This window comes from Gobio gobio (genome assembly GCF_949357685.1).
Source record: "Gobio gobio genome assembly, chromosome: 14".
In the NCBI taxonomy this organism is placed as follows: Eukaryota; Metazoa; Chordata; class Actinopteri; order Cypriniformes; family Gobionidae; genus Gobio; species Gobio gobio.
Window position 1 is genome coordinate 21092948 of NC_137107.1, and position 72089 is coordinate 21165036.

General features: G+C 42.5%; 1 protein-coding gene and 1 long non-coding RNA gene across 2 annotated transcripts; both read left to right on the forward strand.

Annotated features, from left to right (window-relative positions):
- Window positions 1-11919: 11919 nt before the first annotated feature.
- Window positions 11920-12989, forward strand: LOC307137984. The gene is made up of 4 exons (XR_013817979.1): window positions 11920-12382; window positions 12487-12581; window positions 12671-12793; window positions 12877-12989. It is a non-coding gene; the product is annotated as an uncharacterized lncRNA (long non-coding RNA).
- Window positions 12990-25282: 12293 nt separating this feature from the next.
- Window positions 25283-55179, forward strand: LOC307137062 (uncharacterized protein; the record flags this gene model as incomplete). The annotated part of the gene is made up of 11 exons (XM_079834541.1): window positions 25283-25381; window positions 31247-31355; window positions 32403-32565; window positions 32675-32867; window positions 34213-34320; window positions 37941-38048; window positions 38762-38824; window positions 39460-41443; window positions 41555-41623; window positions 51500-51628; window positions 54956-55179. The coding sequence occupies 11 exons, from the start codon at window positions 25283-25285 to the stop codon at window positions 55177-55179; spliced, it is 3249 nt and encodes a 1082-aa protein (XP_079690667.1).
- Between the last annotated feature and the right edge of the window lie 16910 nt (window positions 55180-72089).

Consider the following 72089-nt stretch of genomic DNA (forward strand, 5'->3'; position numbering starts at 1 on the left):
ACATGCATCGTATGAGACGCGCACAGGTGTTTGCCGGTCTGCTTGTGCAACGTGATCGCTCGTTGTGACTCGCTTGTGTCCATAGTGCTCGTAAATGATTCGCATGACACCGGTTACCGTTATAGATAGTATTTTGTTAGAAAACTGAAACAGAACAGATATGCACAGCATATTTAGACTCCATAGAGATATGATATATCATTCTCCCTATGAATGCAAGGAAAACAAAACGGGTTTTAAAGCAACATGCACCCATTTATCGGGGCTTCATTATGAACTGAGTTAAGTTGAAATCGCGATTGGGTTCAGTGCTATCAGATCGTAAAAATTCAATTTAAAATCTGTGCTGAGCAAATTTGCATATGTAGGTACAGCACCGACATCCGTGCTTTGATCCGTTCTGATTCAATGGCGTTAGATACATCTTTCAAGTGCTGTGAGTTCGTCACATATGCAATTTAACTGACATAACATAGTTTCAAGCTTAGAAGTGTTTTTGGCTGTCATCCAGCAGAGTACATATTTTGCTCAAACATATGGGGCACCAAGTGTTGGAATGGCTTCCTTTCGTGATTCGATATGGCTTCCTTCCCTATGAGGAAGAACTGTAGTGTTCTGGCTCATATAAAGGTGCTTTGCTCATTGCATTATAAAATGCGCTACATATTAGTTAATCAAAACGTGTATATATATATATATATATATATATATATATATATATATATATATATATATATATATATATATATATATATATATATATATATATATATATTAGTAATTGTGTGCTTTTGTCTTCGCTTTACTCCAGTTAATTTGACTCTTCATATTTTATTCAGCTACTGATATCTGGATACTACTTTTTATTTTTAGAAATTAGAATTTGGTGTTACGTCTCACTTGGTCCTTCCGTGCTAGGACGCCATGGCTACATTTATGAATAAAACACATTTGTATCTCGCTTGTACTCTCAGCACCATATGTCGGGTAAGGTTTGCATACAAAACAAGGTTTGACTTGATATATTTGATAGCAGCAATAATTTAATTCCGTACTCAATCCGACCCGTATACATAAAGATTGGATCGTTCAGCATCTAAATCGCAGCACGGGAATACAATTATTCAAATCTTTTATGAATACAGTGAGCAGAGTGCACTCCCTTTATAAACGCATTAAACTGTCAATGCTTCATTTCAGATAAACTCCAGTGGAAACTGCTGTGGTCAATCTGACTGCACCGGATCATAATCTATTGCATATTCTACTATTCGTTGGTCAAACGTATGCACTAGAAGGCAGAATTGGCAGTAACGCTTTTGGCAGCAGACGCTTTTGTCTAGGGCACCTTGAGTTGCATTCGGGGTGCACATTTGGCATTTTTCGGGTCTTGCTTTCCCTGGGAATCGAACCTGTGGCTTGGCGTTGCTGGTGCCACGCTCTACTGTTTGAGCTACAGAAAATGCATGTCTGTGACCGGTTACACTCGCATTGAATTCTATCGTGACTAACACAATATACAGGGGGATAAATATAACTTTGACTGTTGACACAGTCTGCATATGCGTATTGATTTCTGGCTGCGCCGCAAACAGCGAGTTCTCTCGCAGTAAGTTTTCTCTTCACTAAAGCTGGCACACACGGTGCGCTTATAGACATTGTGATTTGTTGCTTTTCAGACTGCGATCCTGATGCCACCCTGGGGGATCTCAGTGCATTTACAGCAGGCTGTATGTTAATCAGACGCACGAAGATGTGTCTGGAGTTTTACATCAACCCATTCACTAAATTATCATGGCGTTGGGGAACATGTCAAACTAACTATTAAAGACATCAGATTTTATTCTAGGAATTTTTAGGATTGCGATATTGTCTCATACTGCCAAACGTGGCTAAAATCACACAGTATTATCCTGGCTTAGGTTATCAAATGAAGATTTCGCTTTGATCTCTTTCATAGGTCCGGTAGCGGTGTTGGTTCCTATATAGCTAGTTATGTTTTTTTTTTAGCTAGTAAAGCTTAAACATATAAAACATTATTTTTCCTTTTGCAAGGGCGTCGTCCGGTGTTCTCAATCACATGCGCATGTTATGTATTTGTCATGCTGTTCTGGTTTATTTTCTTTTGGGGGTTCTCTCAGCAGGTTGACGGTTAGATGGTGTTTTATCAAGATGTGAGCGGGAGCTACGCCCAGGGGTTTAGAATCCTCCTAACTGCAGATGGAAAGATGTGTGATCTCTAACTCACCTGTGCATGGGCCATTCTTTCAGATTGGTGTTGCTACGAACATAGCTCAACGCGCGGAGTTGGCATCCTCTACTAAGGTCTCTCCTATCAAGAAGCATTTGAATGCAGGATTCCATGATGGTCAAGATGGTTTCTTCAGCAATGCTTAAACCATCAGGCATGTTCATTAAACTCTCCCATAATTCCAAAGGTAAAACTAAGATTACCTACTTGTCTTAACAAACATCAGGTACGTTCAAAGCTTTTAAGGTTGATCTTCCACTTACACCGATATTCCGATAGAAGCCATGTTTTATCAGCCTTTCGGCTTCATGTGTCCAGGGAAATTCACATTAGAAACTAATCAGTTTGATTCTACTCTCGGCCTTTCCTGTTCTGATCGTCACTTCTCACTCAATTTCTTTACTCTTTTACTTAAGCATTCTAGAATGACTTTAAAGGTTCTGGTATCACATGAACAATTTCTAAGATGAAGAATAATTACTGTCCCTTCACTTCTAAGGTTAAATATCTTCACGTTCATCCGAAGACTTCTGACCACTCCCCCCTATTTTTATCTAATGGAGCACCTCTCTCTAAGGCCTGGTTCAGACCCACTTTTATACTGACTTAAAAGCTGCAGTTTACCTCCTTCTCTTCATATGAGACTTTCTACAGCTACGACAGCGGAAATTCTAGGCCAGCATTTAAGCTACCGGGGAGATGATGTTCTTCTGCATTCAAGTCTTATATAAGACAGATTCTAAAATCATCCTTGCAGCTCAGCAAGCTCTCCAGTAATGGTTCTGGTAAATCCCTATGCAACTACTGGTGGTGGTGTTCCGGCCAATTCGGCTCGGTACGTTATGATAGCATGGTCTTTCTACTATATCAAAGATGGCGTGTGGCCCTGCGGCCTTGTCTCTGTGGTCTAGCAGACTGTGTGGCCCTGCGGCCTTGTCTCTGTGGTTTATACATGTTTAAATAAATAAAAATTAAAAAAAAAATTAAAAAACAATATATATATAAAAACCTGTTACATTTATGCAGCAACAGATATGAATTGCTCATGTGTAGTACTCCTCTACAAATTATAACTTCAAGTTCTGTTTTATCATGAATTGACCTTTTTAGCCATCAGCAGGCGGCGTTCCATGTTCACGCTTAACATGTTAACTCTTATTCTTCTTCTTTGTAGGAACTCCAGGACACAAGACCGGGGGTCTATTTTATTTACCTTTTTTCGTGTGGCCCTGCGGCCTTGTCTCTGTGGTCTAGCAGACCGTGTGGCCCTGCGGCCTTGTCTCTGTGGTCTAGCAGACCGTGTGGCCCTGCGGCCTTGTCTCTGTGGCCCTGCGGCCTTGTCTCTGTGGTCTTCCAGACCGTGTGGCCCCGCGGCCTTGTCTCTGTGGCCCTGCGGCCTTGTCCTTGTGGCCCTGCGGCCTTGTCTCTGTGGTCTAGCAGACCGCGCGGCCCTGCGGCCTTGTCTCTGTGGTCTAGCAGACCGCGCGGCCCTGCGGCCTTGTCTCTGTGGTCTACCAGACCGTGTGGCCCGGCGGCCTTGTCTCTGTGGCCCGGCGGCCTTGTCCTTGTGGCCCTGCGGCCTTGTCTCTGTGGTCTACCAGACCGTGTGGCCCGGCGGCCTTGTCTCTGTGGTCTATCAGGCCGTGTGGCCCGGCGGCCTTGTCTCTGTGGCCCTGCGGCCTTGTCTCTGTGGTCTAACAGACCGCGCGGCCCTGCGGCCTTGTCTCTGTGGTCTAGCAGACCGCACGGCCCTGCGGCCTTGTCTCTGTGGTTTATACGTGTTTCAAAAAAAAAAAAAAAAAAAACATCAGCAGGCGGTGTCCCATGTTCACGCTTGACATGTTAACTCTTGTTTTTCTCCTTTGTAGGAACTTCAGGATACAAGACCGGTGGGTCTATTTTATTTACCATTTTTGGGGGATAGGATAGGCTCCGTCCAGGTGGAAGCATTCTTCCACTTATTTTTGGGGGTCGGCTGCGCCTCTGCCTTCGTCTTCAGGCAGGATATGCAGAGTCCGGACCCTCAGATTGCTAGCTACGGACGGGGCCTATGCCAATATACTTTATTGCTTGCTGGGTTGTTAATAAATGGATTATTGTCACAGTATTTAATCTCCCGAGTCTTTCTGGCAGAACTAACGTTACGTCGTAGTGACTGAACGAAAGGGAACGTCTCGGTTACGGATGTAACCCTCGTTCCCTGAGGAGGGAACGGAGACGTAACGTCCCCTTGCCACATCAGCTGTGCTACCTGGAACGCAGGAGTTCAGTCTTGGCTCCTCAAGCAGGTAACATAATGCGATATTGCCTCGTACTTCCTTATATACTCACGCAGTGAGGCGGAGTTACATATGCAAATTCTGCATGCCCATGGCATTGGCACGCCATTGGGCGTTTTCTCTAAACTCGAAGTTGATAGGCTTCTAAGCAAAACCCCCATTCGTTAGTCACTAACGTTACGTCTCCGTTCCCTCCTCAGGGAACGAGGGTTACATCCGTAACCGAGACGTTTATGTCCATACTAACAATTTAAAATTATTCTTTGTAATTTTAAAGTAAATCTTATTAGTTTTATATTTACACTGTAAAAAATAAAAACCTAAAAAAATTATCAAATGACTGGCAGCTATGGCTGCCAAACAAAAAACGTAAAATTAAAGTAAAATATCTTAAGTCAAATAAAGTTCAAAAACTTCACATAAATTTACATAATTTTTTTTTATAGAAAACACTGTTAAGATAATAATTAAGATATTTTACTTTAATTTTCTGTTTTACAGTTTAGGTGTAATTTTACATTCAAACTGAAATTCTGGATACAAATATAATAAACTATAAAGCAAACTAAATATCAAACAATAATCTGTTACAAAAAGTACAAATCTGCACTGCTCTCCAGGTTGAAACTTTCAAGACTCTGCCCACATCACAAAACACCACTTGACCAATTAATTAAATATAACAGCAAATAAAAAGACATATACACATTTTCTAACTGTAGTTTAAAACAAGTTTTTTTTCTATGGTTGCAAGGCTATGCTGTCTTTCCGTGTTCTTTTGAGCGTGATTGGTCAATCTGAACGTCATCCAGAAATCTGGCCAATGACAGTACGCGCCTTCAGTTTGAATTATACACCCGTTGTCGTTGGAGTGGCTCGCGGGGACGCGGCGCGGCTTCTAATTCTAATCTGCAACAGGACTGCGTCGTCGGTCCATTAATGGCATTGCATGGATCATTTTACATCTGAAAACACATCTGTTTACATCATTTTGATTGTGGGATGTCGACTGAGAACGAAAAAACATGAATACGAACAGACTAAGTTACCAATGGCGGACAACAGACGGCAGAAGGTAACGTAAATCCCTTTATATTTTTTCTACTGCTCATCAAGATATAACGTTAGTGCATTAAAGTCATATGCTAATCGCGATTAACTTACATATTCTGTGTTCCCTTTCAAAAGCTACACTCAATGACTACGTTTACATGGACAGCAGTAATCTAATTATTGACCTTACTCTGAATAAGACAATAATCTGATTAAGGCGTTTACATGAGTTGCTTTTAGAATATTACGTTCATGTTCCCATTTTACATGTTACAGAACATAGCTCGATTAATAGTACGTCATTACGTACCCATGCCACGCTACGCTGTCCGGCGTCCAATCATAGCACGACTTTCGTGGGTCTGTTCAAATCAATGGGCTCAGGCAACCCGCTGTAACTTTATCTGCGGGTGTCGCTGTTGGACAGTGTGACTTTATAAAAACGAGTGACTTTTATACTTTTTAATGTAATTATATATATATATATATATATATATATATATATATATATATATATATATATATATATATATATATATATAGTTTTATTTTTTGTATATATTGTGTCTTTCAGTTTTTTTTAAGAGACACTGCCCATCTTGCCTCCTTCTTGACAGCCAACATTTCGAATAATAGCTTTGATTAATGATGAAAATTAAGGTTTCAAAATCGTGATTGTTTGGATTGTTTTTTTCTGCCATCGAGCCACAAGCGCTCACTGAATGGCCATATGGCTCGCGAGCCTAGAGGTTCCCGACCGCTTTTGTAAGCAGACAATTATGAATCTGGGATTACAGATACAAACGTATTGTATTTTACTTTTACAATGAGCAGATTTATTACAACACAAAGAAAAAAAATATAGAGGAGGCCATGTCCGAGTGAGCAGTCAAGCAAGACACGCAGTCACGCACCATAGCAACACGTCATGGCAACGACATTTCAGACTGAAAGATACGTAGAAGATAAACGGGAATTTGAGCGCATTGTTACCGTTTTGTACGCGCGGTTATATTAATTATAATCCAAATTCTGTTTTATTTGTCACAATATTATTGATGATTGTTTAGAGGGGCACTTTATATACTTTTGATATGGCCCCCAAAGCCCTCCCCTCTGCACTTGCCTGGTCTGTGTGTGTGTGTGTCCAGTCACAAAATGCGGCGAAAACTCATACAAAACGTTAATAGTTAGATTAAGGTGTGTACATGTCTACAATGCACTTGGATAATGCGACTAAAATAGGCATACTCCACATGTCTTAATTCGATTTTTGTTTAATTCGAGTATGGCTTTAACCGGATTAAGGTAATTAGAAATCGCTGTTTACATGGTAGTTTCTTAATCAGAGTATGGTCTTAATCAGATTAATATCGGAGTATTGTTGTCCATGTAAACGTACTGACTGCTGCATAAGCTTATGCAAATGGGGATGTCTTTGACATAACCAGCTGTGAAAATAGTGTGAAAACACGTCAATGAAATTGACCCGGGAGGTATTTATAGCCTCGGCTGGTGACGTCATAGGCGCACCTGCTGCACAAGGCTATAAATAGATGAGCTTCAGCTGGAGCAAACCAGGTCTTTTTGTTTTCAGACCAACTCTGTGTTATGGTGTGTTACAAAGTCTCTGAAAAAAAAAAAAAAAAAAATTCTCTCTCTCTTTCAAGACTCAACTCGAGATCTTTGTTAGGAGTTAGTTTTCAACATGGCAGTGTGCAGATTTCTCTCTCTTTCTCATCTCTGTTACAAAGAAACATTAGTGGAAAGAGTTCTAGTTAAATCTGATCAGTTGGAAACGAGTCAGCAGAGTAAAACGCTGTATATCCATGTTATCTTTCAAATAACAGATCTGGATGCACACGTTTATTGCTGTGTGTGTTTGGGGAAGAGCATGCGGTCGCTGCATTGAGTCAGACGAGTGCGAGCATTGCAAGCCTTTGCAGTTAGAATGCTTTATGCTCGTCTGGGCTACTTTCAGTCTGCACCATTTTTTCGGAGCTCTCGAATGGGTTTGTTGACGAGCAAGAGACGGGTCCGTCCCTTTTGCTTGCTCGCTCAACAAATACATGTTTCCCCGCGTGATCCCGAAGCGCGCTCCAGCGTTTCTTCGGCTCGCGCGGGGAATGATGATGAATCTCTGGGTCCGCGGACCTCGAGCAGCCGGCCTGCGATCGTTCCTCACATGATAGTGAATCCATCCGAGGAATTTATCGAGGTGGTTGTTCGCGCGGTGGCCAGGGCAGTTTGTCTGGTACCGTGAATGAGAGATCCCCGAACGCAGTGAGCTTGAGGTTTCTGTCTAGAAAAAAACATTTACTTCACGTGTTTTTGTACCCTTGACGTCGACATTTTCGACTATCATGGGTGCGAAATCGCGTTGATATGTGAGAATACCCCAGGTGGGAGACGCTCACGAGCTATCTCTTGCCTGGGTCTGCATTTTCATTAAAGAGACCTCCCCACGAAGCCATGTAGAAAATAAACGTCGGCTGTCGTGGGCAAAGCTTATATATGTATGAATTATATATTGTATATTATTTTATATGGAATACATATATATAATATATATTGTATATGATTTATATAAGAATTATAAATATAAGGGGACAGGCTGGTGCTGCGCTGCACACAATGGCTGTCTTGCAGGCATATCAGGCTGACCTTCTGAAGGATTTGAGTGGTTCATTTGGTGACTCAGTTAACTCTGTAGTGGCCAGATTTAAATGAGTGGAAGAAACATGAGGAAGTGTTCACTCAGTTTCTTCCTCAATGCACTCAAGGGGAGGGGCTGTCAGCCACATAACCTCTCTTCGGTCCTTCAAGATTTAGGGGGGTAATAAGCAGAGTGTGGCGAGTCGTGCTCTCCCTCGTAAAGACTGGGGACCAGCTCGTCATCCTCAACAACCTCTCAGGGCAGACCTCGGGACTGTCATCAATATAAGAAGTCCGGTGGTCTGGTGCCCAGTCTGCCCCCACGGGACAGGGCATGTCAAACATTTGCTTGCCCCACCCCGTTATCCTCAAATCCACTCCATCCCCGCCGCCTCTGGTGATTCGGGGGGGCAGTGGTTTCCAGTGAAATGTTAGACGTTCAGTGTTTAAATCCTGCTATCATCCAGGACATAGAACGTCTAACATCCCCTCAACAGGAAGTGTTAAAATTGTCACTCTCAGAGTCTCAGGCAGCGTGTGAACTTCTGCCAGGCGTTTCTGTATGGGTGTTAAGCACAGTAAAAATTAGTAAACTAATTTATTTGTCGTCCTCCGTGTTTGAACGGCGTGGTCTCCACTTCCGTGAAGGCGGAGTTGGCGTTCGTACTGTCACAAGTGACAGCAGTTACTTCCTGGTCCCCAGTAGGGTGGGGGGGTGTCCAATCTTAGATCTTCGAGTCTTAAACCGTGAAGCAGTTAAAGTACTCAAGGTTAAGATGTTACAGTGAAGGCGGTCGTGTCGCATATTCAACATTGTGATTGGATTCGGCACGATTGATCCGAAGGACGCATGTATTCGCATATAAAGACTGCCACAACACAGGAAGTTCCTGAGCTTCGCTCTTGGGGGCAAAAGCTTACCAATTTCGGGTCTTCCATTCGGCTAGCCTTGTAACCGCACGTATACGAAATGTATGGATGTATTACCGGCTCCATTGGGATTCCGGGGCATTCAAATTTTGAATTACAGAGGCGATTGCTAAAATTAGCACAATCACATGAGATGGTGCTTCAACACAGTGTGTTAGCTCATCTAGTTTCTCTAGGGTTGAGACTCAACACCAAGAAAAGTGTTCTTTCTCCTGCCCAGAGAACGACTTATCTAGGGTTTGTTCGGTTTTTGGTCACCAAGGTGGCTTGAATCAAGACCATTCAGTATTCCCTGAGCAAAGTCAGGCTAGACCAAGATCTTGCTGATCATCAGCACCAGAGTGTTAGGTCTAATGTCATCAGCATCCACGGGTTTCCCTTTGGGGTTGTTGCACATAAGACCGTTTCAGTTGTGGCTCAAAGCCAGAGGGCTTAGGGGCAATCCTCAGGCAAATAAAGTGGCGCGCCATGTGGCTTCGTACACTAACTATGTGGTTCAGACCCCGGTTTTTGCCTTGGGTCCCACTCTAGGCGTACCTTGTCGTCGCAAGTTGCTAACGACGGACGCTTCCCTGACGGGCTGGGGTGCGGCCTTGAGTGGTCGTCCAGCCCAACGGGAATGGGAGGGTCATCAACTAAGTTGGCACATTAACTGCCTCGAGTTGACGGCTGTATTTCTGGTCCTGAAATACTTTCTCCCCCAATTGAGGGGCTGTCATGTCCTAGTGCGGGTGGACAGTACAGCTAAATATCTCATATATAATCACCAGGGGGGTCTGTGCTCACGCTATCAGAATAGCGAGATAGATTTTTCTCTGGGCTCAGAACAACACTGCATGAAAAGTGGGATTTTCGTCAGTATATGACACTGTAGATTGCCGTGAAACTTCAGGTTTACGACTGTGCACGGCAATTTGCAGGCAACACCGAAAACTGCCGTAAATTGTCTGAAATTGACGTGGGCCTTGCTTGGCAGTTGTCCCCCCATGACCCCCCCTCCCCTTAATTCTAGGGGAGGCTTTATCATGTAAATGAAGATGCTGTGAGCTACACAAATGCAAATCAGAGTAGCAGCAGGGGGAGTTTTATCTAGGTTCTGAATTTTTTTGACTAAAACAAGTTTAAAGTTTAAGTTAAAATGTTAACTTAAATTTAAGTTAAATGTACTCGTTTTAGTTCACATTACTAAATTTTTAGGGCAACCAGTTTGCTCCAATTTTTTAAGTAGATTCAACTTGTCCGGGCTCACAGTGTAGATTAATTACTCTGTATGTCATTAGCAATAACCAATGTTATGTAAAAAAAATAAAAAAATACAGGACAGCAGTTCATGTCTTCAACCTTTAGAGAGGTTATGTGATGCAACAAGACAATGAACCAAAGCACACAAATAAATCAAGTAAAGCATACAGTTTACATACCAACATTAATTTGTCCACCCTGCACTGTGAATGATTTTTTAAATGGCTATTAATCATAAATGTGAAAAGTACAAGTTTGTTTGTTTATAGTTAAGTCAGATTGTGTTTTTCTGTAATTGTCATTTAAATTGAGCTCACACCACATTTTATGAATTATCAATGCAGATTTTCAAGAGGTGGTTTCCTGGACAGGGTTTAAATTATGCCAAGAGTAGGCCTTAATCTAGTTAATCGTGAGTTAAAAAATTGTTGCCTGGAACAAAGATTAAGCACAGATTACTAACACCTGGACTATGAGTCCTGAACTAAAATAAACTGGATTCATTTACAGTTTTATCTAATTGCTTACACACAATTTCTGAAAATATGGCTCCATTTCTTGTAACTCTACACACAAAACATCAGACATCTCTTGCAAAAGCAACACTTTGTGCAAAACTATTTTAACTATTTCCAAAAATGTTGTTTTTGCATATATCTAACTACACACAATGCACAACTGAGTAATTTACAGTTGAACTGAAATCAACTGAACTGAATCAACACTGAAGTCACTTGAGCTGAATATTGACACTATATTGGCTTGTTAGAGCCGGTTTACAGCAGAATTTGTTTTGAACTTGTTACTGAAGCTGCTATGAAACAATATATTTTGTTGTATGCATATTCTTTCTTTCTCAAACCTTAGTTTTGATTTCTAAGTGATCAATTTATGTATGTGTTTTCACACATGATCATTGGCTGTATGGGTCCTCAGTAAATGAATGTGGCATTTAAATGGCAAAAGTTATTCTTGTCTCTATAACTTATGGCTTCCTAAAGACACGTTTATGGGTAAATAAAATATTAATAATATAAATAAAATGAATATCAAAACATATTTTAAATATAATGAAGTCATTTTATTATAGCACTCATCAGATGTTCCTGGAAACAAAACAGAGACAGAACAGTATAAACAAACTATACAACAAACTAAACACCAAATTACAAAAACATTATTATGTGAAAGTGAATAAAGTTGTGTGTGTTTTCAGTTATAAATATGTGCTGTGTAAATTAGCCTATACTTTTAGAAATTATATATAGCCTAACTTTAAAAAACAAACAATAACCCATATAGATAAATTATAATAATTGTATAATATTAAGCATTTACTTAATATACATTGTAACATTAGGCTACTTTACTCTAGCACAGTAGTCAGTTAAGCAATTAATTAATATCTTATATTAATCTGTATGTAGCCTAAGCTACATCTAAAGGTAAGTCTGCTTTAAAAAAAAATATTACACTTCGACATGTACAGAATGTGCGCGTTAAGAAACACGTTCAAATGTGTCTTCTTAACATGTTAAAACTGTGCGTCGACTGTGCGTGTATGCCTGTTACACGACCAGAATGTGCGTGTCTACACCATGGGTCTACACATACAGAAGACACACGTAAAAAATTGCTGCGTTGAAGCGGAAAACAGGGCGTGTTGAAGGTTGAAACGATTATAAGTCACGCGTTTCGTATAAAGAGATTTGGCCCCGGGCGCGTTCCTTATTATAGCCCTAGTCCAATGAGGTGCGAGGTCGAGGTCATGGCCATGACGCGTAGAAGACGAGCTTTAAACTTTTTTTTATGTTTTTTGCTGCTTTCCTTTTTCGTGATCAACAATGACAGGACACCGTCTTCAACTCAATCTCTGCATGGACGCGACGAACTTTTTGGACTCATTTTCAGGAGGCTGTCTTCGTCTTCATAACTCTGAGGCAAACTGCAGTCGCTATGAACCAGAGCATGGGTAATGTAACGTTACGATTTAAAGAATATGCTTTTATTCAGCTGTATAAGGAAATGGATGCGTTAATAGATCCGAGCTTAAAACTGCACATTTTGTTTACACAGACTATCCTCGCCTCATAACGAAGCTGTGAGCTCTTATCTGCTTGGAGCGATTTCCGCGAGTCCAGATTTAACCGCTGATCATGACGACATTGTGTGTAAGTAACTTCTAATGTGTTTCTCATTCCTTGTTTAATTTTAACGTGACTGTTTTTATTAATACCAGTCTCATGTAATTGTTTTCCAGCTGCCTGTAAGACGTATTATGAATCGACACGCTGGAGCTTCAGATACAAACAACCTGAACTTAACGTTACATAGCAGGCGGAAACTGCGAAGTTTAGCTCGGAGTCGATCAAGAAGAAAAAGGGTAAGATTTATTATATTAGATCCGTTTTTTGTCAATGTGAGTATTTTTCAGGTTGCTTATTGTCTTTATGGATTGTATTACAGTTGCTGGAAGCGAGAGAGTGCTGGATGAGGATGAGGTGGACGTTTGGAAGTCCGCGACCATTGAACTCATGTTTGACGAGGAAGACGGCTTTGTTGACGGGGTGTCTGGATGGATTGGGCGGCCACCGCGCTCTCGCAGCCTGGAGCACGCCGAACTCTACATTACATTACGAGACATTACTGCTGCACTGTACATAGTTGTGTGTTTAACAATAAAGCTCTTTCTTTAAGTAAACCGCTGTGTTTTATAAATGAAGCCCTTTCTCTTGAATGAACAGCTGTATGCTTATAAATGAAGCCCCTTGTTTGAATAAACGGCACGGTCCGTATAATTTTCCCATATATTCCTTGATGGTATGAATACATCATAGCACAATAACATTAATATGAAACAAATTATTACAACATAAATTATATATTTATTATTATTATTGGGGTTTACATTTATAATGAGCCAGGGGGACCAATAATGATTGGTTTGCAGTGATCTGCCAACCAATCACGAGGGATTTTTCTTTTTTAAATGTAGTGGCTTCAGCCAATAGTGAGTGAGTAAATTCAAGTCTGGCCGTTGACTCTCTGGTTTCGCTGCTATTCATATGCAAATTAGAGGCGTCGCACCTCCGCGCGGTCTCTCAGCGGGGGGCTCTCCACCTACGTCATGGTTCGTTTACGACAATTTGTGGCACAGACAAACGCGACGTTCGCTGCCTCTAAATTGTCGAAAACTGCCGAAAATTAGGGAGATTTCCAGGAGTATACAGGCGTTTACGGGGTCGAAAATCCCACTTTTCATGCAGTGCAAGTTCCTGTCACTCGAGCAGTGTACATTCAAGGGCGGTTGAATGTGGGAGCAGATTTACTGTCCAGACAGAGTTACAGATGGGGGGGTGGAAACTCCACCTCGAAGTAGTCAAGCAGATCTGGATCAGATTTTACAGAGCTGACCACAGGGATTGGACCTCTTCGCCTCTTCTCAGACAGCGCAATGTCCCTGCTTCTCTCTGTCACCCAGCCCCGCTGGGTCTGGATGTGATGGTTCATACATGGCCCAAAATGCGTCTGTATGCCCTCCTTCCAGTCGCTCTGCTCCTGGGAGTTCTAGCCGGGGTTCGCCAACAAGCGTCTTGCTTCTTATCGATAGCGCTGCGTTGGTCGAACAGGGTTTGGTTCTCGGAGATAGTGTCTCTCCTCAACGGCTCGCCTTGGGCGATTCCGGCGAAGAGAGGGACCTTCTGTCTCAGGCAGAGGGCACGATATTCCATTCCAGGCCCGACCTGTGGAACCTTCATGTTTGGCCCCTGAAGGGCACCAACTGAGGGACACGGGGCTTTCGCCTGCAGTTATTGAGACCATCCTAAGTGCTAGAGCTTCCTCCACTCGGAAAGTTTATGCTAATAAATGGGGTGTCTTTGAAAGGTGGTGTACGACACAATGTAGATTCAGTCAACTGCCAGGTTACTTCAGTTCTGGATTTTCTGCAAGAAAAGTTGTCATCAGGCACCTGCCCCTCCACTCTCAGGGTTCATGTGGCCGCTCTTTCGGCTTGCCACGGCTTGGTGGATGGGGTGCCGCTCGGGAGACATCCTCTACTCGCTCACTTCATTCGTGGGGTAGGCGGTTGAGGCCACCTGTTAGAACCAAGATCCCTTCATGGGACATAGCTTTAGTCCTCGAGGGTCTGGTTGAGACCCCCTTTGAAACATTAGCTTGCCCCTCCACTCAGGGTTTATGTGGCCGCTCTTTTGGCTTGCCATGCCCTGGTGGATGGGGTGCCGCTTGGGAGGCATCTTCTGCCTGCTCACTTTGTTGTGCCAGGCAGTTGTGGCCTCCATTAGATTAGATTAGATTAGATTCAACTTTATTGTCATTACACAAGTACAAGTACAAGGCAACGAAATGCAGTTTAGGTCTAACCAGAAGTGCAATAGCAGCAAGTGCAGGATATACAATGGATGCGTAAGTGCAGGACATGGATATGTACTGAATATATATAAATATGTATAAATAGAGAGACGTTATTACTATAAACAGAACTGAATTTACAGGTGAATATGTACAGTGAATAAATATACAGATGGCTATTACTATAAACAGAATTTACAGGTGAATATGTACTATGAATACAATATACAGATGGCTATTACTATAAACAGAATTTTACAGATAGAGGTATACAATAATATGTTAGGCTAATATGAGGAATAGCAGTGGATTAGGGTAGTGCAATAAATTATGGACAGAGCTATCCGGAAAAAAAAGTGTAAAGTGCAGTGGAAAGTGGTTGCATATTACAGTTAGAAGTACGGTGCAAAATGCAAATGTAAACATTGGTACTATAAATACAGTCGGCAGTGCAAATGAGCATAATCCAGTTAAGATATGGCAGTGCAAGATGCATATGTAAACAGTTGTTACTGTGATAAACAGTCGGTAGTGCAAATAACAAAGTGAAGGAAGATGTGAGGTAGGACAGTTAGCAGTATATGAGGGAAGTGGATCAACGGGGGTTTGAGTTCAATAAAGAGACAGCTCTGGGGAAAAAACTGTTCTTAAGTCTGCTGGTCCTGGTCCGGAGGATCCTGAAACGCCTGCCGGAGGGCAGGAGAGAAAACAGTCTGTGGGCTGGGTGAGAGGAGTCCTTGAGGATGCTGCGAGCTCGATGCAGACAGCGTTTCCTCTGGATGTGCTCGATGGCAGGCAGTGGAGTTCCTGTGATGCACTGAGCAGTTTTCACCACCCGCTGCAGTGCCTTGCGCTCCGCAACAGAGCAGCTCCCATACCACACTGCGACACAGTTGGTCAGGATGCTTTCTATTGCGCAGCGATAGAAGTTCACCAGGATAGCCGAGGAGAGCTGATTCTTCCTCAGTGTCCTCAGGAAGAAGAGGCGCTGGTGAGCCTTCTTGACCAGGCTGGAGGTGTTGGTCGTCCACGACATGTCCGCCGAGATGTGGGTCCCCAGGAACTTGAAACTGGAGACACGCTCAACAGCCATTCCATTGATGTGGATGGTGTCGTGTGTGCCTCTTGACTCTTTCCTGAAGTCCACGATGAGCTCCTTCGTTTTGGTGGTGTTGAGGAGCAGGTTATTATCAGCGCACCATGTGGCCAGGTGCTGGATCTCTTCCCTGTAGGCAGTCTCATCGTTGTTGCTGATGAGCCCAATCACCGTAGTGTCGTCCGCAAACTTGACGATGGAATTAGATCCATACACAGGCTTGCAGTCGGAGGTGAAGAGGGAGTAGAGAAACGGACTTAGCACACAGCCCTGTGGTACACCAGTGTTGAGTGTGATGGACGTGGAGCAGGTGGATCCTGATCGAACATTCTGGGGTCTGTCAGTTAGGAAGTCCAAAATCCAGTTACACATTGAAGTGTTGATGCCCAGGTCTCCAAGTTTGGCAATTAACTTGGATGGGATGACAGTGTTGAATGCTGAGCTGAAGTCAACAAACAGCATGCGTGCATACGTGTTCTTATGGTCCAGATGGGTGAGCACAGAGTGCAGTGCCATGGAAACTGCATCCTCTGTGCTCCTATTGCTGCGGTAGGCAAACTGGTGTGAGTCCAATGTGGATGGTAGAGAGTCTTTTAGGTGTTCCAGGACCAGCCGCTCAAAGCACTTCATAACGATGGGTGTGAGTGCTACAGGGCGGTAGTCATTAGGGCACCTCGGGCTAGAGCTTTTCGGCACTGGCACAATGGAAGTGCGTTTAAAGCATGTCGGTACAGCTGCTTGGGCAAGAGACAGGTTGAAAATGTCTGTAAAAACCCCAGCGAGCTGCTCCGCACATGCCCTGAGCACACGTCCAGGGATGTTGTCTGGTCCAGCAGCCTTGTGTGCGCTGATCCGGCTCAGTGCCTTGCAGACATCTGTGGAGGAGAGTGTGATTGGTGGGTGGTCAGCTGAGGGTTTGAGCTTGGTGGCAGTTTCTCTTTCAAAACGAGCGTAAAAGTAATTTAGCTCGTTCAGGAAGTTGACATCAGTGGCTGCGGGGGTGGAGTGGGTGGGTTTGTAGTCACTGATGGCCTGAATGCCCTGCCACATGCGTCGAGGGTCAGAGTTGGAAAAGTGACCCTCTATCTTTAGCTTGTAGCAGTGCTTGGCCTTTTTGATGCCCCTCTTCAGGTTAGCTCTGGATGTACTGTAGGCTTGTGCATCACCTGATCTGAAGGCAGTATTGCGTGACTTCAGCAGGAGTCGAACTTCCCTGTTCATCCAAGGCTTCTGATTAGGGTATGTGGTGATCTGTTTCTGGGTTGTAACACTGTCGATGGTGGTATTGATATGATCCAATACAGAGGAAGTGAATGAGTCAATGTCCGTGTGAGCGCCACTGGTGGCTTGAGAAGCAAACATACTCCAGTCTGTGTTTAGAAACCTTTCCTGGAGTGTGGAATCTGCCCCCGCAGGCCACACCTTGATGGTCTTTACTGATGGCTTCACACGGTTGATGAGGGGTGAATATTTGGGTGATAGAAACAAAGAGAGGTGGTCTGACTGTCCCAGGTGGGGGAGGGGTGTTGCAACGTAAGCTCCCGCCATGTTTGTGTAAACATGGTCTAAGGTTTTGTTTCCTCTGGTGTGGCAGGAAACATGCTGGTGAAACTTGGGTAGCACTGACTTTAGGTTTGAATGATTAAAGTCACCTGCAACAATAAACGCAGCTTCCGGGTGATCAGTCTGTTGTTTACTGATGGCTGCGTGAAGTTCTTTCATAGCAAGCTTGGCATCAGCATCCGGGGGAATATAGGCTGCAGTGATAATGGTGGAAGTGAACTCCCGCGGTAGATAAAACGGTCTACATTTAACCATGAGAAACTCCAGGTTAGCTGAACAATGACTCCCAACAATAGCAGAGTTTGTGCACCAAGCTTTGTTAATATAAATGCACAATCCACCCCCTCTGCTCTTCCCGGAGCCATCTAGTGTTCTATCCGCCCGGAGTGTGTGGCGTCCCGCTAGCTCAATAGCGGTGTCCGTTATTCCGCTGTTTAACCAGGTTTCAGTGAAGATTAGGACGTTACAGTTCAAAAGTTTCTTACTGTGTGTAATGCTGAGTCAAATCTCCTCCATTTTGTTCACTAGCGATCATACATTGGCAAGGAAAATGCTGGGTAAAGAGAGCCGGTAAGGAGTTAGCCTTAGCTTAGCTCTTAGACCTCCACGCTTACCCCGCCTTTGTTTACGATCACAGCGCCGCCTTCTAGCACTTCCGCCCGGCCGGGCAGAGCGCATCGCCTCGGGCGTCCTAGCGATCTCAGGAAGGAGTTGAAGATTGTCCATAAAACTGTCGGAAATTCGCAAACCAATATCCAAAAGCTCACAACGGGTGTACGATGTAAAAGCACAACTGTTCTGTACGAACAGACCCGAGATGAACAAGAAAAATACCGCAAAATTGCAGAATCTGGAGAGACGCTGAGCCTCGCGATCTACTCGCGCCGCCATCTTGGTCAGAATAGCCAAGATCCCTTCATGGGACCTTCATGGCCCTCGAGGGTCTGGTTGAGACCCCCTTTGAACCTCTAGAATCAGCGTCTGACAAACTTCTGACTCTAAAGATGGTTTTTCTTATGGCTATAACTTCTCTGTAAAGAATTGGGGACATGCAGGCTCTGTCAATATCGCCATTCTGCTTAGATTTTGCCCCAGGTTTGGTGAAAGTGATTTTGCATCCCCACCCTGACTACCTGCCTATGGTTCCTTTGTCGACTGTACATTCTGTCACTCTTGAAACCTTCTGCCCTCTGCCGTTCACAACGCCGGATCAGGAGAAACTTCATAGACTGTGTCCAGTCCATGCTCTTCAGGCCTACGTCCACCGCACTAGCCAGTGGCGTAAGTCAGAGCAACTGTTTGTTTGCCATGGGGGCCGTAACAGAGGTTCTGCCTCCACCAAACAATGTCACATTGGGTCAGGGATGCTACTGCTCTTGCCTATGAGGCGCGCGGTCAAGCTTCGCCTATAGGATTAAGGGCTCACTCCACCAGGGGAGTCGCCTCTTCTACTGTGTTAGCAAGGGGTGCTCCCTTACAAAGTGTTTGTGATGCGGCAGGTTGGTCCTCTCCGCACACATTCATAAGACTTTATAGCTTGGATGCTCATGCCACTCCGGGCTCTCATGTCCTTGAGTCGATATCACAGGTTAATGCCGAGGCTTCTTGCGTTCTTGTGCACACCTACACAACCGTTAGGGGTCCAGGCACCATCAAGCACGGCGGCGTGGGTATTCTCGTTACCATTTGCACAAGCTTATGCAGCATTGAGTGTAGCTTTTGAAAGGGAACACTTGGGGTTACTTGACTGTAACCCTGTTCCCTGATAAAGCGGAACGAGATGCTGCATTGCTAGGCCGTGCTGATGATGCTTCAGGACTGGTCTTCAAACAAAGAAGATCTGGTTTGCTCCAGCTGAAGCTCATCTATTTATAGCCTCGTGCAGCAGGTGCGCCTATGACGTCACCAGCCGAGGCTATAAATACCTCCCGGGTCAATTTCATTGACGTGTTTTCACACTATTTTCACAGCTGGTTATGTCAAAGACATCCCCATTTGCATAAGCTTATGCAGCATCTCGTTCCGCTTTATCAGGGAACAGGGTTACAGTCAAGTAACCCCAAGTGTTTTGTTGTGTTGTAATACTGTTAAGCTAGGGCTGGGTGTTAATGACGATCATAGTTATGACTATTGTTAGCGATTTTGCAGTAAACGTTAAAATTACCTTTTTAAATCGCGGAATGTGAATATGAATATAGCGTATATAACGCAGCACTGACTGTACTAAAAGTTTTTGACATTTTGACAAAGAAACATGCATGAATGTAGAATAATGAGTGGGACATGCACGTGTTAAAATAAGCCTCTCTCAGACAGCATGCAATACCGAAGAATAGTTTTTGTGCGCAAAAAAACCCTAAATAACGACTTACATAGTGATGACGATTTCAAAACAAGGCATCATGAAGCTTCGAAGCGTTATGAATCAGTGAGTCGATTCATGATTCGGATCGCGTGTCAAACTGCTGAAATTTGGCGATTCAAACCGCTGATTCGACTCGCTGATTCATAACGCTTCGAAGCTTCATGATGCCTTGTTTTGAAATCGTCATCACTATGTAAGTCGTTATTTAGGGTTTTTTGCGCACAAAAACTACTGTCGCTGATTCATAAAGTTATTTTAGAACCACTGTAGTGAGATGGACTTTGAAACAACGTCTTTACTAGCTTTTAAGGGTCTTGAGAGTGTAAAGTGCATTGAGCCAATGGAGGCCTTTCAGAGCCATCAGATTTCAACTAAAATATCTTCATTTCTGTTCCGAAGATGAACGGAGGTCTTACGGGTGTCGAACGACATGAGGGTAAGTAATTAATGACAGAATTTTCATTTTTGGGTGAACTAACCCTTTAATAAACTGCTGTCTGTCATAATTTTAATCAAACAACAAAAGAATAAAGTATGCTTCTGCTTCTTTAAGAATCCATTGATATTAATTCATAGAATATCATACAGTGAAGACTTTTAAAGCAGTATTATTCTGTAGCATTTTAATAACATATCTATCAAAATAAAATAAATATATTGTTATATCTTATTGTGTAAATACAATTTCTCATGTATGTAGAATAATATGGTCATAATGCCCATCCCTACTGTCAGCTAGTTTTAAGATCAAGCTTGTCATAAATGTAAAGGAGCTTTGGAATGATTAATCTGAGATCATGTACACTCATTCAGCAGAGAGGACAGGAAACCACCATCCTTGGACTCTGAAGAATTACAGGAAAACCAGGATTTTGTCTCTACTGTGAAGTTTTTGTATGGACCTGGTGAGTACGTTTTGCAAGTCCATGTCAGTAAGTTGATAATTAACATTAATGTTTTATCAAACAAATTAATATTCATTTGTGTGTGCATGCTTCTTCCCCCCTCATGATCCAGAAGTTTTGGATCCATGATCCTGGAGAACTTTTACAGATGTTGACCCTGAATGTGTAAAAGGTAATCTTAAAAATCTTGTAATTATTTTAATGTTCTCAGTTTTTTTCTGTAATGTAGACGCATGCATTTTCTGTGAAGTTGCTTTGAAACAATGTGTATTGTGAAAAGCGCTATACAAATACATTTTAATTGAATTGTTTTACTTACTTTTATTGGCATTAACTATATATTATTCATGATTTATTTGGCAGGTTGCAAGATGTATTTTATTTTGTGAGACTTTGCTGAGGAAGTATTCTTTGGCTCAGTCTGAAAAGGACCAGAAAAGAAGAACGCTATGAAGAACATCACACAGAACCGTCAGAGAAAGAGACGGGTAAGTTAAGAAACCGGTTAAGCTTTCCCCCCCAGAATGTTACTATACTCCTCTCTGAGTTTTAGTGGTTAATTTACTGTCATGTTTTGCAGTTGCTGGAGACCAGGTCCAGGGTTGCACAAACCAACACAGAACCTGTGGAAGACCGCAACTATAGACCTGATGTCTGATGAATATGATGCTGTTGTTGATGGAAGGCATGGTTAGGCTAGCTACTACAAACCAGACTAGGCTGACCCACGCTACGCATCACATCACCAGCCCATCATGCCAGTTTGAAAAAATGTTCAAAACTCATACAACATTGTGTTAGAGTTGGTCACAATTTCTTTATATTTATAATTTTAACATTCAATTGTTCCATTTTATTTTTTCTTTATTCCTATGTTTATATACTTATAGTTTTATTGGTTCCCATATATAGAATATTTACATATATTTTATATACACTTTTTAATGTATAGATTTCTTTGTCTCGTTTTATATTGTATACTTTGTATATTTGTTCCTTTTTAGATGTCCATGTTGCTTTTGATCTCCACTTTTTGTATTGTTGTTCCTTTTACGTCGCCTTCCTTTAGATACATTTTGTGTCACTTATCTTTTCCCCCATTCATTTTAATGTATGTTTATAAGGCTCTTTGTTCTTTTTACTTGGTTATATTGTTTACTTGGAATATTTATGGGTATTTTATATACACTTTTTTTTTGTCTTGTAAATGTATTGTTCTCATTTTATATTGTGTACTTTGTATATTTATTCCTTTTTTTTAGATGTTCCTTTTTATGTACACTGTGTATTTTATTCCTTTACATCTCTGTCCTTTTAAATGCATTTTGTTCACTTTTTTGTCTTTTGTTTTTTTACCAATTCATTTTAACGTATGTTTATAATGTTCTTTGGACTGTTTATATTTTTACATTTGTTCCTTTACATTTTCATCCCTTTTAAATACATTGTTACATTTGTTTCCCCATTGTTTTAATGTTTGTTTATAATGCTCTTAAGAATGTTTTTTTTAATACCTTTTTTAATAAATATTTCAGACTTTATCAAATAGTTTTGTGTGAATGTTTCTTTTTGGGGGGGGAGAGGGGATATATATATATATATATAATATATATATATATATATATATATATATATATATATATATATATATATATATATATATATATATAGAGAGAGAGAGAGAGAGAGAGAGAGAGAGAGAGAGAGAGAGAGAGAGAGAGAGAGAGATTTTGCATATATATGAACAAAATCTGCATAGCTGGCTTATAACCAATCAAGTCACTATGCTACAAAACCTAGCCCACCCTTAGCCTTAGAAGTAACCAATAAAATCACTTTACTGAGTTTTCAATGCGTCCTGTCCTCCAATAGCAGTCTGGGTTTTGGGAGTGGTTTTAAAAAAACAACCAATCCAGTTTGAGATGAAGGACCAATAGGGGATAGAAGGCAAAGCTGTTTAGAGGTGTGAAAATGTCTCCTGGGAAAAACTTGATGGGATTATTTGCCATGGCAACAAATGGCTGTAGCGTGGGAGTATACGGCCACAGCATACATCTGATTTGGTACCATTTCGGATGTATACGGATATTTACGGATCCATGGAATTTGACCTATCCGGCCAGTATACTCCTGGATTCTTCCGAATTTCAGCAGTGTATACAGGAGTATACTGGTGCGGATACACCTTTTTTCATGCAGTGATAGTCATAGGCCACTAGAGTTAAGCCATTTGGCGTGGAAGCCCAGGCAATCACAGTCATAGGCCACTAGAGTTAAGCCATTCGCCGTGGAAGCCCAGGTAAGCATAGTCATAGGCCTCTAGAGTTAAGCCATTCGGCGTGGAAGCCCAGGCACACTTAGTCATAGGCCACTAGAGTTAAGCAATTTGGTCTGGGAGCCCAGGCAAACAAAGTCATAGGTCCCTAGAGTTAAGCCATTTGGTGTGGGAGCCCAGGCAAACAAAGTCATAGGTCACTAGAGTTAAGCCATTTGGTGTGGGAACCCAAGCACACTTAGTCATAGGCCACTAGAGTTAAGCCATTTGGTTTAGTAGCCCAGGCACACATAGTCATAGGTCACTAGAGTTAAGCCATTTGGTGTTGTAGCCCAGGCACACATAGTCATAGCCAATAGAGTTAAGCATTTTTTGTCCTATCCTATCCCGTCCTGTCTATGTTTATCCATTGTGCAGATGTATGCTATCTGCCGCAAACTATCCTCCAAAAAAAAACAAAAAACAGACTCTATAGGTCGTTTTTCAAGCACCTTATTACGACCTTTATTTAAGTTTTTATGTAATGCGCCTTCTAGCTGACGCAAAAATAATGACAGTATCGTGTTACGTCTGTCATCATGAAATGACGTATGACTGTCGTTACCAATCAAAATACGTGTTCATTTAAATGCAATGTGTGGACTTTTTATCACCATTTGTCATATTTAAATTTATCAAAAAAAACTTTTATTAACAACTACTCCCATCGCATCCCTAAAGCTACCCCGTGATTTATAGTGCATACACTTTATGAGCACATGTGTTCCCTGGGATCGAACCCACGATTGCATGATCACATGATTACATGAGGTTTTATTTTGCAATGCTCTATCAATTGAGCTACGCAAAACGTCTCGGGTTACGACTGTAACCCCTGTTCCCCGAGAAGGGAACGAGACACTGCTTCGTCTGTTACAAACAGAGGTGACACGGAGAACAAAGGCAGGTGAAAGCAGAGTTTATTGCTGAACCAGGAAGTGAGCAGGTGCGGTGAGAGTCTGAGAGAGTGTTTCTGGTTAATGCTGGATATGCTGGTAATACGATACGTTTCTTGAATCTTGAATACAGGAACAATGGATCGAAGGAGACGAGGACCAGGAGACAGGACGAGACGAGGAGACACTCAGGGTACGTTAGAGATCAGGAAGGTTTTCAGGTGAGTCTGAGGAAGCAAGCATGTAGGGTCATGTGCAAACGTTACCGGACAGTGACTGAGTGTGAGCGTGGTGCTTAAGTGCAGGTGTGTGTGCTCAGTATTCAGGTGATAGGGATCGTTGTGGTTGTGAGAGGGTGGAGCCTGGCGTGCTTGTAACATTACCCCCCCCCCCCCCTCCACGGCCATCTCCTGAGGGCCGAGGACCCCGCCGCCGTGGTGGTCGACCTCTACCCCGAGGTGCCGGTCGATCAGGGCGGGTAGTGTGGGACGTCGCCAGCAGATTCGGGTCAAGGATGTCATGCCTGGGTACCCAAGATCTTTCTTCAGGGCCGTACCCCTCCCAGTCTACCAGGTACTGGAGATGACCACCACGACGGCGGGAGTCCAAGATGTCCTGGACCTGATATGCTGCGCCGTCGTCAACGAGAAGTGGAGGGGGAGGCTCGGGAGTAACGCCAGGCTCTGGGGAAACAGAAACGTAAGGGTAGTGAGGCTTCAGGAGAGACACGTGGAAAGTGGGTGAATCCGGTACTGAGGGGGAAATTGGAGTTTATACGTCACCGGATTGATCTGCTTCAGGATGTTGAAGGGACTCAACTTCTTACACTGCAGACGCAGTCTGATGTCCCGGGTGGACAGCCAGACCTTCTGCCCCACCTGGAACGTCGGAGCATCGGAGCGGTGAAGGTCGGCTGTCAACCTGCGTCTGTAGAGTGCCCGTTGAAGTTTATGATGGGCTGAGTCCCAGACCCTCTCACTCTCCCGGAACCAGTAATCAACCGCAGGGACGTCGGAGGGTTCCCCAGACCAGGGGAAGAGGGGCGGCTGATAGCCGAGTACGCACTGGAATGGAGTCAGGCCGGTGGTGGGTTGTCGAAGGGAGTTCTGTGCGTACTCGGCCCATCCTAAGAACTGGTTCCAGGAGTCCTGGTGGCCGTGACAGAAGGTACGGAGGAAACGGCCAATCTCCTGGATCTTTCTTTCCGTCTGCCCGTTCGTCTGAGGATGGTATCCGGACGTGAGGCTTACGGTCACACCTAGGAGTGCAAATAAGTTCTTCCATACCTTGGAAATGAATTGAGGACCTCTGTCAGATACGACGTCTTTGGGAATGCCATAATACCGGAAGACGTGGTTAAACATGGCTTCCGCGGTCTCCAGGGCTGTGGGAAAGCCGGCAGGACTTCGAGAAGTGATCCACCACTACGAGGATACAGGTACTGTTCTCAGAATTGGGCAGGTCTGTAATGAAGTCCAACCCTAGGTGTGACGACGGACGGTTGGGAACGGGCAGAGGCAGGAGTTTCCCAGCTGGCAGGTGTCGAGGGCTTTTAGCCATGGCGCATTCCCGGCATCCCCGCACGTACCTTCTGACATCAGCTGGCATGTGTGGCCACCAGAAGCGCTGGCGTAGCAGCGAGAGGGTTTCATTGACGCCAGGGTAACCAGTGCCCAGTGATGTGTGCGAGGAGTGAATGAGAGGGATGCGTTGTGCTCGAGTGATGTACTGCAAGCCCGGAGGACAGCCCGGCGGCACGTTGGTGGAGGCATTGGTAGAGGGCAGGGTCTCTTCTGACCATGTGATGGGACTGAGGAAGAGCTTCGTGGGGAGAATGGGTTCCTCTTCTTCCTCGGAACATTCCTCTGGACCGTGGATGCGGGAAAGGGCATCCGCCTTGATGTTCTTGGCCCCTGGCCGGTAGGAAATGTGGAAGTCAAACCTTGTGAAGAAGAGTGCCCAGCGAGCCTGTCGGGGGTTAAGTCGTCTTGCCTCTCGGAGATACCCCAGGTTCTTATGGTCCGTAAGGACCAGGAACGGATGTTTGGCGCCCTCAAACCAATGCCTCCACTCCTCCAGTGCGAGCTTGATGGCGAGGAGCTCTCGGTTGCCGATGTCATAGTTAACCTCCGCCGGGCTGAGCTTGCGGGAGAAGAAGGCGCATGGATGGAGACGGCTGGGGTTCCCCTGCTGCTGAGATAGGACCCCACCCACCCAGGTGGTGGAGGCGTCCACTTCCACGACAAAGGGAATCTTGGGATCAGGATGGACCAGGAGGGGAGCTGTCGTGAAGGCATCCTTCAGGGTCTGGAAGACTTGGGTGGCAGATGGGGTCCAGGACAGAGACTTGGGCTTGTTGCGGAGAAGGCTGGTGAGGGGACTGGCGATGGAGCTGTAGTTCTGAATGAAGCGTCGGTAGAAATTTGAGAAACCCAGGAATCATTGCAGTTCTTTCACAGAAGTTGGAGTTGGCCAGGACCGGATGGCTTCCACCTTCCTCTCATCCATCCGGATGCCACTGTGATCGATGTTGTACCCGAGGAACTGCACAGAGGGCTGATGGAAGGAGCATTTCTCGGCCTTGAGGTAGAGCTGGTAGTTCCTCAGGCGTTGTAGGACCTCCGCAACGTGACGGTGATGGTCGGCCATGCTCCGGGAGTAGATCAAGATGTCATCAATGTAGACCAGCACGAACCTGTGGAGACACTCCCGGAGCACCTTATGTATGAAGTCCTGGAATACGGAGGGGGCGTTGGCGAGTCCATATGGCATCACAAGGTATTCGTAGTGACCGGTGGGTGTGACAAAGGCGGTCTTCCACTCGTCCCCCTCACGTATCCGGATGAGGTTATACGCGCTGCGGAGGTCCAACTTCGTGAACACAGTGGCACCATGGAGCTGTTCCAGGGCAGCTGGGACGAGAGGAAGGGGATACCGGAATTTGACGGTGATGTTGTTAAGTGAGCGGTAGTCAATACAAGGCCGCAAGCCTCCGTCCTTCTTTGCCACGAAGAAGAAACTCGAAGCAGCAGGGGAGGTAGATGGACGGATGTAGCCTTGCTCCAGCGCCTCCTTGATGTACTCCTCCATGGCCTTCTTCTCCGGAAGAGAAAGGGGATAGATTTTCCCTCTGGGCACTGGTTCACCTGGCAGCAGATCGATGGCGCAGTCCCATGGCCGATGGGGAGGCAGCTTGTAGGCCCGTTGGGGACAGAAGACGTCTCTGAAGGGGGCGTAACAGGAGGGGACATCCACTGATCGTCTCTCTACCGGACTCTCGGTGGACGTGGCACAGACTGGGAGATCTTGGGGACGCGGAAAGGGACGAATCGGTGGAGATGGGAAGCAGTCCGGGAAGCAGCTGTCGCCCCACTTCAGGACTTCTCCCGTCTTCCAGGAGATAACTGGGTTGTGCTGCTCTAACCACGTGCTCCCTAAGATGATGTCAGCGGTGGATTCCTCCAGAACCAGCAGGTGTAGTCGCTCCATGTGGAGGATTCCGACTTGCACTCCGATGGGACCCACGGAGTGACTAACCTGCCTCCGACTGAGTGGTCTGCACATTATCAACTGGACTTGGTAGGTCGTCGTAGTTGCAGACGTGCGGAGCTTGAGCTGACGGCAGAGGGTTCCCGAGATGAAGTTCCCGGCTGACCCAGAATCGAGGAGGGCAGTAACTGAAAGGGAAATTCCAGCAGCAGTAAGGTTCACAGTTGTGGTGAGTGGCTTCATCTTAGAGAGAGAAGGGATGATTGCACTCACCATGGGTCGAGGAGGACGGACTGGGCATTCCAAGATGTAATGCCCAGGTAGACCGCAGTATAGGCAGAGATTCTGGGTCAGCCGTCTCTGCCGCTCAGCCGATGTCAGTCGGGTGGTTTCTATTTGCATGGGCTCGGGGTTGGGTTCTGGAGTACTGACATCACCTGGTCGGCGGAGGAACAATGACGACTGGCCCTGGTGTTCTTCAATGCACGACTGCATACGAGTGCCGAAGCGGATGGAGAGTTGGATGAAGCGTTCTAGCCCGATGGTGTCCTCGTATGCAGCGAGATGCAGCCGCACCCGAGGATCCAGACCCTGTCGGTAGGTCGTAATCAAGGACTGCTCGTTCCATTCACTAGCAGCAGCGAGGGTTCGAAACTGTAGAGCATACTCATTAACAGTGGAGGTACCTTGTTTCAGATTATATAACTGTTCTCCGATCGACGAATCCCATGATGGTTTCCCAAAGACCTCCTTGAAGTGAGTCATAAACCCCGACAGGGTCTGGATCACTGGACTGTCTGTGGACCACATGGATTCCGCCCAATGGATCGCTTTTCCGGAGAGTTGGGATGTGATGAACGCTACCTTAGCGCGATCGTTGGGGTACAGGTGCGACTGCATCTGACCAGCGACCAGCGAACATTGCAGAAGGAATCCGTTGCAATCCTCCGCCGAACCAGAGAAGGGCGCCGGTCTGGCCATGGGATTGGCATACTCAGGGGGCGAGGAAGCGGTGGTGTGGATCCCGGAAGTGCTCGCCGGAGAAGGTGCAGGTGCGCTGGTGGGGAGAGCTAATCCGGCAATCTGTTACAAACAGAGGTGACACGGAGAACAAAGGCAGGTTAAAGCAGAGTTTATTGCTGAACCAGGAAGTGAGCAGGTGCGGTGAGAGTCTGAGAGAGTGTTTCTGGTTAATGCTGGATATGCTGGTAATACGATACGTTTCTTGAATCTTGAATACAGGAACAATGGATTGAAGGAGACGAGGACCAGGAGACAGGACGAGACGAGGAGACACTCAGGGTACGTTGGAGATCAGGTAGGTTTACAGGTGAGTCCGAGGAAGCACGCATGTAGGCTCATGTGCAACGTTACCGGACAGTGACTGAGTGTGAGTGTGGTGCTTAAGTGCAGGTGGTGATTGCTGTGGTGATGACGTGCAGGTGTGTGTGCTCAGTATTCAGGTGATAGGGATCGTTGTGGTTGTGAGAGGGTGGAGCCTGGCGTGCTTATAACATTGAGCATGTCAAAACTTCTAAAGGGGCCCAAAAAAGCTCAGACTCCAGAGGGTTAACCAGGGGGGGTTGCGTTCATTGATTGTTATTATTTATCTCAGTTCAGCAGGGATTAATGTATTTTCAGTGCAGATTTAGAGATGAAGGCATTTTTAGTTCATCATTTTTTGTCAGACATGGTTACTGGTTGAATTTAGATTTTGTACCAAAGCAACTAAAAGGACATAACAGAACAACAACAAAATGAGATCAATTTTGTGAAGGATTACCTGTTTGCTTTAACAATATGAAAAGACATGTTTTGTCCGTATGAGAACATATGAAGAGTTTCGTTGCAAAACGAGATATATCCATTTTGAGAAATGTTGGTTATTTGACATTATTATTTAAGACATCAACAGTCAAGTTCATTCACAATTTTTTGTACATTAAACTATTACTTGAGCTCAGTGAAGGCCGGGACACAATATTCTTCAAATCCAGGATATTTTTTATTTCATTTTATGTCCATAAATAAGTCAAAAACCATGCCAAAATGCAACATATTTATCTTAACATTGTCAAACATCTTAAATTGGTTAAAAAAACAATACATCATAAATATATGGAATAGTATATACAAAGATTGATTAATAATAATAAGATTCCGAGTTAGTTTTGGTCAGAACATACACAACGTTTTTTTTTTTTTTTTTTGCAAAACGCTATATATCCACCTTAGGCTATATTCTACTACTGTAATACCATTAAGAAAAGCTAGTGAATCAATGTTGTGTGTGTGTGTGTGTGTGTGTGTGTGTGTGTGTGTGTGTGTGTGTGTGTGTGTGTGTGTGTGTGTGTGTGTGTGTGTGTGTGTGTGTGTGTGTGTGTGTGTGTGTGTGTGTGTGTGTGTGTGTGTGTGTGTGTTCTGGTATTCATCACGTTGTGGGGACATGAATCTGTTTACACAGTCACGTCATGGGGACCTCTTGCGTTGTGGGGACCAAAAATGAGGTCCCCATAAGGGAAACCATTAAAATGAGTAGAGAATCTGTTCTGAAGGTGGTGGGCGGAGTTTTAGCTTTGGCCCATAACACACGTTTTTGAGGTAGTGTGCGTGTGTGTAGGGAGTGCTCAGTTGCGCCCCCAAACCTTTCTGACTGGTAATGCACTCACGTCTCCACACACACATTTTCCAATTATGGTTAGGCTCCGCCCACTTCCTACGCATCGTTAAGATCGATTTCAGCAAAGACATACGTATTAAATTGACACTTGACTTCACAAACTTCATTAAACAAGAAGAAGAAGAACAATACTTCACAAAAAGAAGATTACATGCAGAAAATGCCAAGGGACGAAGAGGAAAAAGGTGAAACACAAGGTAAGCAGCACATATGTTATTAAGTTAGTAATTACTTTAGGTAACGTTAGCAGGCTAGCTCACTGATGAGGCTAAATGTGGCCTGACGATATTAGCGATCACATAATCATTCAATTTAATGTTAAAGACTACATTTTAAATGAAAAGCGTCGCCTAATGTTTAGACTGAAATGATTGCTATTGGAACGATTCGGTTAATATTAAATTAGTTTCTGTCTAGTTCGCGTTAGTGTTGGAGGGGTGGATTATTTTATGCTTTATATTAAAGAAATTTTATATTTTTGTCAGGGCACATGTTGAAATCATATTTTTGTCAGGGCACATGTTGAAATCATATTTTTATCAGGGCACATGTTGGAATATAATCTCGCGGGGGGAGGGGGGGTTTGCACTCGATGTCAGGCTCCTGTTTATAGTGTTTGACTGTAATTATGAAGAATTAAAGATCAGTATTTGTTTATTTACATTTAAAGTGAATTTGTAGACTACATATAATCCACAGATCATTACCAAAGGGCTTCAGAGAGAAATTAAGTAAAATTAAACAACTAAAATGGTAAGTAGCTTTATGAATAAATTATTAAACTTATTTTTAGTTAAATAAATAGTAGTTATAAACCAGGGTTTGTAGGTGAATCGTGCAGAAGAATAAGTTAATCATTTTTAAATAATTTCTCATGGCTACTGTACAATATATAGGAACATATTTTTATTTGTGAGCGATTAGAGTCTAAGTGAACATAGTGAGTTGATGCCTTTAAGGCTAGTGTTGTGCCAGACATTGATTATCCTTGTTCTATTGTCATTGCATACATTGTGATAAAATGACCGTGTGTACATGAGAGTAATACAGTACAGTGTTACATTACAATAACATTATTATCTGCTTATTGAAAATACTAGTTTAATTTTGCATGTCTCCCCATTTTCACACTAATTCTTTACACATCTTTTTCCAAGTTTGAAATGCCACCACGAATCAGCCCCCTTAAGGATGCCGTGCATCATGTGGTTTCAAAGACTGACAAGACATTCAAATTAGATGTGAAGTATATAAATGCAGAGAAAGGTAAGGTGGTGTATGGTGTGATTTATCAGTCATTAAAGGGGGGGTGAAACACTCATTTTCAGTCAATCTTGTGTAAATCTTGAGTGTCTATAGAGTAGTATTGCATCTTTCATATCTCCGAAAAGTCTTTAGTTTTATTATTTTTATAAAAGAAAGATACGCTGTACCGAGTCTTTCCGAAAAAAGCTGAGCGGCTGTGGACGTATCGTTCAGGCAGAGCTAAAGAATGACGAGCGCACGCAACTCTTGTGTTGAGCTATGCATATTTACAGAGAAAAACAATGGAATCGATAGCTAACAATACAAAGACATTTGAAGCATTTTTACTCACCGCCTGCTACCAACACACGACCGTGAACCTTAATCGCTGGGACCGCTCCATCTTTCAGCATTAGACCAGCTACAAATCCTGAGTTGAACTGGGGCTTGTTTATAAACCATCGTCGCCGAAATTCAGGGAACAAACAAACACTTGCACAACTCCTGCTCCGAAAAAACAAACTCCATCCACTGTCCCATTAACGCTAGGTTCTTTGGGAAGCTGTGCAGGGTTGTCTTGCTTTGGTGACATTGTTGATTCAGTGAAGTCCTGTGACTGCAGTGCAGCCGGCTTAAGCGTTTGCTCTCGCTCTAGTCGCGCGCGCGCGCGCGCCTTTCCAAGGACATTCCGCCCCATGTGACGTCACACTCGAAAAAACTTTCCAAAACTTATGAGAAACCGGAAGGAGTATTTTTGGCACAGAAATACTCCATCAATCGTCCAACTTTAAAAAAAAAAACTTTGTCCATGTTTAGGATGGGAATCCAAGTCTTTAACAGTGTAAAAAGCTCAGTATGCATGAAACAGCATTTCACCCCCCCCTTAATTACTATCATATGCATGTCCTAACCATAATCTTATGAGCATCTGGGTACATTACTTAGGCACCTGTTGCAGCTTATTTAAAATCAGCTAACTATTGATGTATTTTGTGTTTGTGTGTGTAATTGGTGTTCTTTATCTGCAAGATTTTCTTTTTGTGAATGTTTTTTTTCTGTAATTTGCAGGACGAGGTCTATTTGCAAAGGGTTCCTTTTGCAAAGGAGATTTTGTTGTTGAGTACAGGGGAGAGATGATAAATGATGCAGAACTGCAGAGGAGAAGAAAGCGTTACCACGCGTCCTGTGCTGCGTTTATGTTTGATTTCAAGTGGCGAGGGAAAACATGGTGGTAAGATGTCAAGTTGAACAAAAGCTATATACCTTATGCTATACTATAGTAAAAAAAAAAAAAAAGACTGAGAGTATTACTCATTTTCTTATGTTTTCATATTTTTAAGCATTGATGCCTCAAGAGAAGATGAATCCTTTGGGCGGATAGTTAATGATGACCACAAACATCCAAATTGTAAGATGAAGAAAATTGATGTGAATGGAAAGCCCCACCTTTGTCTTTTTACCCTTCATGACATTAAAGAAGGAGAAGAAATCACCTATGATTATGGAGGAGAAGACTACCCATGGAGAACACAAGTATGTTGCAAGGCACTGTGTACATAATAGCTCATTGTTGCAACGTGTCAAGCAAGTTGGTTGTTGATTAGATTAAAATTTGAATCTATTCGAAATATATTAATCTAACTTACCCGTATTACTATTTTAATACAAATTGTAATGGGTATACACCAATAAATGATATCCAAATCTCAGAAAGCTTCAATCCAAGTTAAGTGACTTTTAGGTGAATGTTTCTCTTTTGCCCCTAAACTTTATACGTTTAAGTCAGGGTTTTTGCTGCATAGAGAAATATGAGGCTGCCGCCTCCGTCAAATTTCGTGCCGCCTCCGTCTGTCGACAACTCAAACAGGCAGTCACTTGCTCAGATTAGGCATGTTGTGATAATTAAATAATCATCAGAAATATATATTGTCACATGATCCTTCAGCAATCAATATTAGTATATTATGATTTGCTGGTACAAAGTTCTAAATACTAGTCCTACTAAATACTATTTGTGCAATAAGTATGGTCCATTAATGACCACTTAAAACATTTGTCTTCTAATATTTGTATTATTATTTATATTACAATTAGTGTAGTAATTAAGGTTAAAATGGAGAATTCCACTGCAAAGAGGCAAGTTAGAGTCATTTTGTGGCTGCATGTAATGCCATTATTGGTGCATGCATGCTCTTTAATAAATATACATGTAGTCTAGTTGCTCAAAAAAGTATTGCAGATCATAACTGCTTACTTATTTGTGAAATTTTAAAATGTTAATAATAGTGAATAGTAATGAATGCAAGTAAATATACTTTAACCCCTCAAAAAAGTTTAAAATAGTGCTAAAAGGCAAACTTATTTTTCCTGATGTACAGTAGGATATATACATATGAATTCATACTGAATAAAGATCGAAATCGATATTTGTGCCCATCGTCTCATAAGCTAATGTTGATTTTAGGCATCTATGCTGTAAATCCACCAGTTAGCTATGGTGTTGCGGCACATACATTATGCAGGTTATATAAATTTTATGCAAGTTATTTTGCCACACAATATATTTAGAGTTTTCCTTTAACTAAAACTAGACTAACAAAAAATATATAATATATATATTATATAATATATAATATATAGATATGTGAATGACTAAAACTAACAAGGACATTTGGCACAAGACTAAGACTAAATTAAAAATAGGTGACAAAATTAACACTACCACCTCCGCCTCATTTTGAGCCAGGAAAAACCCTGGTTTAAGTTATATGTGGCATACAATGGCCATATTGCATTTCACGATCACAAACAAAATCCAGTGGTTACAAACAATGATCCATGTCCTAATATCTTGTCATATGACTGTTGTCTGTTACAGATGTGCAGCATTGCTGTTAATACCAGCGCAGCAGGTCACGGTGATCCTTCTGTCCGGTACGAGACTCAGATGGACGAGGAATCGGCTCAGATCAGCTCTCCTCAACAGGTACGTTCATGTTCATCACTGAAAATGTAACTCTTTGCCCTGTTTTAGTGTTTTTAAAGCATATTTTGATGCGTATCTGGTGTAAATCCCCAAACCCAACAGTTTAATGACAGGTGTCCAGTGTCTCAGTGGTAGAGGAGAATCTAGGGCCAGTTTTGTCCTCCACAGGGATTTTTTCCGGGTTAATAGTTGCTTTAAAGTGGACACTCACGACGTCCCCACAACACACTTTCAGTCAGTGTTTGAGTTCAAACTTGTTTTTTGAACTGGATGAAACTGGTCCCCATAAGGAACTTTAACAGTGTGTGTGTTTGAGGTCCTCATGAAGCCTGTTTTATTCCAGATGTGTGTGTGTGTGTGTGCAGACAGAGTTTGACTGGACAGTAGTACATGTTTAAAGATGAAGTTGCTCTGTCTTTCTCTCTGAAGTCATGCGGTGTCGTCTTCAGACTTCTCTCTTGTGTTTCCATGTCCTAATATCTTGTCATATGACTGTTGTCTGTTACAGATGTGCAGCATTGCTGTTAATACCAGCGCATCAGGTCACGGTGATCCTTCTGTCCGGTCAGAGACTCAGATGGACGAGGAATCGGCTCAGATCAGCTCTCCTCAACAGGTACGTTCATGTTCATCACTGAAAATGTAACTCTTTGCCCTGTTTTAGTGTTTTTAAAGCATATTTTGATGCGTATCTGGTGTAAATCCCCAAACCCAACAGTTTAATGACAGGTGTCCAGTGTCTCAGTGGTAGAGGAGAATCTAGGGCCAGTTTTGTCCTCCACAGGGATTTTTCCCGGGTTAATAGTTGCTTTAAAGTGGACACTCACGACGTCCCCACAACACACTTTCAGTCAGTGTTTGAGTTCAAACTTGTTTTTTGAACTGGATGAAACTGGTCCCCATAAGGAACTTTAACAGTGTGTGTGTTTGAGGTCCTCATGAAGCCTGTTTTATTCCAGATGTGTGTGTGTGTGTGTGCAGACAGAGTTTGACTGGACAGTAGTACATGTTTAAAGATGAAGTTGCCCTGTCTTTCTCTCTGAAGTCATGCGGTGTCGTCTTCAGACTTCTCTCTTGTGTTTCCATGTCCTAATATCTTGTCATATGACTGTTGTCTGTTACAGATGTGCAGCATTGCTGTTAATACCAGCGCATCAGGTCACGGTGATCCTTCTGTCCGGTCAGAGACTCAGATGGACGAGGAATCGGCTCAGATCAGCTCTCCTCAACAGGTACGTTCATGTTCATCACTGAAAATGTAACTCTTTGCCCTGTTTTAGTGTTTTTAAAGCATATTTTGATGCGTATCTGGTGTAAATCCCCAAACCCAACAGTTTAATGACAGGTGTCCAGTGTCTCAGTGGTAGAGGAGAATCTAGGGCCAGTTTTGTCCTCCACAGGGATTTTTCCCGGGTTAATAGTTGCTTTAAAGTGGACACTCACGACGTCCCCACAACACACTTTCAGTCAGTGTTTGAGTTCAAACTTGTTTTTTGAACTGGATGAAACTGGTCCCCATAAGGAACTTTAACAGTGTGTGTGTTTGAGGTCCTCATGAAGCCTGTTTTATTCCAGATGTGTGTGTGTGTGTGTGTGCAGACAGAGTTTGACTGGACAGTAGTACATGTTTAAAGATGAAGTTGCTCTGTCTTTCTCTCTGAAGTCATGCGGTGTCGTCTTCAGACTTCTCTCTTGTGTTTCCATGTCCTAATATCTTGTCATATGACTGTTGTCTGTTACAGATGTGCAGCATTGCTGTTAATACCAGCGCAGCAGGTCACGGTGATCCTTCTGTCCGGTCAGAGACTCAGATGGACGAGGAATCGGCTCAGATCAGCTCTCCTCAACAGGTACGTTCATGTTCATCACTGAAAATGTAACTCTTTGCCCTGTTTTAGTGTTTTTAAAGCATATTTTGATGCGTATCTGGTGTAAATCCCCAAACCCAACAGTTTAATGACAGGTGTCCAGTGTCTCAGTGGTAGAGGAGAATCTAGGGCCAGTTTTGTCCTCCACAGGGATTTTTCCCGGGTTAATAGTTGCTTTAAAGTGGACACTCACGACGTCCCCACAACACACTTTCAGTCAGTGTTTGAGTTCAAACTTGTTTTTTGAACTGGATGAAACTGGTCCCCATAAGGAACTTTAACAGTGTGTGTGTTTGAGGTCCTCATGAAGCCTGTTTTATTCCAGATGTGTGTGTGTGTGTGTGTGTGTGTGTGTGTGTGCAGACAGAGTTTGACTGGACAGTAGTACATGTTTAAAGATGAAGTTGCTCTGTCTTTCTCTCTGAAGTCATGCGGTGTCGTCTTCAGACTTCTCTCTTGTGTTTCCATGTCCTAATATCTTGTCATATGACTGTTGTCTGTTACAGATGTGCAGCATTGCTGTTAATACCAGCGCATCAGGTCACGGTGATCCTTCTGTCCGGTCAGAGACTCAGATGGACGAGGAATCGGCTCAGATCAGCTCTCCTCAACAGGTACGTTCATGTTCATCACTGAAAATGTAACTCTTTGCCCTGTTTTAGTGTTTTTAAAGCATATTTTGATGCGTATCTGGTGTAAATCCCCAAACCCAACAGTTTAATGACAGGTGTCCAGTGTCTCAGTGGTAGAGGAGAATCTAGGGCCAGTTTTGTCCTCCACAGGGATTTTTCCCGGGTTAATAGTTGCTTTAAAGTGGACACTCACGACGTCCCCACAACACACTTTCAGTCAGTGTTTGAGTTCAAACTTGTTTTTTGAACTGGATGAAACTGGTCCCCATAAGGAACTTTAACAGTGTGTGTGTTTGAGGTCCTCATGAAGCCTGTTTTATTCCAGATGTGTGTGTGTGTGTGTGTGTGTGTGTGTGTGCAGACAGAGTTTGACTGGACAGTAGTACATGTTTAAAGATGAAGTTGCTCTGTCTTTCTCTCTGAAGTCATGCGGTGTCGTCTTCAGACTTCTCTCTTGTGTTTCCATGTCCTAATATCTTGTCATATGACTGTTGTCTCTTACAGATGTGCAGCATTGCTGTTAATACCAGCGCAGCAGGTCACGGTGATCCTTCTGTCCGGTCAGAGACTCAGATGGACGAGGAATCGGCTCAGATCAGCTCTCCTCAACAGGTACGTTCATGTTCATCACTGAAAATGTAACTCTTTGCCCTGTTTTAGTGTTTTTAAAGCATATTTTGATGCGTATCTGGTGTAAATCCCCAAACCCAACAGTTTAATGACAGGTGTCCAGTGTCTCAGTGGTAGAGGAGAATCTAGGGCCAGTTTTGTCCTCCACAGGGATTTTTTCCGGGTTAATAGTTGCTTTAAAGTGGACACTCACGACGTCCCCACAACACACTTTCAGTCAGTGTTTGAGTTCAAACTTGTTTTTTGAACTGGATGAAACTGGTCCCCATAAGGAACTTTAACAGTGTGTGTGTTTGAGGTCCTCATGAAGCCTGTTTTATTCCAGATGTGTGTGTGTGTGTGTGCAGACAGAGTTTGACTGGACAGTAGTACATGTTTAAAGATGAAGTTGCTCTGTCTTTCTCTCTGAAGTCATGCGGTGTCGTCTTCAGACTTCTCTCTTGTGTTTCCATGTCCTAATATCTTGTCATATGACTGTTGTCTCTTACAGATGTGCAGCATTGCTGTTAATACCAGCGCAGCAGGTCACGGTGATCCTTCTGTCCGGTCAGAGACTCAGATGGACGAGGAATCGGCTCAGATCAGCTCTCCTCAACAGGTACGTTCATGTTCATCACTGAAGTGTTGCACATTTTTACCGTTGCAAATGTGGCAAGTATGTGTATTTTGTACATTGTCAACTGCTTTTTGTCACTTAAAGGGATATTTCATCCAAAAATGAAAATTAGCCCATGATTTACTCTCCCTCAAGTCTTCCTAGGTGTGTATGACATTCTTCTTTCAGACAAATAAAATCTGAGTTATTACAAAAGTCCAGGCTAATCCAAGCATTAGAATGGCAGTAATAGTTGCTCTGTTTTTGAAGTCCGTAAAAAATGCATCTGTCCGTCAAATAACTGCTCCACACGGCTCCAGGGGTGTTAATAAAGGCCTTCTGAAGCGATTCGATGCGTTTGTGTAAGAAAAATATCCATACAACTTTATAAAGTAAACTTTCGGCCGATCGCCTTCCCTGTTCAATTTATGGAAAAATTGTTGAAAGTTTTTGGGTGAACTATCCCTTTAATTAGAAGCGCCACAATTTTAAAATCGTCTTCTGTTAGTTACATAGCGACGAAACAGACATTTAGAAGTTTATTTTAAAATGCAAGTATTGAAACAAAACAAAAAAACCTCTGTAAATTTGCATTTTTGCAATGCTATAATTGTCCAATTGGATGATCAAAAGTTCTACACACACTTGCAGTCTTATTTTTGAACCTCAAATACTATTTTATAATAATTCATGTTGATTATACTTTTTGTTTACAGATTGTGACACAGCTCCAAAATGAGGTTTTTGTACCCAGACTGAGACGGACTAAAAGTGTCATGGTAAGTCTTCTAGTAATTGGCCCTTGACTATCCTGAAATTATTATTATTTTATGATCATGCACTTACTTTGCGTCTGTGCTTCTCAGTTCACTCGTTTTTGACAAGCTTTGGAGTTTTTTCATCTTTTGCACCTAGCTTATAAATTGCTAATAACAAAAAGTTAAATGTTCACTGAGCGTTTTCTATGCGATCAAGTGTTTAGATGTCCTCTCGATCAGATTATAAAAAGAATCCAATCCAATAGAAATTTTATTTGGATCTAGCTCAATCGTAGCAATTAAGGTATTTTACATAAAGGCTTTTCAGTTGGATCGAGCCATCAATCGAATTACTAATGGAGTTTGGTTGCATGCAAACGTAGCCATTGTTATTTCATATTGATCAGGGATTTTGCTTAGAGCTGCCATCAAAATGTATTCTCATTATCAATTACTTGGTGACTAGTGTAACTTAATGCAATAAGAATATATTATTGTGAAATCATTTTGACTATAAAATATTAGAGAATCATCAAAAATGGAATACCTAAACAGTTAATTGATTATCACAAATAGTTGCCAATTTATGTCTGTTAATTTACTGATCAATTAATTGTGGCAGTTCAACCCATTTCTAATTAACTTTTTTTTTTTAGCTAAAAGACACAGATCCTCAAGATTCTGGTGAGCTCTTTGATTCTACACCCGAGAGTTCAGATAATTACGTTCCCGATACCACTTCCGACAGTGACAGTGATGTTAGCCTTGCTCTAAACCCAACAAAACGTCAACTTCTTGATGAACTGGATGTTGATGAATCTGGCTCAGTGAGCTCCCCTGACTGTGATTCCACAACCACAGACAAAGTGAACAGCCTTGCGTCTGATGCACCTGGAACAGGAGAAGAACCCAGTTCAAGTCAGAACACAATAGACAGCGTGGTTGTATGTGAATACCAAAAAAGAGATGGCGGTAGAGTGTACAACAAGAGACATTACTGCTTGTATTGCTCTAAACCATACGCTAAGATGGCAAGGCATCTAGAAAGTTCACATGAAAATAAATCAGATGTTGCTCGAGCTCTAAGCTTTCCAAAGGGTTCAAAGGAGAGAAAACAACAGCTGGGTTATATTCGCAACCGAGGAAACTATGCCCACAATGCTGCTGTTATGGAATCAGGAAAGGGGGAACTGGTGCCATACAAACGACCACCTAAAAAAGTGCAGGGAGAAGATTTCATGCATTGTGCATACTGTCAAGGACTTTTTACTAGAAGGGTCCTGTGGCGACACATGCGTTCTTGTAAACTTAAACCCCAGTCAGTCCTCCTCAAACCAGGAAAAAATCGTGTTCAGTCCATGTGTACATACACTGGGCCTGTGCCTTCAAACGTGACCAAACACCTGTGGGGAGTAATCAGTGCCATGAATCCTGACCCAATCACAGATATAATAAAAAATGACACCGTAATTACTGAATTTGGGCAGCGCTTGTTAAACAAAGGTGGGCTATCAGACAAAAACAAACAGTGTGTGCGAGAGAAGATGCGAGAATTGGGACGGTTGATTCACAATGCGAGGAGAGTCACCTCTTTAAAAACAATGGAAGATTGTGTAAATCCAAAGAAGTACATGAAGACTGTCAAGGCTGTCAAGTATACGTGTGGGTATGACAGTGAAACAGACAAATTCATGATTCCATCGCTTGCAAACAAGCTTGGTAATTCCCTGGTCAAAGTAAGCAAACTCTTAAAAGCTCAGGGCTTAATCTCAAATGATGAACAGCTTGTGAAGAATGCCAGTGAGTTTCTTGAAGTCCATGCGAACAAGTGGAATGAGCTGATCTCGGCTACAGCATTGAGGAACATCAGTGAAGCAAAGTGGAATCTGCCCACTATCATGCCCTTTACTGAAGATGTCCAAAAAATGCATACCTATCTCAGTGAAGTGCAAGACGAGTGGTTCAAATTACTTTCCGAAAGTCCCTCTACTAAAGCCTGGATGGAGCTGGCGAAGGTATGTCTAGCCCAGATGATTCTCTTTAACCGGCGCAGGGAAGGAGAGGTGGCCAGCATGCCTCTGTCTGCATTTCTATCAAGAGACACTTCTGATCCGCATGAGGATGTGGACTGGGCACTCTCTGAAGTAGAAAAAAAACTCTGCAGACACTTCACAAGGGTTATCACCAGGGGAAAGCGTGGTCGACCAGTTCCAATACTTCTGACTCCAAAAATGCTGTGTGCCTTAGAACTCCTTGTTAAGCAGAGAGAGGCTTGTGCAGTTTTAAAAGACAATGCCTATATGTTTGCGAGACCAGAAGCCATGACACATTTCCGAGGGTCAGACTGCCTCCGTGGCTTTGCAAAGGCGTGTGGTGCAAAGTGTCCCAAGTCACTGACATCTACCAGACTGCGAAAGCATGCCGCAACCCTTTCAACAGTGCTGAATATGACCGACACAGAGATGGACCAGCTGGCAAACTTTCTTGGACACGACATAAGAATACATCGTGAGTTCTATCGACTCCCTGAGAAGACCCTGCAACTTGCCAAGATCAGCAAAGTCCTAATGGCCCTTGAGCAAGGAAGATTAGCTGAGTTCCATGGCAAGAACTTGGATGAAATTGGGATCGATCCTGATGGTGTGTTATTTTATTTGTCTTTCTTTGATTTTCTGTTTACCATGTTTTCATATACCATGTGTTTATGATCCATTATATACCATTGTTAAGCTGCACTTTCAACTTCCACAGAAAAAGTTCTTGACTGTGATGAGGAAGAAGGGAGCATACAAGAGGAACCCTGTTCATCTACCGTTGACGGTTTGTATTTCTGTCAAAATATACACTACTTAATTTTGCATAGTTTGCATTCATACTTTTCAGTTACGTGACTTGTAAAGACCTGACAGGCAAAAACATTGTTCCAACATTGAAGATGCTCCAGTACGCCTAGGATTGGGTAACAAACTGATACTTTTAAAACGTACCGGTGCCTGAACCAATACTTTAAAAAAAAAAAAGAGACACAAAACAAGGTGGATGAGATTAAAGAATGTCTATTTATTTATTTATTATTATTTAAAACTTTATTACAAGTTTAAAGTATACTTAAATATATAAATAAATACAAAACACAGTTTACTTAAAGGTCCCATGGCATGGCATTTTTCTATTATTTTATAATGTTTCCTGAGGTGTACTTATATTGTTAGAATGACTTTTACATCATAAAATGTCATAATTTAGAAATAAAAGGCATTTTTTCTATACTGCTGTTTGCCCTGTGGCTGAATGCCCTGCTTCAAGAGGTGTGTCTGCTGTGAGACTTCAGTAAAAACGCCCACTGTTGTGATTGGCTGACATCTTTGCATTTTAAATGAGCGGAGGGGGCGTGGTTTAACTTGGTCTACGAGGCACGAGCAGGCACGAGCTGCTGCCAGAGAGACGGATGGACCTGAGTTCACTTCACATCAGTTCTCAGCATGTCTGAACTGTTGTAGTTACAGCATATACTTCAGGTTATTAGTCTATTTCTAGTCGGAGGGACTGTCACTCATGTCAGAAAGTTAGTAACTTTAGTAAATTATGGATCAGCGCTGACTGGAGACGCCAACCGTTTAGAACGATTCAGTCCGATTTGGTGAACTGATTCGGTTCACTAAAAAGAACAGGTTCAAAAGAAAGATCGTTCGCGAACCGGACATCACTAACGTACCAGAGACGGAGCTCAGCGATCGCTAACAAAGTTATTTATAGTACCTACTGAGTTATGAGAGCGCTGTCAGTCAGCGCGAGTTTATTGTGTTTGTATCTGAGAGTTCTGAATAAACACGAGTCCCAGTCACACCGAGTCCGTCTTCATCATTATTACCAACTTTGTAACACATGCAAAGTACCATTACAGCTGTCGAGATGAACGAGTTAAAAGTAAGTGTTGATAATAGCATTATTTTTAAAATAAAATAAGTGTCAGTGCACAGCGCAAACAAAGGCAAGGCAAGGCAAGGCAAGTTTATTTGTATAGCACATTTCATACACAGTGGCAATTCAAAGTGCTTTACACAGAAATGAAATAAAAATATTACAGTTATAATAGGAATTAAAAGAAATAAAAAATAAAGAAAACATTGAAAGATAAAAATAAAGAGTATAATTAAAAATAAAAACAGGGTTAAATTTAAGCATATAAATTAAAATGCAAGCAGTTCGGACAAAGCACGTACAGTGGCACAGTGCTCATTCAGTAAATGCTAGGGGTGTAACGATTCGTTTTAACAACGATTCGATTCGTATCACGATTTGAGGTTGTCGATACGATTCAAGGACGATATTGGTTCATTTAGAACGATACGATCCGAAACGATTCAGTGACTTGAAATCGATTCAGTAACTTTTTAGCCAAAAATTGTGTGACTGAAATAAATATCTGGATACTGGTCAATGTAGGTGAAGTTTCCTAGATTCCTGTTGTTTCTTGTAAGGGAATCAGGTATCAATTAATTATGGATATAAACAAACAAGTAAACAACAATTAATGGCAAATGCATTCAAATTTTATTTGAATAAAGTGCAACCAACAGTTTAGGTTGAATTAAAAGGAAGTTAACCTTTTCTGCTCTCATTTTCAATATTCAATACATTTTCAATAAAAGCACAGTAAGTGCAACCAACATTTCAACAGTAGGTTAACCTGCTACTTCTGCTTTTGTTTTCCAACATAAAAATATTACAATATTAATATAAGAAATAAAGTGCAACTAACTTCTCTTCAGGTTTAATTAATAGTAAGTTTACCTGCTACTTTTGCTGTTGTTTTTCAACATTAAAATAATACAAATACAATATTAATATCAAAAATAAAGTGCAACCAACATTTCTTCAGATTGAATAAACTGGCTGAACCTGCTACTACTCTCAGTTTAATAAATAAACAATATTTAACAAAGATAAAATGTAACCAACTACTCTTCAATGACTACATATTTCTTTTTCAAAAATATCAACATGATCTGACCGCAGAACACTTCTCTGTGCGTTCACTATGTCTCCAGCAGTGCTAAAGCTCGCTCTGCTGGCACACTGGTGTCAGGAATGCACAGGTAACATTTAGCAATGGTTGAAAGTACAGGTAAAACGTTACTAACTTAGCTCTTTCTCCTGGTGGCTTGATAATTTCTCGCACGTTGGCTTCTCTGTCATCCGCCATGCTATGTTTTGTTTTCTTAGCGCTGCTGCTGGTGCGTGCGTTGCGATGATGTCACAGATAGGCAGACTTAATCGAGTAACGTTTAACGGCTTTATCATTAAAAGTGCTAAGAAAAAATATCCATATAATGTCTGACGTGCTTAAATCCAATGCGTTATTTCCCATGATCGATACAATCGATTGATTACCTTTTAAAACGATGTTAGATCGATATATGTCGTCCGGAAGGCCATCTTGCCGAGCACAGATCGATGTAGTTAGATCATAGGAAAATAAATCGATACATCGATGTAGTAGATGAATCGTTACACCCCTAGTAAATGCACAGCTGAACAAATGTGTTTTGAGTCTGGATTTGAAAGTGGCTACTGTTGGAGCACATCTGATCTGTTCAGGAAGCTGGTTCCAGCTACGGCTGGCATAATAGCTAAACGCAGACTCTCCTTGCTTTGGGTGAACCCTTGGTATTTCTAATTGTCTTGATCCTGATGATCTGAGTGATCTGTTGGGTTTGTATTTAATCAGCATATCTGCAATGTATTGAGGTCCTAGGTCATTTAGTGATTTATATACAAGTAATAGCACTTTAAAATCGATCCTAAATGTAACTGGAAGCCAGTGTAAAGATCTGAGGACTGGTGTGATACGGTCATATTTTCTGGTTCTGCTCAGGATCCTGGCAGCAGCGTTCTGTATGAGCTGCAGCTGTCTAATGGTCTTTTTGGGAAGGCCGGTGAGGAGACCATTACAATAGTCCACCCTACTGGTAATAAAAGCATGAACGAGTTTCTCTAAGTCTTGCCTGGAAACAAAGCATCTAATTCTTGATATGTTTTTGAGATGATAGTAAGCGGATTTAGTTATTGCTTTGACATGACTATTGAAACTCAGGTCTGACTCCAAAATCACACCAAGATTCCTGACTTGATTTTTTGATTTCAGGCCTTTAGCCTCAAGATATGCATTCACCTTGAGAATTTCATCTTTGTTTCCAAATGTAGTAATTTCAGTTTTGTCTTTGTTTAACTGAAGAAAGTTTTGGCACATCCAACTGTTAACTTCATCAATGCATTTACATAGAGAGTCAATGGGGCTGTAGTCATTAGGTGATAGGGCTAAGTAGATCTGGGTGTCGTCAGCATAGCTGTGGTAAGCCATTTTGTTATTTTTCATTATTTGGCTGAGTGGCAGCATATACAGGTTGAATAGTAGTGGTGCAAGAATTGACCCTTGTGGGACTCCGCATGTCATGGATGTCCACTCAGACTTATGGTCACCTATACTCACATAATAACCTCTCCCTTCTAAGTATGACCTGAACCATTTGAGGACCATTCCAGAAAGCCCAACCCAATTTTCTAGCCTGTCAAGAAGTATTTTGTGGTCAACAGTGTCGAATGCAGCACTGAGGTCCAGTAGTACCAGAATTGATGTTTTGCCTGTATCTGTATTGAGGCGAAAATCATTTATAATCTTTATGAGCGCTGTCTCTGTGCTGTGATGCGGTCGGAAACCAGATTGAAAATTGTCAAAGTATCCGTTTGAGTTCAAGAATTTGTTCAGCTGACTGAAAACAACTTTTTCAATGATCTTGCCTATGAAGGGGAGATTTGAGATTGGTCTGTAGTTGCTCAGTATGGAGTTATCCAGATTTCTCTTTTTCAGGAGAGGCTTTACTACTGCGGTTTTTAGGGAGTTTGGAAAAGTCCCAGAAAGAAGTGAGGAGTTTACAACTTCTAGGAGATCTGCTTCCAAACAGTTAAACACACTTTTGAAAAAAGAAGTGGGGAGTGTGTCAAGGGCGCAGGTTGATGTTTTAAGGTGCTGTACTGTTTCTTCTAAAATTTTACCATCAATTGCTTCGAAATCAGTCATAGTAACTTTCTGAGGCTGTGGTCTGATCTGATTCACCCCAGAGAAACTCAAGGATGTGCTAATCGCATTTCTGATATTAATGATTTTCTCTGAGAAGAAGGAAGCAAACTCACTACATTTGCTGTCTGAGAGCATTTCACTGGGAATGTGACTCGGGGGGGTTTGTTAGTCTCTCTACAGTAGCAAAGAGAGTGCGTGTGTTGTTTATGTTTCTGTTTATAATATTTGAAAAGAAGGTCTGTCTAGCTTTGCCTAGTTCCACATTGAAAGCACGAAGACTGTCTTTATAGATCTTATAATGGACTACAAGTTTTGTCTTTCGCCACATGCGTTCCGATTTCCTGCATTGTCTTTTCATTAATTGCACTGCTGTTGAGTTTCTCCAAGGTGCTTTTTGTTTGCCACTCTTTTTTCTGACTTTCACAGGAGCAATATCATCAATTACACCCTTAACTTTTGAGTTAAAAGAGTCAAGGAGAAAATCAACAGAGTCTGCAGATATGCTTGGTGTTAGAGATATAGCCTTCATAAACAGCACACTAGTGTTCTCATTTAAGCATCTCTTTTTGACAGAGACAGATCTAGTTTCAATGGCAGGAGAGATTGATATATCAAAGAAAATACAGAAATGATCAGACAGTGCCACATCCTTAATAACTATTGATGAAATATTTAGACCCTTACTGATAAGTAAATCTAGAGTGTGTACACGATCATGTGTGGGTCCGTGAACATGTTGTGTCAAATCAAAAGTGTTAAGAACAGTCATGAGATCTTTTGTTGTACTGGATTCAGCATTGTCAATGTGAATGTTAAAATCCCCAGCAATAGCAAAACAGTCATACTCAGATGAGATTGCTGATAACAGCTCTGTAAAGTCATCAATAAAGGCCGGAGAATATTTCGGAGGCCTATAAATAATGATAAGCAGGATGCGTGGAGCACCTTTTAGCACAATGCCCAGATATTCTAGAGACAAATAGTCACCAAATGATACTTGCTTACATTGATAAACATCTTTAAATAGAGCAGCGACCCCCCCCCCCCCCCCCTTCTGACTGGTCTGCAGACACTCATAAAAGTAAAGTTAGGAGGGGCTGTTTCATTGAGGACTGTTGCACTGCAGCTGTCTTCTAGCCACGTTTCATTTAGAAGCAAAAAATCTAGGTTGTTTGTGGATATTAAGTCGTTGACTAGAAATGATTTGTTTTTAAGTGAACGGATGTTTAAGAGTGCTAACTTAACAGTATTAATTTTATTTTTTTCCCCCATAGTAATCTTAGTTTGACAATTAACAGGCAGCAGATTAGATGGGTTTGCCATACGGCCTGAGAAAGCCTTGGACTTTCTATCACGTACCAGAACAGAAATAGAGAAAGATAAAGGCACACTGGATTCACGCATGTTTTGTAAACATTTGATAAGATTGCTGGTGACTTTGCGAGGACCCAGAACACGTCACTGAGAGCTGGTATCAGTTGTTTTTGGTGCAGATGGAGGAGGGTGTGTGCCCTGACGTTGTGACCGAAGAAATCTCACAGGAGGAGGGGCAGAGCGAGCTGGGCCCACAGTCTTTGGTGGTTGTGGGCCTTGACGCTTTTTGGTTGATATCTGGGGGCTCGCAGCGATCGAGTGTGATTGTCTGTTTCCAGTATAAACAAAATCCATTTTCTCTGTGAAGCTCAGAGGCGGGGATGCTGTAGAGCGGAATAACATGTCTGGTGAGGGGGGCTGTTTCTCTGGTGTTACCGGAAGCTGCAATATGTTATCGTCCGGTTCAAGGAGTGACATTTCTTCCAGCCTATTGCTTATATTACATATAAGTTTTAAAATTTCACCAGTGTCACTCCTGATGGTCCCCATTTTTACCAGTGCCTCCACAGACTCCACAGTATGGGCTGAGATGTTACTGTTTAGTGCCTCGATCTGTGTCATTTGGAGCAGTTCTAATTCGTCACAGTCTATCTGTGGTGAGCTCTGAGGGCGGGGCTCAGCTGGGAGTGTGTCCATGAGAAGTGGTTGTTGTGGCTGCGTGGTGTTATCATTGTCCTTGTGGGGTGTATCAACCGCATGTCCATTCAGATGCTGAAATGAAGTCCTGTGATCGTACTTTACTGGTGTGTGTGTGCCATCCAGGTTGAGTGGGTTAGCACACACAGCTGAAGGATGATGAAGGGAAAAATAAATATTGTCCTTTAGCACTCTTGCACCGAGTTTGTTTGGGTGGAGGCCATTTGATGTAAACAGTTGTCTCTGACTCCAGAAGAGATTAAAATTGTCGATTAAAGTTCACTCCCTTCATGTTGCAGGTTTTTTGCAGCCATGTATTAAGCCCAAGTAGCCGTGAAAACCTATTTGTTCCTTTTGCTGGAAGTGGTCCACTGATGAACGGCTGAACTTTCAGTTTCCTAAGTGTTTCAAAAAGTTCATTAAAATCCCTCTTTAGAAGTTCTGACTCCTCTCTCTGAATATCGTTCTTTCCCACATGAATGATAAGTCGATTTGCAGTCTTGTGTTTCATCAGAATGTTCTTAAGTTCCCTGTTGACATCAGAAACTGTTGCTTGTGGAAGGCAGCATGTAGTTGTATCCCTGCTGCTAATGTTTCTGATTGTTGAGTCGCCCACTATCAGAGTCCTGGGCTCGGCTGCGCTCTGAGCTGAGGGCCGCTGTCTGCTCGACCTTGAGCGCCTGTTAGCATTAGTGTTAGCTGCGGGCTGATTCAATCTGTGTTCGGTCACATTTATCACGTTTGGGGATTCCTCACCCACATTCATTAGCTCTTCAAATCTGTTTTCAAGATGTATATTTGGTGGTAGAAAACTAGTGTTTGCAATCCTTGTGTCTGGGGTAGAGCATGCTACTGCGGCAATATGTGATGCTCGTGACAATCTGATGTCTCGAGTGCCTTTGGGTCTCGCTCCCTGTTTGTTCCATTGATTAGTGTGTTGATCAGTTACTTGTTTCTCTACATGTTGAGTAGCACTACATTTATGGGACTCACCGGCAGTGTGCAGAGGGCGATCATGATGAAGCTCTGCTGTGTGATTCGTCTGGTTGGATGGTTCCGTAAATAACTTTGTTTCAAGAACTGCAATCCTTTGTAAAAGTCTGTGGCAGTTTGTGCAGCAAGTAGATTCTAGAAGAGGCATTTTCTTATCCTTTTGAATGTAGGCAGCTGTGTTTTCTCTTCTCCGGAATGTAAGCTGGAGGCAGTGGGAGGCTGGTCGGTTGAAATATTCCGCTTTTTGTTTAGGAATTCAGTCACCAGAGTTTCTAATTTTATCATTGGAGTCAAGCTTTGTCGTTTGAGCAATGTGCTGATTTGCTGAAGTTGTAAAATATAGAAGCGATAGAGCAAAGCGCGGAGCAGTAAGCAAGAGCGTCCGAACAGTAGCGAAGCAGGAAGTAAAAAAGCCAAAGACACAACAGCAGTAATCGAATGTAATCCAGTTTATTGTGGGGCTAGGCTGGCTAGCCCGAATATGCTCACGCTTACTCCCTTCTGCTTAATCTTACGCCGCGTTTGGTGCCTCCGCTGTCGGCGTGTGTGAGGCCGATGTTGAGCAGAAACTCATGACTGTATGCACATTTTAGAACCGGTAGACGCGACGAGGACGTACAAAAACACTGACTCACAAGATAGAAAACACGAAAACACCGTTCTGTCTGGAGAGAGAGAAGCCGCTGCGTGTGCACGAAAAATAAATAATTAGCTACACATCAGAAATCACTGATCACAGATCAGAAGGAACTGAAAAAAGACTTCTGTTTTCATCTGTACATCCAAACACTGAGAAACTGCCAGCATTCACTCGTTCACAAGGAATGATCTCTCGAGCGTTTGCATGGGCGTGCCAGATTCTCTGGGCGGAGGAAAGGGAGGTAACCGTTCCTGTTTGGACGTCAAACCAGGAGACTTCAGGATTGGCTCGTCTGGCCTGTCATTTTCTCAAAGGCAGAGAAAGACAGCCAGAACTCGTGTTTACACCGATCAACATTTCTATCTACTTGGGGACAATATTCAGGCTAGGGGAACTCATATTAATGTTGAAAAACCTCATAAAATGAAAATTTCATGCCATGGGACCTTTACTAATACTAGTGAACTAATTTAACACTAAATAACAGTTACAGTAATAACAGCAGTCGTCTGTGTTCTTGGTCTGCTACAAACCAGCTTCAGCTTTATTGCAGAAATATGACCATATTCTCTGGCTAAATATTCTAGAACGCATCGCCTTATTGTTTCCATGGCGATGCGTCGTGCTTCTCACATGACACACAGCAGCCGTGATAGCTCAGCTATATCGGGTTTATTTCGTTTTTCTTTTTTATTCAAAATATTCACAAACTTGCTAACTTTGTCATGAACTATCTGATATTGGGATTTTCAAATGTGTGTTAGTTGATCTATACTGCGCGATGGGCGGCGCCATATTAGTTTACGCCTCAGAGAATCGGATTTGTCGGATTTACATCACGTAAATTCATTCACGTCTCACAAAACACATGAAAGTAAGTGACCTGAACTGGGAGAAAAATAGAGTAAACTATAGAGTCACTATATAATGTGTATCTGATATGAATAAAACACGTAGTTTATAACTATATAACTATAAGAAGTTATAACTGTCTGAAAGGATTGTTTTTGCCGCTTCCATAGACAATGAGCATTTAAATGTCTGAAACCTAAAATAAACATTGTGGTTGAAAACACTGAGTAGTTGTGATATGTGACGAGCGCTGAGCGTGTCTGTCTCTGGCTCGGCGCCAGCCAAAGTGCGAAAGCACGTTTGAATTTAAGTGGCACCGAATGAGGCATTGAAATCTGCGTTCTGATTTGGTCCGGTACATACCGGTTACATAGGTACCGGGTTTCGGTACCCCAACCCTAAGTACGCCGAGCAAACACTTTTTTGATGAAACTGCTTATTATGTATCGAATGCCTCCAAGCTATTCTTCAACATGTTTTACACTAAACATTCATTCTGGAGTGATTTTTCTTTTTGTGCTACCATAAGATTTGTTTCATTAGAGAAACGTGTACATTTGTCGTAAAATGCTAGCTGATCCACTCTTCTCATGTTGGGTGGGTCATGGCACAGAACGAACCATGTCAAATGATTGTTAATATTACATTTATGCATTTTGTTACATTTACATTTATGCATTTGGCAGACACTTTTATCCAAAGCGACTTACATTGCATTCAAGGTACACATTTTACATTTGTCAGTTCTTGCTTTCCCTGGGAATTGAACCCATGACCTTGGCGTTGCTAGCGCTATGCTCTACTGTTTGACCAACAGGAAAGCTGTAGCTCAAACATTATTTCAATAATATTATTTCAATAATATTGAAATAAAATGGTTAAATACTCAGTTTACTTGAGCTTATGTTTGATTAAATGTCCGCTAGAAAGATTCATGATGTAGATGTAGTTCAATTATACTTGCAATAATGAACACAATTGCACTTTTATGCAAGAATTATTTAAAATCATTAGTGTGACAAATAACACATCAGTTGTGTATTGTCAGCATTCTAGAGTACCGGTTTATATATTTCTGAAAATGTTATTATATAAAATAATGTTGACTTATTTTCCATAGAACCATCAGCAGAGGTGGCACTTCCTCCTTCCGAGAGGAATGATATGCCGCCACCACCCAAGAGACGCAAACCACCATCAGATGAAGAGATGCCTTCAAGAGTCAGTGCTGTGAGGCCTTCTTCCAAAGGTTAACTCTTCACACATTTCTCTTTAGCATGTCTGCTTCTTTCTGTAGATGTACTGTCAGTTTATAGACTAAACTCAATGATCATTTTAGGCCAGGGTATTTTAGGTCAATCAAACAGTGATTTTTACACTAAATGTAATTCTATTTATAGGTAGAGTGCACATAATTTTCCTTGCACTGTAGATGCTGACATAAATACTAGGGCTGTCCTCAACTAAAGATTTTTCTAGTCAACTAGTTGTCGTTCATTTAAGCCAGGGGTGGGGAACGTTGATCCTGGAGGGCCACTCTCTTGCAGTGTTTAGTAGAAAACACTCATCTGCCTGTAAGTTTAGTAATCCTGAAGACCTTGATTAGCTTTAGGTATGTTTGATTAGGGTTGGAGCTAAACTTCCCCTGTGACTAACGACTAATTACATTTTGGTCGACCAAACGTCTTCTAGTCGGCTACCAGTTAGACCACTATTAGGGGGCAGCTAGGGCTGTGACGGTGGAAGTTTCTTACCACCACGGTGGTAATGGACCAACTTCCGGCGGTGGTTAGGTGCGCCAGCGCACGTGTGTGTATATATATAATATATATATATATATAGAATATTACAAATATAAATGAGGCTCAAACATCCATTGAAGCATGCGTGTTTATTTTAGTACTGCAGACAACACACTGCAGCCTGGTAACATTTAAATAAATATTAGTAAATCATGGTAGGCTAATATAAGTTTAGGCTTTGTTTGATTATGCGCTGCGAGAGAAAGCGAAACTAAAAATCTCTAGCGTGTATGAAATGCGCTATACACATAAACTTGACGCATCTTAAAGGGTTAGTTCACCCAAAGAAAATCTTGGTCGACTGAAGTCCTGAAATTTTCGACTAAAAATGATGTTAGGAAAAAAAAAACTTTACATTAATTAGCTGCGCGCTGTGCGCAGTACTTGGTAGCCTTGATGTCTGCCTAAATGAATTCTAAATAAACATAAACTAGTAGGCTATTTGCAGTATATTAAATGGTTTTGCACTGAAATGAGTCTGACACACGAGTCTGTCGGCTCTGACAGCGTGGCATCACATGCACCTGCGCAATATCACAGCCTATGATTTCCCAAAATATAGTAACTTACTATGTTGTCAACTAGTGATATCATCACAAGAACTTTTGAGGAATATGCAACATAATTTAGACAATTGTTTTTGTCATATGTATTATAATAACTGACAGACACTAATATTTCAGCCGCTCTGTGAACATAGGATCAGCTCAGCTTCACGGCTGAGACACGAATAGACTATTAACTTAAAGCTTTTACTCGTAAACACAAAAGGCACGTCCACTTTAATAAAAAAGGAATATTTATTAAACAAGCCAGATCAAGAGCAGAAACAAAATAAATTGCATAACTGAAAAATAAAGCATAGGCTCAAAACTAATACAAACAGTGGCCACACACATTAGGCTCCAAATAAAAAAACATTGAAATATGGCAATTCTGATATGTTCATATAGCCTACTCAAAACAGACGGGGCAACCTAACGCAGACAAGTTAGCTTACCGTCTTTAGGGGATATGACATGTTTGTCGAGCTGTGATATGCAAACTGTTGCTTGCAAAATTAGCATTGTGTCTTTTTTTTCCCCATTTTCTATTTTTTTTTAAATGTTGCCACACTGCCGATGTCTTTGTTGACATGGTAGAAGAGGACTGACTAGGAAAACGCTCTCACAATTAAATAAATAAAACACAGCAAAGTAGCCTAACGTTACTTCAGTCTGTCTCTCTTCTCCAGTGGGTTGGGCTAATCCAAAATAAGTGAAAACAATGGGGGTGTTCTGAAGACAGACTGTTACCTGTGAAACAGGGGTGCTCTGAAAACACCCCCATTAGCAATTAGTGCTCTCCACCTGATGAAATGAACACGACAAAACTGATGAAATGAACGCGGCAAAAAATCGACCAATGAGAATTTTGGTCGAGCCAGAACGTATCGACTAATAATCGACTAATTGACTGGGAGATTACAGTCCTACATCTTCAGAACACAAATTAAGATATTTTAGTGTAAATCCGATGGCTCTGAAAGGCCTCCATTGGCTCAATGCACTTTACACTCTCAAGACCCTTAAAAGACACTAAAGACGTCGATACAAAGTCCATCTCACTACAGTGGTTCTACAATAACTTTATGAATTGGCGAGAATAGTTTTTGTGCGCAAAAAAAACCTAAATAACGACTTGTATAGTGATGACTATTTCAAAACACAGCATCATGAAGCTTCGAAGCGTTATGAATCAGTGAGTCGATTCATGATTCGGATTATGTGTCAAACCGCCAAACTGCTGAAGTCATGTGACTTTGGCGATCCAAACTGCTGAATCGACTCACTGATTCATAACACTTTGAAGCTTCATGATGCAGTGTTTTCAAATCGGTCATCACTATATAAGTCGTTATTTATTTTTTATTTTTTGCGCACAGAAACTATTCTGGTCTCTTCATAAAGTTATTGTAGAACCACTGTAGTGAGATGGGCTTTGTATCGACGTCTTTAGTACCTTTTAAGGGTCTTGAGAGTGTAAAGTGCATTGAGCCAGTGGAGGCCTTTCAGAGCCATCAGATTTACACTAAAATATCTTCATTTGTGTTCTGAAGATGAACGGAGGTCTGACGGGTGTCCAACCACATGAGGGGAAGGACAGAATTTACATTTTTGGGTGAACTAACCCTTTAAGTCTAATAACAAGCACACACTGTGTTCAGTACAATTTGAAGTAAAATGTATATGCCCTACACCGTTTTGTACTTTACCACAGTAAATGACATGACCCCTAATTTAAAGCAAACAAAAGGAAGACCTGTTTATAATCCCATGTGAGAGACGTAAATGAAGATTTGGGAAAATAAATAAGAGATTCCATGTCCAGCAGAATAAAATGGAGTAAGCCTATTGTTAAATTCGTGGAAAATCGGGTGACCAGATCACAAAACGCAAAGCTAAATTTGGCTCAGCTCACAAAGCCTACCTCTCTCGTTCGGCATGAATCCATATGTTTCCATGGGTGCGATGTAACATTTAATTGCAAACCCATTATTTATTTTGTAAACAAAGCTTTGTGCTTCACTCGTGTCACAATATTCACGTCCAAAAAAAGGTGTTTTGGCCGACCACCGCCAGTGCTACTCAGCCCCCGCGGTGGTGCGGTTGTCACGTTTACCGGCACAGCCCTAGGGGCAGCCCTATTAAAAACTGATAATAGGATTCAGAACTTCAGATTGGAATTCTAGCACACACTTTTTATCATTTCAATTATTTTCTGTCCACTTTTAGGTAAAACTACCCAGAAGAAGACACCCTGGCAGCAGACTGAGGTGCAGGCGGTGGAAAGGCACATGAAGCGTTTCATCACATCATTCACTGTACCAGCAAAGAGCGACTGTGACAAATGTTTAAAAGCTGAACCAGAAGCGCTGAAGAACCGCGATTGGAAGACCGTAAAGTTTTACATATATAATCGCATTACAGCTTCCAAAAAGAAATTGCAGTGCAGATAATATGAAGAAACAACTCACTGACATGTCAGGTTTCTTTAGTTGTAGTTTGTTTAAATTCACATGTCTGTGAAATGAAGCACATGTGGAAGTTAAAGTTATTTTTAGGGCTGTCAAAAGATTAATTGCGATTAATCACATCCAAAATAAAAGTTTGTGTTTACATAATATATGTGTGTGTACTCTGTGTTTATATATAAATAATAATTATACACACACAAGCATGTATATATTTAAGAAATATTTGCATGTATATACTGTATATACATTTATATAATTTATATTATATATAAATATAATAAATTTTTCTTAAATATATACATGCGTGTGTGTTTTTATATATAAATAATAATTATACAGAGTACACACACCTATATTATGTAAACACAAACTTTTATTTTGGATGAGATTAATCGCGTTTAATCTTTTGACAGCCCTAGTTATTATTTTTCTTATATATGATTTTATTTTTTATACTTTTTATTAACAGGCCAGTTTTGAGGTTTAACTTCATTTGAGTTCTGGAGTTTGGACTCAATAAAAGACTATTTCTGCAGTTGTAATGTGAATAAATGTCTTGAGGTTCAATTTGTAGTAGATTTATTATAGTGATAAGTATCAGGTGAATGAGTAGTAGATGATGCTGGGTGGTTGGCTGTGGTTGAATACTATGTAAAGAAAATAACAATTATAGAAATAATAGTTTGACGAGGAAAGGTTTAATCGTTTTACTTCTGGGTTGAAATACCCAGATAATAATTCACTTCTCTCTTACAACCCTTTGTATTTGAATGGAGCACTTTTTTCTCTGCAACATCAATCACACTGATATCCCAAACAAACATAGAATCAATTGATCCAACCAACAACCCTCAGGCCCGGTTTCACAGACAGGGTTTAGATTAAGCCAGGGTTAGACGTTAGTTCAATAAAGACATTTAAGTTGCTTTTATAATCATGCCTTAGAAAAAAAACAGTACTGGTGTGCATCCTGAGACAAAACTGACACCGTCTCAAAGCATATCTAACATATGCCAGGTAAAACAGCTCAAACATGCATATCAGTCTGGGACTAGCTTAAGCCTTGTCTGTGAAACCGGCCATTGGTTGATTCAGTCTAGAGTGAAGCTTTGCGCATCTAGCACTATTTGCAGGCCTCACTACATCTCCAAATTGAGACATTTTCAACATTTTGAACTTTTGTACTGCTTCTGTTTATTTTAATAATACTTTTTTGTAGATTAAACCATTTGTAAGGGCATATGCAATTTGAAGATTTACTTCAAACAAATGCCTATTAATTGTTTTAGTAATATATTTGTTGTTCTTGCTAGGTCCCCACAAATCAAAAGGGAAGTTGTGTGAATTATGCAAATGAGGTCCCCACAAATCAATTGGGAAGTGTGTGAATTATGCATATAAAATGCAAATTAGGTCCCTGTAAGACATGTTCACTCGATTTTTCATAGGTCCCCATAATACATGGTCAAGTCATTACTTCATCATTTCAGATATCTGAAGGCGTGTATAAGTTAACACTGCTATGGTAAGTATCCCTAATTTTTTTCATACCTCTAGAGCCTTTAGAAAGGGTGGTCCCCACAAGTGATGATCATAAAGTTGGTCCCCATCCAACATGAAAACGTGTGTGTGTGTGTGTGTGTGTGTGTGTGTGTGTGTGTGTGTGTGTGTGTGTGTGTGTGTGTGTGTGTGTGTGTGTGTGTGTGTGTGTGTGTGTGTGTGTGTGTGTGTGTGTGTGTGTGTGTGTGTGTGTGTGTGTGTGTGTGTGTGTGTGTGTGTGTGTGTGTGTGTGTGTGTGTGTGTGTGTGTGTGTGTGTGTGTGTGTGTGTGTGTGTGTGTGTGTGTGTGTGTGTGTGTGTGTGTGTGTGTGTGTGTGTGTGTGTGTGTGTGTGTGTGTGTGTGTGTGTGTGTGTGTGTGTGTGTGTGTGTGTGTGTGTGTGTGTGTGTGTGTGTGTGTGTGTGTGTGTGTGTGTGTGTGTGTGTGTGTGTGTGTGTGTGTGTGTGTGTGTGTGTGTGTGTGTGTGTGTGTGTGTGTGTGTGTGTGTGTGTGTGTGTGTGTGCGCCTATGTGATTTACGAGGACATTTGACATGAATACACGCCACACTATGAGGACATTTTGAATTATGAGGACAGGGCCGATGTCCTCATAATTCGGGGAATGTAGAAGTGCTCCAGAAGCTAGGGGGAGCTAAAATCCAAAATTTCTCCACATGTCTTTATAATTCACATAGACCTGAATTTGTGTATGACGTGTGTATCGGAAGTGCGCCTCTGTAGGACGGACTTGGTACTGCGCCTCCTCATTAATTATTAATACGTGTGTATGAATCGCGGCTTCTGATTGGCTGACCGCTAGAAGTCCTCATAATGTTGGAATTTGTCAAACTCAAGCCCCTTTAACACAGGTCGACGACAACGACGGTATTGGAAAATATATCATTCTAAGTATAAAATAATAGCCACATGTTACATGGACTAAGTTATAAAAACACTGCACACTGAAGCCTTTTCTCCTGACCGAAGTCTTTTCTGACGATATCATCACTCATCGTAGTCGCACAGGTAAGATCAATGATCAGCACAGCTGCTATCTGTGTTAAAATCTGCTTTAGTTTATAACGATTTAAACTATGACTGTTATTAAGACAACTGAAATTAAAGAGCATGAACTTTTAATCAAGTTAGCTTTGGTGAAACATCCCTTACGAAAATAAACCATGGTTTTATTATAGTAAAAGTGTAACCATGTTTTGTTTGGCTTACAGATTAACGTTACCATTTAAATAACCACAGTTTTACCCCAAACTTTAGTTTAACTATAATTACTGTCGTTTAAGATCACATTATTTAGCGAAATGTCGTAATGCTTCTCAGCTTCAGCTGTTACTGTAACACATTAATCTGAATCTGAATGATAACGGTACTGAAATAATTATTTGTGCATCCCTAAGAAATGCAACAGATTCTGTAACTGCATGATAACTTTAATGTTGTCATTTTACTTAGTCTGAGCAAATAGATCGCTATGAGTTATAAATAATGTGTCTTAAGGTTTCAGGTATGTTTCAGCTGTAACCCTGTCTGTCAAATCATTCAGTTCAGTATTATTCAGTATTCAAAATATCAAGGATATGTTTTCACAGAATGTTTCTTTCATTATGTAAGATGCTTTTATGTATAAAACAATAAATCACAAAAAAATGACTTGCTGGACCTTTGCAGAAAATTGCAGGAATAAGGCCCAGAAGAGGAGGCTGTATATTATGATCAATGTGTAAAAAGACAAGGATGGATTTGAAGCAAAATATATCACTTCATTCAAAGGTAAGTAACGCAGACCTATGTTTGAGTCAGGGATTTCCACCCCTGCTCTAAATCTTTATTTAAAACTTTTCTCTGATTAATCAGACTAATTCTTTTGTTAGGTCGGGAGTGTTCACCACTTCTCACTTTCAAAAAGGAGATGTTCTGATGGAATATCGAGGAGAGGTCATTAATAAAGAGGAATATGAAAGAAGACTCCAAACCTATGACAGTTCACTTAAAGTGTTTTTATTTGAATTCCGTTTTAATGGAAAACAATTATGGTATGTATATGGTTTTATTGGTTCTTATAAATATATTTGTAAGTTGTAAGTGAACCAGAAATGCAAACTGCATTTTCTGCAAGTAATAGCAATAGTAATAGTAAACTAGTGACTTTCATAACCCTTATTTCTTAAATGTTATTTTGCTCTAAACAATTATTCAAACATAAGCTTTAATCATGTTAAAGATTTATTTATAGTTTATTGTTAATCTACGCAGGTAACTTCGGAGACTGAAGAACCTGCCTCACTCGTCTGTGGAGCTGGAAGTAAAGCATCGCAGATGGTAAGTGTTCATGAAAAGTGACTGCATTTTGGGTCTTCTCGTTTTATTCTATATATTCTCCTTCAAACATGCATGCCACACAGTCACGCACACAGTCAAGCACACAGTCAGGCACACAGTCACGCACACAGTCACGCACACAGTCAGGCACACAGTCACGCACACAGTCAGGCACACAGTCACGCACACAGTCACGCACACAGTCACGCACACAGTCAGGCACACAGTCAGGCACACAGTCAGGCACACAGTCACGCACACAGTCACGCACACAGTCACGCACACTGTCAGGCACACAGTCACGCACACAGTCAGGCACACAGTCACGCACACAGTCACGCACACAGTCAGGCACACAGTCACGCACACAGTCACGCACACAGTCACGCACACAGTCAGGCACACAGTCAGGCACACAGTCACGCACACAGTCAGGCACACAGTCACGCACACAGTCACGCACACAGTCAGGCACACAGTCACGCACACAGTCAGGCACACAGTCACGCACACAGTCAGGCACACAGTCACGCACACAGTCACGCACACAGTCACGCACACAGTCAGGCACACAGTCACGCACACAGTCACGCACACAGTCACGCACACAGTCAGGCACACAGTCAGGCACACAGTCAGGCACACAGTCAGGCACACAGTCAGGCACACAGTCACGCACACAGTCACGCACACAGTCACGCACACAGTCACGCACACTGTCACGCACACAGTCAGGCACACAGTCAGGCACACAGTCAGGCACACTGTCAGGCACACAGTCACGCACACAGTCACGCACACTGTCACGCACACTGTCACGCACACAGTCAGGCACACAGTCAGGCACACAGTCAGGCACACAGTCAGGCACACTGTCAGGCACACAGTCACGCACACAGTCACGCACACAGTCACGCACACAGTCACGCACACAGTCACGCACACAGTCACGCACACAGTCACGCACACAGTCAGGCACACAGTCAGGCACACAGTAAGGCACACTATCAGGCACACAGTCACGCACACTGTCACGCACACTGTCACGCACACAGTCACGCACACAGTCACGCACACAGTCAGGCACACAGTCACGCACACAGTCACGCACACAGTCACGCACACAGTCACGCACACAGTCACGCACACAGTCAGGCACACAGTCAGGCACACTGTCAGGCACACAGTCACGCACACTGTCACGCACACAGTCACGCACACAGTCACGCACACAGTCAGGCACACAGTAAGGCACACTGTCACGCACACAGTCACGCACACAGTCACGCACACAGTCAGGCACACAGTCAGGCACACAGTCACGCACACTGTCACGCACACAGTCACGCACACAGTCACGCACACAGTCACGCACACTGTCACGCACACAGTCACGCACACAGTCACGCACACAGTCACGCACACAGTCACGCACACAGTCAGGCACACTGTCAGGCACACAGTCACGCACACTGTCACGCACACAGTCACGCACACAGTCACGCACACAGTCAGGCACACAGTCAGGCACACAGTCACGCACACAGTCACGCACACTGTCAGGCACACAGTCAGGCACACAGTCACGCACACAGTCACGCACACAGTCACGCACACTGTCACGCACACTGTCACGCACACAGTCACGCACACTGTCACGCACACAGTCAGGCACACAGTCACGCACACAGTCACGCACACAGTCAGGCACACAGTCACGCACACTGTCACGCACACAGTCACGCACACAGTCACGCACACAGTCAGGCACACAGTCAGGCACACAGTCAGGCACACTGTCACGCACACAGTCAGGCACACAGTCAGGCACACAGTCAGGCACACAGTCAGGCACACAGTCAGGCACACAGTCACGCACACAGTCACGCACACAGTCACGCACACAGTCACGCACACAGTCAGGCACACAGTCAGGCACACTGTCAGGCACACAGTCAGGCACACAGTCACGCACACAGTCACGCACACTGTCACGCACACTGTCACGCACACAGTCAGGCACACAGTCAGGCACACTGTCAGGCACACAGTCAGGCACACAGTCACGCACACAGTCACGCATACAGTCAGGCACACAGTCAGGCACACAGTCAGGCACACTGTCACGCACACTGTCACGCACACTGTCACGCACACAGTCAGGCACACAGTCAGGCACACTGTCAGGCACACAGTCAGGCACACAGTCACGCACACAGTCACGCACACAGTCAGGCACACAGTCAGGCACACAGTCAGGCACACTGTCACGCACACAGTCAGGCACACAGTCAGGCACACAGTCAGGCACACAGTCAGGCACACAGTCAGGCACACAGTCAGGCACACAGTCACGCACACAGTCACGCACACAGTCACGCACACAGTCACGCACACAGTCAGGCACACAGTCAGGCACACTGTCAGGCACACAGTCAGGCACACAGTCACGCACACAGTCACGCACACTGTCACGCACACTGTCACGCACACAGTCAGGCACACAGTCAGGCACACAGTCAGGCACACAGTCAGGCACACTGTCAGGCACACTGTCAGGCACACAGTCACGCACACAGTCACGCACACAGTCACGCACACAGTCAGGCACACAGTCAGGCACACAGTCACGCACACAGTCACGCACACAGTCACGCACACAGTCACGCACACAGTCACGCACACAGTCAGGCACACAGTCAGGCACACAGTCAGGCACACAGTCAGGCACACTGTCACGCACACAGTCACGCACACAGTCACGCACACTGTCACGCACACTGTCACGCACACTGTCACGCACACTGTCACGCACACAGTCACGCACACAGTCACGCACACAGTCACGCACACAGTCACAGTACATTTACACTCACAAGACCCATAAAAGGCACTAAACACGTTATTACAAAGTCCATCTCACTACAGTGGCTCTACAATAATTTTACAAAGTGACGACAATAGTTTTTGTGCGCAAAAAAAAATCAAAATAACGACTTTATTCAACACAAACTTTGACCTCTGCCGTGAACTCATGAACCACCACGACGTATGTGCGAGAATATGACGCAGAACCGGCGTTCGGGAATCCATGAAATGCACACTTTAGTCCCATATTGAGCTCTACGACGAGACCTAAAGCAGGATCAATGTAGAATTCAACAGCTTAGATACGGCGCGTCTTCCTCTGCTTGTAAACACATCTCCTCACGTCTGGGTCACGTGTCCGAATGCCGGATCTGCGTCATATTCTCGCACATGCGTCGTGGTGCTTCGTGAGTTCACGGCAGAGGCCAAAGTTTGTGTTGAATAAAGTCGTTATTTAGATTTTTTTTTTTGCGCACAAAAACTATTGTCGTCGCTTTGTAAAATTATTGTAGAGCCACTGTAGTGAGATGGACTTTGTAACGGCGTCTTTAGTGCCTTTTATGGGTCTTGTGAGTGTAAATGTACTGAATGTCAATGGAGGCCTTTCTCAGCATCAGCTTTCAACAAAAATATCTTCATTTGTGTTCCGAAGATGAACGAATGTCTTACGGGTGTCGAACGACATGAGGGTGAGTAATTAATGACATAATTTTCATTTTTGGGTGAACTAACCCTTTAATAAGGGTAAAGGAATCCTGCTCCTAGAGAGCCAATGTCCTTCAGAGAGTTACACCCATTTCATACTGCACGTGTAAGCAATGCGTAAGCAACACATCTTTTTTTGGCACCTAAGAGCAAATCACAAAGCATTCATAAGCAGTGCAGCCATCATTAGGGCCCTATAAAATCTGTTTTATTTTTTCCCAAATTCCGTTTTATTTCCCCAAATTACATTTTTTTCCATTAAAATTTTTGGGAATTATATATTTTTTTATCCTTAACTGTTATTTTAGTCGTAAAAAGATTGTGCTTTTAATGTTAATATAATAGAACATAGGAATGACCTAAAATTGATTGAGGAAACAAACAAACATTTACTCTGTACTTCAAGACAAATACTGCATGATGCAACATAACACTGCACTCTAAGTACCTCAAGTCACAACAAAATATTAGTGCTGTGAATAGATCAATTCAAATTAATAAAAAAAATTCTGTAATTAATCATGATTAATTGCATTTAAAAAACATTGGAGTTTTTAATATTTTGATATTGTATTAATTTCAGTTACTCTCCAAATTAATGTAGATACAATTTTAAAGACAGCAGATTTTTATGAATGAAGGCCAGTATCACTGATACTAATGTCTCTTAGTAAAACATTAATGACGTTACATTACAGTATCACTGAAAGATACCAATTTAACATTTATTAGGCTTTAAAAAAACTTTTAAAACAATCTTTACATAAACCCATTATAATAAATGTTATATTTACCCATGGCCTAGCCCTGTTAGACATAGCCTAAATAGAAATTGAATAAAGTTATCAACACCTTTATTAACTGCATAAATAATCTAGATTATTCATCATTAAAGCTACATTTGTCTCTGTTCCTTTTGTTCTTTGATGAACATTAATGACAGACATCATCAGTGCTCCTGTCCCTTTAAAAACGGCCACTGACGAACATGACGCAGATCTGACGCTGTCCCGCGCATCTCATTTTCTTTAAGTTAATTTAAGAAATTTTCCATACAGTACATTAAAGTGAATTAAAAGCAAAGGAAAATACAGTAAGTACTCCCCGCGAGGGAACTGCTCGGTACCGAGGGCTTAGCGTTGAGTTTCTTAACTTTTTCACCAGCGAAAGCAGAGCCGTGGTGATCCGCTTCGCCATGCTTTCATTGTTTTGAAGGGGGGGCTGAAATGACGGGGGGGGGGGGGGTGCTTCCCCCGGTCTGCATTTTCCCCAGACATGCGTTCTTCTCCCACACAAAACAGCATTGCATTCCAAATATGTAAAATTCAGTGAAATTCCGTGTTAACACTAGATTCCGCGTTAATATGCCAATTCTGCGATTCCGTCTGCCCATCCGTGATCGCGGAATTTATAGGGCCCTACATAATTTCAGAGCCAAGTCTATTTTTACTGCGTTGCTCATGCTGACTGGGGTATATGCTTATGTGGCGATGACATATTTCCGCTAAAATCTCAGCCAGCTTTGTTCCATCAAGCGCATGTTGCTTTAATAGGGAGCAATGTCATGTGTTTAGTCATTCACACAGAAGCCATACATCAAGAACAGTAAAGGAGAAGGGCTTCAAACTACACATTTCATTCGCCATTCACAAATATGAAAAAAAGGAAAAATGATTGCATCACAAATCACTCTCTCCTATAGTGAATAAACCCTTTATGCCCCCACATCATCAATATACTGCTTACATGTGCAGTGTAAAACAGGCGTTTCCCTTAATGGATCACGAATTGTGTATAATGTCCTCATATTTACTGTTGATGTCATGTTGTGGGGGTTGGGTGAAGATCCAGGTGAGGGTTCCACAGTCAGATAGGGATACGTGTTGTGTATAATGTCCTCATATTTACTGTTGATGTCATGTTGTGGGGGTTGAGTGAAGATCCAGGTGAGGGTTCTACAGTCAGATAGGGATACGTGTTGTGTATAATGTCCTCATATTTACTGTTGATGTCATGTTGTGGGGGTTGGGTGAAGATCCAGGTGAGGGTTCTACAGTCAGATAGGGATACGTGTTGTGTATAATGTCCTCATATTTACTGTTGATGTCATGTTGTGGGGGTTGAGTGAAGATCCAGGTGAGGGTTCTACAGTCAGATAGGGATACGTGTTGTGTATAATGTCCTCATATTTACTGTTGATGTCATGTTGTGGGGGTTGGGTGAAGATCCAGGTGAGGGTTCTACAGTCAGATAGGGATACGTGTTGTGTATAATGTCCTCATATTTACTGTTGATGTCATGTTGTGGGGGTTGAGTGAAGATCCAGGTGAGGGTTCTACAGTCAGATAGGGATACGTGTTGTGTATAATGTCCTCATATTTACTGTTGATGTCATGTTGTGGGGGTTGAGTGAAGATCCAGGTGTGGGTTCTACAGTCAGATAGGGATACGTGTTGTGTATAATGTCCTCATATTTACTGTTGATGTCATGTTGTGGGGGTTGAGTGAAGATCCAGGTGAGGGTTCCACAGTCAGATAGGGATACGTGTTGTGTATAATGTCCTCATATTTACTGTTGATGTCATGTTGTGGGGGTTGGGTGAAGATCCAGGTGAGGGTTCTACAGTCAGATAGGGACACGTGTTGTGTATAATGTCCTCATATTTACTGTTGATGTCATGTTGTGGGGGTTGAGTGAAGATCCAGGTGAGGGTTCTACAGTCAGATAGGGATACGTGTTGTGTATAATGTCCTCATATTTACTGTTGATGTCATGTTGTGGGGGTTGGGTGAAGATCCAGGTGAGGGTTCCACAGTCAGATAGGGATACGTGTTGTGTATAATGTCCTCATATTTACTGTTGATGTCATGTTGTGGGGGTTGGGTGAAGATCCAGGTGAGGGTTCTACAGTCAGATAGGGATACGTGTTGTGTATAATGTCCTCATATTTACTGTTGATGTCATGTTGTGGGGGTTGAGTGAAGATCCAGGTGAGGGTTCCACAGTAAGATAGGGATACGTGTTGTGTATAATGTCCTCATATTTACTGTTGATGTCATGTTGTGGGGGTTGGGTGAAGATCCAGGTGAGGGTTCTACAGTCAGATAGGGATACGTGTTGTGTATAATGTCCTCATATTTACTGTTGATGTCATGTTGTGGGGGTTGAGTGAAGATCCAGGTGAGGGTTCTACAGTCAGATAGGGATACGTGTTGTGTATAATGTCCTCATATTTACTGTTGATGTCATGTTGTGGGGGTTGAGTGAAGATCCAGGTGAGGGTTCCACAGTCAGATAGGGATACGTGTTGTGTATAATGTCCTCATATTTACTGTTGATGTCATGTTGTGGGGGTTGAGTGAAGATCCAGGTGAGGGTTCTACAGTCAGATAGGGATACGTGTTGTGTATAATGTCCTCATATTTACTGTTGATGTCATGTTGTGGGGGTTGAGTGAAGATCCAGGTGAGGGTTCTACACTCAGATAGGGATACGTGTTGTGTATAATGTCCTCATATTTACTGTTGATGTCATGTTGTGGGGGTTGAGTGAAGATCCAGGTGAGGGTTCTACACTCAGATAGGGATACGTGTTGTGTATAATGTCCTCATATTTACTGTTGATGTCATGTTGTGGGGGTTGAGTGAAGATCCAGGTGAGGGTTCTACAGTCAGATAGGGATACGTGTTGTGTATAATGTCCTCATATTTACTGTTGATGTCATGTTGTGGGGGTTGGGTGAAGATCCAGGTGAGGGTTCCACAGTCAGATAGGGATACGTGTTGTGTATAATGTCCTCATATTTACTGTTGATGTCATGTTGTGGGGGTTGAGTGAAGATCCAGGTGAGGGTTCTACAGTCAGATAGGGATACGTGTTGTGTATAATGTCCTCATATTTACTGTTGATGTCATGTTGTGGGGGTTGAGTGAAGATCCAGGTGAGGGTTCTACAGTCAGATAGGGATACTTGTTGTGTATAATGTCCTCATATTTACTGTTGATGTCATGTTGTGGGGGTTGAGTGAAGATCCAGGTGAGGGTTCCACAGTCAGATAGGGATACGTGTTGTGTATAATGTCCTCATATTTACTGTTGATGTCATGTTGTGGGGGTTGGGTGAAGATCCAGGTGAGGGTTCTACAGTCAGATAGGGATACGTGTTGTGTATAATGTCCTCATATTTACTGTTGATGTCATGTTGTGGGGGTTGAGTGAAGATCCAGGTGAGGGTTCTACAGTCAGATAGGGATACGTGTTGTGTATAATGTCCTCATATTTACTGTTGATGTCATGTTGTGGGGGTTGAGTGAAGATCCAGGTGTGGGTTCTACAGTCAGATAGGGATACGTGTTGTGTATAATGTCCTCATATTTACTGTTGATGTCATGTTGTGGGGGTTGAGTGAAGATCCAGGTGAGGGTTCCACAGTCAGATAGGGATACGTGTTGTGTATAATGTCCTCATATTTACTGTTGATGTCATGTTGTGGGGGTTGGGTGAAGATCCAGGTGAGGGTTCTACAGTCAGATAGGGATACGTGTTGTGTATAATGTCCTCATATTTACTGTTGATGTCATGTTGTGGGGGTTGGGTGAAGATCCAGGTGAGGGTTCTACAGTCAGATAGGGATACGTGTTGTGTATAATGTCCTCATATTTACTGTTGATGTCATGTTGTGGGGGTTGGGTGAAGATCCAGGTGAGGGTTCTACAGTCAGATAGGGACACGTGTTGTGTATAATATCCTCATATTTACTGTTGATGTCATGTTGTGGGGGTTGGGTGAAGATCCAGGTAAGGGTTCTACAGTCAGATAGGGACACGTGTTGTGTATAATGTCCTCATATTTACTGTTGATGTCATGTTGTGGGGGTTGAGTGAAGATCCAGGTGTGTGTTCTAGTCAGATAGGGATACGTGTTGTGTATAATGTCCTCATATTTACTGTTGATGTCATGTTGTGGGGGTTGAGTGAAGATCCAGGTGAGGGTTCTACAGTCAGATAGGGATACGTGTTGTGTATAATGTCCTCATATTTACTGTTGATGTCATGTTGTGGGGGTTGGGTGAAGATCCAGGTAAGGGTTCCACAGTCAGATAGGGATACGTGTTGTGTATAATGTCCTCATATTTACTGTTGATGTCATGTTGTGGGGGTTGGGTGAAGATCCAGGTGAGGGTTCTACAGTCAGATAGGGATACGTGTTGTGTATAATGTCCTCATATTTACTGTTGATGTCATGTTGTGGGGGTTGAGTGAAGATCCAGGTGAGGGTTCTACAGTCAGATAGGGATACGTGTTGTGTATAATGTCCTCATATTTACTGTTGATGTCATGTTGTGGGGGTTGAGTGAAGATCCAGGTGAGGGTTCCACAGTCAGATAGGGATACGTGTTGTGTATAATGTCCTCATATTTACTGTTGATGTCATGTTGTGGGGGTTGAGTGAAGATCCAGGTGAGGGTTCTACAGTCAGATAGGGATACGTGTTGTGTATAATGTCCTCATATTTACTGTTGATGTCATGTTGTGGGGGTTGAGTGAAGATCCAGGTGAGGGTTCTACACTCAGATAGGGATACGTGTTGTGTATAATGTCCTCATATTTACTGTTGATGTCATGTTGTGGGGGTTGAGTGAAGATCCAGGTGAGGGTTCTACACTCAGATAGGGATACGTGTTGTGTATAATGTCCTCATATTTACTGTTGATGTCATGTTGTGGGGGTTGAGTGAAGATCCAGGTGAGGGTTCTACAGTCAGATAGGGATACGTGTTGTGTATAATGTCCTCATATTTACTGTTGATGTCATGTTGTGGGGGTTGGGTGAAGATCCAGGTGAGGGTTCCACAGTCAGATAGGGATACGTGTTGTGTATAATGTCCTCATATTTACTGTTGATGTCATGTTGTGGGGGTTGAGTGAAGATCCAGGTGAGGGTTCTACAGTCAGATAGGGATACGTGTTGTGTATAATGTCCTCATATTTACTGTTGATGTCATGTTGTGGGGGTTGAGTGAAGATCCAGGTGAGGGTTCTACAGTCAGATAGGGATACTTGTTGTGTATAATGTCTTCATATTTACTGTTGATGTCATGTTGTGGGGGTTGAGTGAAGATCCAGGTGAGGGTTCCACAGTCAGATAGGGATACGTGTTGTGTATAATGTCCTCATATTTACTGTTGATGTCATGTTGTGGGGGTTGGGTGAAGATCCAGGTGAGGGTTCTAGAGTCAGATAGGGATACGTGTTGTGTATAATGTCCTCATATTTACTGTTGATGTCATGTTGTGGGGGTTGAGTGAAGATCCAGGTGAGGGTTCTACAGTCAGATAGGGATACGTGTTGTGTATAATGTCCTCATATTTACTGTTGATGTCATGTTGTGGGGGTTGAGTGAAGATCCAGGTGTGGGTTCTACAGTCAGATAGGGATACGTGTTGTGTATAATGTCCTCATATTTACTGTTGATGTCATGTTGTGGGGGTTGAGTGAAGATCCAGGTGAGGGTTCCACAGTCAGATAGAGATACGTGTTGTGTATAATGTCCTCATATTTACTGTTGATGTCATGTTGTGGGGGTTGGGTGAAGATCCAGGTGAGGGTTCTACAGTCAGATAGGGATACGTGTTGTGTATAATGTCCTCATATTTACTGTTGATGTCATGTTGTGGGGGTTGGGTGAAGATCCAGGTGAGGGTTCTACAGTCAGATAGGGATACGTGTTGTGTATAATGTCCTCATATTTACTGTTGATGTCATGTTGTGGGGGTTGGGTGAAGATCCAGGTGAGGGTTCTACAGTCAGATAGGGACACGTTTTGTGTATAATATCCTCATATTTACTGTTGATGTCATGTTGTGGGGGTTGGGTGAAGATCCAGGTAAGGGTTCTACAGTCAGATAGGGACACGTGTTGTGTATAATGTCCTCATATTTACTGTTGATGTCATGTTGTGGGGGTTGAGTGAAGATCCAGGTGTGTGTTCTAGTCAGATAGGGATACGTGTTGTGTATAATGTCCTCATATTTACTGTTGATGTCATGTTGTGGGGGTTGAGTGAAGATCCAGGTGAGGGTTCTACAGTCAGATAGGGATACGTGTTGTGTATAATGTCCTCATATTTACTGTTGATGTCATGTTGTGGGGGTTGGGTGAAGATCCAGGTAAGGGTTCTACAGTCAGATAGGGACACGTGTTGTGTATAATGTCCTCATATTTACTGTTGATGTCATGTTGTGGGGGTTGAGTGAAGATCCAGGTGTGTGTTCTAGTCAGATAGGGATACGTGTTGTGTATAATGTCCTCATATTTACTGTTGATGTCATGTTGTGGGGGTTGGGTGAAGATCCAGGTGAGGGTTCTACAGTCAGATAGGGATACGTGTTGTGTATAATGTCCTCATATTTACTGTTGATGTCATGTTGTGGGGGTTGAGTGAAGATCCAGGTGAGGGTTCTACAGTCAGATAGGGATACGTGTTGTGTATAATGTCCTCATATTTACTGTTGATGTCATGTTGTGGGGGTTGGGTGAAGATCCAGGTGAGGGTTCTACAGTCAGATAGGGATACGTGTTGTGTATAATGTCCTCATATTTACTGTTGATGTCATGTTGTGGGGGTTGAGTGAAGATCCAGGTGAGGGTTCTACAGTCAGATAGGGATACGTGTTGTGTATAATGTCCTCATATTTACTGTTGATGTCATGTTGTGGGGGTTGAGTGAAGATCCAGGTGAGGGTTCCACAGTCAGATAGGGATACGTGTTGTGTATAATGTCCTCATATTTACTGTTGATGTCATGTTGTGGGGGTTGAGTGAAGATCCAGGTGAGGGTTCCACAGTCAGATAGGGATACGTGTTGTGTATAATGTCCTCATATTTACTGTTGATGTCATGTTGTGGGGGTTGGGTGAAGATCCAGGTGAGGGTTCCACAGTCAGATAGGGATACGTGTTGTGTATAATGTCCTCATATTTACTGTTGATGTCATGTTGTGGGGGTTGGGTGAAGATCCAGGTGAGGGTTCTACAGTCAGATAGGGATACGTGTTGTGTATAATGTCCTCATATTTACTGTTGATGTCATGTTGTGGAGGTTGGGTGAAGATCCAGGTGAGGGTTCCACAGTCAGATAGGGATACGTGTTGTGTATAATGTCCTCATATTTACTGTTGATGTCATGTTGTGGGGGCTGAGTGAAGATCCAGGTGAGGGTTCTACAGTCAGATAGGGATACGTGTTGTGTATAATGTCCTCATATTTACTGTTGATGTCATGTTGTGGGGGTTGAGTGAAGATCCAGGTGAGGGTTCCACAGTCAGATAGGGATACGTGTTGTGTATAATGTCCTCATATTTACTGTTGATGTCATGTTGTGGGGGTTGAGTGAAGATCCAGGTGAGGGTTCTACAGTCAGATAGGGATACGTGTTGTGTATAATGTCCTCATATTTACTGTTGATGTCATGTTGTGGGGGTTGGGTGAAGATCCAGGTGAGGGTTCTACAGTCAGATAGGGATACGTGTTGTGTATAATGTCCTCATATTTACTGTTGATGTCATGTTGTGGGGGTTGAGTGAAGATCCAGGTGAGGGTTCTACAGTCAGATAGGGATACGTGTTGTGTATAATGTCCTCATATTTACTGTTGATGTCATGTTGTGGGGGTTGGGTGAAGATCCAGGTGAGGGTTCCACAGTCAGATAGGGATACGTGTTGTGTATAATGTCCTCATATTTACTGTTGATGTCATGTTGTGGGGGCTGAGTGAAGATCCAGGTGAGGGTTCTACAGTCAGATAGGGATACGTGTTGTGTATAATGTCCTCATATTTACTGTTGATGTCATGTTGTGGGGGTTGAGTGAAGATCCAGGTGAGGGTTCCACAGTCAGATAGGGATACGTGTTGTGTATAATGTCCTCATATTTACTGTTGATGTCATGTTGTGGGGGTTGAGTGAAGATCCAGGTGAGGGTTCTACAGTCAGATAGGGATACGTGTTGTGTATAATGTCCTCATATTTACTGTTGATGTCATGTTGTGGGGGTTGGGTGAAGATCCAGGTGAGGGTTATACAGTCAGATAGGGATACGTGTTGTGTATAATGTCCTCATATTTACTGTTGATGTCATGTTGTGGGGGTTGAGTGAAGATCCAGGTGAGGGTTCTACAGTCAGATAGGGATACGTGTTGTGTATAATGTCCTCATATTTACTGTTGATGTCATGTTGTGGGGGTTGAGTGAAGATCCAGGTGAGGGTTCCACAGTCAGATAGGGATACGTGTTGTGTATAATGTCCTCATATTTACTGTTGATGTCATGTTGTGGGGGTTGAGTGAAGATCCAGGTGAGGGTTCCACAGTCAGATAGGGATACGTGTTGTGTATAATGTCCTCATATTTACTGTTGATGTCATGTTGTGGAGGTTGGGTGAAGATCCA